Source organism: Oryx dammah, unplaced genomic scaffold, assembly GCF_014754425.2.
Source record: "Oryx dammah isolate SB20612 unplaced genomic scaffold, SCBI_Odam_1.1 HiC_scaffold_2, whole genome shotgun sequence".
Lineage (NCBI taxonomy): Eukaryota > Metazoa > Chordata > Mammalia > Artiodactyla > Bovidae > Oryx > Oryx dammah.
Window position 1 is genome coordinate 60,470,421 of NW_024070186.1, and position 63,412 is coordinate 60,533,832.

Sequence of the window (63,412 nt, forward strand, 5' to 3'; positions counted from 1 at the left end):
TTGCACATCTGAATCTGTGGTCTGATGTTAGTGATCATTATACAGAGAACTATGTAAGAAACCCGCGGCCCCCAAAATCACTTCTATTTGCATCATGGTTAATATTTTGGTATATTTTCTTTCAGTTTTTTTCTCTATGTAGTTTTTACATCATTAGTAAACAAGATATATGCTCTTTGGTGTCATGCATTTTCTACTTGTATCTCAGGGGAAATCATAGACAATGGATCTCAATCTTGCCGGGATTTTTGAATGCCTGAGGTGAATACACAAATGCCAGTCCCTGAGGCCATTTTCACAGACAAAGGAAATCAGAAGTTTAATATGCTACCAGGTGCTAGAATCTCTAACTCCAGGTACAATGGAGTAAAGATGTCTGAGGACTGAGTCTTGGAGAACTCCTTACTTAGATCAGTGCTTCTCAAATGTGAATGTGGGGAGGAGATGTTATCAAAATGCAGATTCTGATTCAGCAGAGCTTGAGTGGGGCCTGAGAGTCTGCATTTCTCACAAACTCACATGTGGTTCATACACACCAGTATTCTTGCCTGGAGAATCTCATGGACACATAGGCAGAGGAGTTTGGTGGGCTACAGTCCATGGGGTCACAAAGAGTCAGAAATGACTGAAGCAATTTAGCGCACACATGTGGTTCAGGCTTAGAGGTCAGAAAAATGAAGAAGGGAAATCATTTATATCAATAGCTTAAGCATTTTTGCAAGCTATTAAAAACTATTTTTAACTATTATGTTCAATATTTACATTATTTCATAGGATGAATAGGCCAGCTATATTTTTCCCTTAACCATTTCCTTAATGTTTGTCAATTTAATTGTTTTAAATTTTGTTATTATTATCAATTCAGTTGATTGCATATGTCTTTATCCCCAACTTTTAAATGTGCAACTAGGGTATTCCTCAGCAGCCCAGTGGTTAAGACTTCACCTTACTTACAATGCAGGGGATGTGGGTTTGATCCCTGGTTGGGGAGTTAAGATCCCACAGGCCTCATGGCCAAAAAAACCAAGACATAAAACAGAAGTAATATTGTAACAAATCCAATAAAGACTTTAAAAATGGTCCTCATTAAAAAAAAAATCTTAAAAGAAAAAAAGAGCAACTAATAGAGGAAAAAATGAAGGTAAAAGTGGGCCCATCCAAGGCACACATTTCCCTTCTGGCATGGCCAGTGTGTCCTCAGGCAAGTGGAGCTATGGATTTTTGCCTCCCTTTACTCTTGCTATAAAATGGGCTTTTTCTTCTCACAGTATTCCAATAAAAGGAGTTCATAAAGTGATCTGCAACTCAGTACTTCCTTCTATGGAGCCACTGTGTCATGAAATATTCATCACAGCTCAGGGACAATGACCCTGTGTGCCAACTGCAGCCGCCAGAATCACCCTACCCTGAATCCTACCAGGCACAGGATCACTGGTGCCATACTAATGAGCAAACACTGGGATTTGGCCCAACCTTGGCTGTTTGGATTTCAGTGCCAGGGTAGGAGGTCTGAAAAACATGAAAAGAAACAGCTGAATTCCAAGACACTCCTTCAGATAAAGTTTCCTTTAAAACATTTGTACCATTCTTCATCAATATTTATAAAGTGATGACTAGATACAGCTACATTCCTCTTGGGCCATGTCTAGAACACACCCATAATACCTGATCAAAATACAATTGTTTGTTAGGAGCAAGTGGACATTTTTAGAGGCAAGCTTCTTTGAAAATGAGGAATCAAGTCAGCCCCACATAGCAAAAAATAAAATCAGTATCAGTTATATGAACACAAAAAGATGAATGCAATTTTTTTAATGGCAACATGGTGTTGTAGAGAGACCATACAATTTAGGGTCTGGGTTTGGGTCCCAGGTTGGCCTCTTGCTAGCCATATTGGGATCAAGTTAATTAACCATCTGGAGCTCCAGTTCCTCCCTCAGGGGGCACTACACAAGTGATTATAAACGCAGAGAAAAATACTTCTCTAGAAGGAGTTGATCTCTCTGGCCTTTCAGGCAGGCAGGACCTTAGTAAGTACTTGCCAATATGTCAAAGATTGAGGCCCCTAAGCGTTTCATCCCATAGTCTTAGGCTAATCTTTGAGAGACACCAGAAAGCTTTTAAGTAAGTCCCTCAGTCGATGCCACGTGGTGCCTGGAATTTCCAAACGATTCATCTTTTGGGTTAGGATTCTTATTCTTTGCTTATGTTAGAATTACCTGGGAAGAATTTTTTAAATGCCAACGTCCAGGCCCCGCCCTCAGCCAACTAAGGCCATGCTCTGGTATTGTTTACAGAGCTTCCAGACGATTCTATTGTACAGCCTGAGCTCAGAACCGCTGAGCAACAGTCTTAGATATCTATTGAAAATCCAGGGCAGGTAAAACTAGGCCATTTCCTTTCCAATGATAGTTTCAAGAAATTTGTCACATTAGCTCATCAGTCCCTATATAGTGCACACACACACATAGCTAGTCAGTCCCTCCACAGTGCATGTGGGAAGGGACATAAACAGGTGATTCCGGATGTCCAGATGATGTACAGCCCAGAAGAGCTTAGAAGCCTTGCACCTCTGCAAAGAGACAATGTGAGAATAAACTTGTTCAACCTCAACATCATCAATTACCTTTTACTGAGTCACTACTAGGTGCCAAGTACCATATGCTAAGCATTTCACATTTTATTTTTATAGTGCTTGTGTGGAGGCTGCAGACAGGGGTAGGAGTAGTGGGTATAGAGTTGTAAGACAGTGCAACTTTTCTGGAAAACAACTCAGCAATAAGTGCCAACAGCCCTCAAAATGTTCATATTCTTTGGCCAAAGAATTCCACTTCAAGGTGACTATCCCACAGAAAGGGTTACAAATGCAGGTGGTGTTTTGGTTCACAAAGATGTTCATTGCAGCAGAGTTTATGTTAGTAAGAAACGGAATAACTTGCTGCTGCTGCCCCAGCAAATGAATAGTGATTGCATACATGTTGCTACATTATATAGTGGAGTATAATGCAACCATCAAAGATGGATAATTTTATGACAAGGAAAATTTTATATTACAAAATATTCCTTATACCAAAGTAAGATTTATAATAGTATCTATGGGGTGATTCAAATTTCCAAGAATGGCAAATAGTTGTACAATTTGTTATATTACAAATTTGGTTGCAATTGGCAACCAATTCTTTCAAAGAGCAAGCATCAAATGGTTAAAAACTCTTATCAAAGTTAGACTCTTTTAACAGCAAACACTTTGGTTGAGCACATCATGTTGCTGGGGAGTCATCCCTGTTTTGTTTCACATGCTAAGGCTTGAGTGCGCGACCCCCTCTCCAAACAAAGCCCAGCTAATGTAAACAGAGGAAACGGAAAACAAATGACAACTGATTTAGAATACAACCCAAATATTTGTTTCACAGGTTTTCCTCACTACTAGAATCGAGTTCTCTGCAGTGTGAAAAGAAGAGGAACTGAGAAGGAAGGAAAAATCTGCAGAGAAGAAAACAAAGGAAATGGAGAATGTGGGGGAAAGCAAACAATTGCATCGAGGTTTGCCTATGGAATTTCAGATCTCCCAGTCCCCACGCAAAATCTGTTGATTTCTCACACAGCCAGGTGTGCTTTGAGGACATGGCCACTTTCTGACATTTTGCATTTCTTCCGGGGGTGGCCAGAGCAAAACTGATCCCTCTGCATTTTTCAGGGCCATGTTTTTCTGTTACAACTTCTTTGTCCACCAGAGTCCCAAAACCTAGGTGTCCTCAGCCTTCCTGCCTGCCCAGTTTAGGACAAGATTCCAGTCCCAGGTGTGACAGTGCCAGGTTTTTCCAATTGGAGAATGTTTTATTTATTAAAGAAAAAAAAGGAGCGGGGAGTGGTGAGGAAGTTCCTGAGTAGTTGTGCTCTCTAGTTGAGAACACTTAGCATGACCAAGGCTACTATAAACTCATAACTGACTTTTAAAGAAGTTGATTTTTTTTTTTCAGATTTTTATCTGTTTGTTTGGTTGTGCTGTGTGCGGGCTTCTCTTGTTGCAGAGCATGGGCTCTAGGCTCATGGGCTTTAGTAAATGTGATGCACAGGCTCAGTAGTTGTGGCACACAGGCCTAGCTGCTCTGCAACACGTGGAACCCTCCCAGACCAGGGATCGAACCCATGTTGCCTGCATTGGGAGGCAGATTCTTATCCACTGTACAACCCGGGAAATACTGAAGTTGCATTTTGAAGGGCATAACAGCGTCCATATACTTCTGACAAATGGAATGTGTGAGGCATTTTGTGTATGTCACCTACAGATCATGCTTGGCACTTAAGAGATTTCAAAGATATGCCTAGACTCAGGAATCTCTACCTGCCTACCACCTTGGCCTCTATCTGTCCTGTCTCTCAAGGCCTGTAGATGAGATTAATCCTTATGTTTCTATCCTGCTCCTCTTAGCAAGCTCCCAGGTAACAACCCTCATCACCAAACGGAGCAAGATATTGACATCTATTGAATCTGTGCTAAGTTCCAGGCACTGTACTGTGAAATAGTCACTCTTCCCACCTTCATTTCTGAGAGCTTCCTTGGTGGCTCAGTGGCAATCCACCTGCCAATGCAGGAGACACAGATTCAGTCCCAGTGGCAACCCGCTCCAGTATTCTTGCCTGGAAAATTCTGTGGACAGAGGAGCCTGTCGGGTTGCAGACCACGGGGTCGAGAAGAGTCAGACACGGCTAAGCACGCACCCCCGTAGCACCTGCATTTTACAGATAGGAACACTGAGAGTGGAGAGATGGAACTAGTCAATGCTGGAACGGGGGTTGTGTGATTCCAGAGTCCTTTCACCTGCAATCTACATGGATTTTCTAATGTTTCACCCTCCTGGGTAAAATGACCTTTATATTAAAGGCACCTAGTGGAACTATTTTGCATATAATAGCCCAGATGGGGGCACCTGTCTTCTGGGCTGGGTCACTTTCAGCATATCCTGGGCTGCTGCTTTGGGCAATTATTATGATATTATGATACATCATATAACAATGATGTATATGATAATTGTATAATAAAGAATATAATGATGACATATCATAAAAATAGGCTACTTCTCTCAGTTCTAAAGATAAACTTTAATGAGAGCAGCAAAACTGAAGCCTCAAAAATATAGAAATTTGATCTTCTGTCAGGTTGCACTGGAATGTAAAATTACTCTCTGAGTATTGCAGAGCCAGGCAGATGATATTTTTAGTCTAAAAGCTAACCAGTTAAATTAAATCAGGCTTTGAAGTTCTTTCTGAATACCACCATTCTTTAAAATTTTCTTGTAATCCAGATGTTTAACTCTTTGTCCAAGACTCTTTGATTGGGGCGAATCCATTGGGGAACATATCAAAATGGAGCTTCCTGTGAGATTTTCCTCTTTCTTCATCGCATTCTGGTTCCCATTGAGTCTAAGCCATCCCAGCGACTTGTCTCTCAGCACACTGGCCCTCCTGCTTCAAGGCAGATCATATGAACATTTAAATTAGTTATAACAGTTTGTAAAAATTGCATTAAGGATCCAGCTCTCTTCTCCAATGTAAAGAGGCACCACTATTCTCCAGTGTTTGGAATCATCTTTGCTTTTAATGGCCAAACAAATTATCACTTTAAGAAATCCATGTTCAGCTCAGTTCAGTTCAGTTCAGTCGCTCAGTCGTGTCCGACTCTTTGCGACCCCATGAATCACAGCACGCCAGGCCTCCCTGTCCATCACCACCTCCCGGAGTTCACTCAGACTCACATCCATTGAGTCCCTGATGCCATCCAGCCATCTCATCCTCGGTCGTCCCCTTCTCCTCCTGCCCCCAATCCCTCCCAGCATCAGAGTCTTTTCCAATGAGTCAACTCTTCGTATGAGGTGGCCAAAGTACTGGAGTTTCAGCTTTAGCATCATTCCTTCCAAAGAAATCCCAGGACTGATCTCCTTCAGAATGGACTGGTTGGATCTCCTTGCAGTCCAAGGGACTCTCAAGAGTCTTCTCCAACACCACAGTTCAAAAGCATCAATTCTTCAGCACTCAGCCTTCTTCACAGTCCAACTCTCACATCCATACATGACCACAGGAAAAACCATAGCCTTGACTAGACGGACCTTAGTTGGCCAAGTAATGTCTCTGCTTTTGAATATACTATCTAGGTTGGTCATAACTTTTCTTCCAAGGAGTAAGCATCTTTTGCTCTACACATATTCTTGGAGAACACATTATTCTAGTGCTTGCCTGTCACCTCTCACTCCAAAACTCTACTCCTGGTCTCGTTTCAATGTCCTCTGCCTGCTTCATCACTAGTCTTCTCAGCTGCTTTTTTTAAGGATTTTTTTTTTAATTGTAGAACTTTGTCTTTATTGAATTTGTTATAATATTGTTTCTGCTTTATGTATTGTTTTGTTTGTTTGTGTGTTTGGGTTTTGCTGTGAAGCATGTAGGATTTTAGCTCTCCAAGAAGAGAGCAAATCCATACCCCTTGCACTGGAAAGTGAAGTCTTAACCATTGGACCACCTGGGAAGTCCCTCAGCTGCTCTTTTTCATGATCACTTTGACCCCAGTGTAGACATACTTCCTCATTCTCCAAGGCAATGCTGTCTTATGTAATAGATTTCTCTGAGTGTTTGCAGGTAACAAAGAAGAATCACAGTGAAAGTTAAGAAACAATTCAGAATTAGATATGCAACGTCAGTGTTTTTTTTAATTTCCTTGGAGTTCTGATATGTTTTCCCAGCTTGCTGTCTTGCCACCAGTTCTAACAAGAATTGGATGATAAGGTGTGTCAGAATGATAAGGATGATAAGCCACCATTACTACTGCAAGACCAATTCTGTGTCCCCAGTCAATCCCAGGAGAGTGAAAAAGCTGACTTAAAACCCAGCATTCAAAAAACTAAGATCATGGTATCTGGTCTAATCAGTTCATCACAAATAGATGGGGAAAAAGTGGAAACAGTGACAGATTTTGTTTTCTTGGGCTCCAAAATCACTGCAGACAGTGATTACAGCCAAGAAATTAAAAGATGCTTGCTTCTTGAAAGAAAAGCTATGACAAACCTAGATAGCATATTAAAAAACAGAGACATCACTTTGCTAGAACAGGTCCTTATAGTCAAAGCTATGGTTTTTCCAATAGTCATGTACAGATATGAGAAGTGGGCCTTAAAGAAGGATGATCACTGAAGAATTGATGGTTTTGAATTGTGGTTCTAGAGAAGACATTTGAGAGTCCCTTGGACAGCAAGGAATTCAAATCAGTCCATCCTAAAGGAAATCAACTCTGAATTTTCATTGGAAGGACCAACACTGGAGTTGAAGCTCCAATACTTTGGCCACCTGATGCAAAGAGCCTACTCATTGGAAAAGACCCTGATGCTGGGAAAGACTGAAAGCAAAAGGAGAAGAGGGCGGCAGAGGATGAGATGTTTAGATAGCATCACCAACTCAATGGCTGAGCAAACCCCGGGAGATAGTGAAGGACAAGAAAGCCTGGCATGCTGCAGTTCATGCAGTCACAAAAAGTCAGACACAAATTAGTAACTGAACAACAATCCCAGAACCCACAGGGCTGAGACACACATGATATTACACTCAAAGAAACAGTTTAGGAGCAAAAAGACACTTCAATCTCTAATTGCATCTGTTTACAAATATGAAAGGGATTTCATTTATAACCCATTGCACATTTCTCCTGTCTTTCTTCTTTCACTCTTGTGGTTATTCCAGAGCCTCTCAGACTCCAAAATTCCTTACTCCCAATTCTCCTCTATGATTCTTCCCAATCGCTAAAATGGACTCTTATTTTATTTTTAAAATTAGTTAATTTATTTTAATTGGAGGCTAATTATTTTACAATATTGTAGTGGTTTTTGCCATACATTGATATGAATCAGCCATGGGTGTACATGTGTTCCCCAACCTGAACACCCCTCCCACCTCCCTCCCTATCCTATCCCTCAGGGTCATCCCAGTGCACCAGCCCTGAGCACCCTGTCTCATGCATCCACCTTGGACTGGCGATCTATTTCACATATGGTAATACACATGCTTCAGGGCTATTCTCTCAAATCATCCCACCCTTGCCTTCTCCCAGAGTCCAAAAGTCTGTTCTTTACATCTGTGTCTCTTTTGCTGTCTCGTATATAGGGTCATCATTACCATATTTCTAAATTCCATATATATGTGTTAATATACTGTATTGGTGTTTTTCTTTCTGACTTACTTCACTCTGTATAATAGGCTCCAGTTTCATCCACTTCATTGGAACTGATTCAAATGCATTCTTTTTAATAGCTGAGTAATATCCCATTGTGTATAGGTACCACAGCTTTCTTTCTTTTTTTTGTTTTGTTTTTTGTACATGCATTCCCAAACCTGAACCCCCCTCCCACCCCCCTCCCCACAACATCTCTCTGGGTCATCCCCGCGTACCAGCCCCAAGCGTGCCATATCCTGCATCGGACATAGACTGGCAATTCGATTCTTACATGATATTATACATGTTTCAATACCATTCTCCCAAGTCTTCTCACCGTCTCCCTCTCCCACTGAGTGCAAAAGTCTGTTATACACATCTGTGTCTTTTTTGCTGTCCTGCATACAGGGTCATCATTGCCATCTTTCTAAATTCCATATATATGTGATAGTATACTGTATTGGTGTTTTTCTTTCTGGCTTACTTCACTCTGTATAATTGGCTCCAGTTTCATCCATCTCATCAGAACTGATTCAAATGTATTCTTTTTAACGGCTGAGTAATACTCCATTGTGTATATGTACCACTGCTTTCTTATCCATTCATCTGCTGATGGACATCTAGGTTGTTTCCATGTCCTGGCTATTATAAACAATGCTGCGATGAACATTGGGGTACATGTGTCTCTTTCAATTCTGGTTTCCTCAGTGTGTATGCCCAGCAGTGGGATTGCTGGGTCATAAGGCAGTTCTATTTGCAATTTTTTAAGGAATCTCCACACTGTTCTCCATAGTGGCTGTACAAGTTTGCATTCCCACCAACAGTGTAGGAGGGTTCCCTTCTCTCCACACCCTCTCCAGCATTTATTGCTTGCAGATTTTTGGATCGCAGACATTCTGACTGGTGTGAAGTGGTACCTCGTGGTTTCGATTTGCATTTCTCTAATAATGAGTGATGTTGAGCATCTTTTCATGTGTTTGTTAGCCATCCGTATGTCTTCTTTGGAGAAATGTCTATTTAGTTCTTTGGCCCATTTTTTGATTGGGTCGTTTATTTTTCTGGAATTGAGCTGCAGGAGTTGCTTGTATATTTTTGAGATTAGTTGTTTGTCAGTTGCTTCATTTGCTATTATTTTCTCCCATTCGGAAGGCTGTCTTTTCACTTTGCTTATATTTTCCTTTGTTGTGCAGAAGCTTTTAATTTTAATTAGGTCCCATTGGTTTATTTTTGCTTTTATTTCCAGAATTCTGGGAGGTGGATCATAGAGGATCCTGCTGTGGTTTATGTCGGAGAGTGTTTTGCCTATGTTCTCCTCTAGGAGTTTTATAGTTTCTGGTCTTACATTTAGATCTTTAATCCATTTTGAGTTTATCTTTGTGTGCGGTGTTAGAAAGTGATCTAGTTTCATTCTTTTACAAGTGGTTGACCAGTTTTCCCAGCACCACTTGTTAAAGAGGTTGTCTTTACTCCATTGTATATTCTTGCCTCCTTTGTCAAAGATAAGGTGTCCATATGTGTGTGGATTTATCTCTGGGCTTTCTATTTTGTTCCATTGATCTATATTTCTGTCTTTGTGCCAATACCATACTGTCTTGATGACTGTGGCTTTGTAGTAGAGCCTGAAGTCAGGCAGGTTGATTCCTCCAGTTCCATCCTTCTTTCTCAAGATTGCTTTGGCTATTCGTGGTTTTTTTGTATTTCCATACAAATCTTGAAATTATTTGTTCTAGTTCTGTGAAAAATGTCGCTGGAAGCTTGATAGGGATTGCATTGAATTTGTAAATTGCTTTGGGTAGTATACTCATTTTCACTATATTGATTCTTCCGATCCATGAGCATGGTATATTTCTCCATCTATTAGTGTCCTCTTTGATTTCTTTCATCAGTGTTTTATAGTTTTCTATATATAGGTCTTTAGTTTCTTTAGGTAGATATATTCCTAAGTATTTTATTCTTTTTGTTGCAATGGTGAATGGAATTGTTTCCTTAATTTCTTTTTCTACTTTCTCATTATTAGTGTATAGGAATGCAAGGGATTTCTGTGTGTTGATTTTATATCCTGCAACTTTACTATATTCATTAATTAGCTCTAGTAATTTTCTGGTAGAGTCTTTAGGGTTTTCTATGTAGAGGATCATGTCATCAGCAAACAGTGAGAGTTTTACTTCTTCTTTTCCAATTTGGATTCCTTTTATTTCTTTTTCTGCTCTGATTGCTGTGGCTAAAACTTCCAGAACTATGTTGAATAGTAGTGGTGAAAGTGGGCACCCTTGTCTTGTTCCTGACTTTAGGGGAAATGCTTTCAATTTTTCACCATTGAGGATAATGTTTGCGGTGGGTTTGTCATATATAGCTTTTATTATGTTGAGGTATGTTCCTTCTATTCCTGCTTTCTGGAGAGTTTTTATCATAAATGGATGTTGAATTTTGTCAAAGGCCTTCTCTGCATCTATTGAGATAATCATATGGCTTTTATTTTTCAATTTGTTAATGTGGTGAATTACATTGATTGATTTGCGGATGTTGAAGAATCCTTGCATCCCTGGGATAAAGCTCACTTGGTCATGGTGTACAATCTTTTTAATGTGTTGTTGGATTCTGATTGCTAGAATTTTGTTGGGGATTTTTGCATCTATGTTCATCAGTGATATTGGCCTGTAGTTTTCTTTTTTTGTAGTATCTTTGTCAGGTTTTGGTACTAGGGTGATGGTGGCCTCATAGAATGAGTTTGGAAGTTTCCCTTCTTCTGCAATTTTCTGGAAGAGTTTGAGTAGGATAAGTGTTAACTCTTCTCGAAATTTTTGGTAGAATTCAGCTGTGAAGCCGTCTGGACCTGGGCTTTTGTTTGCTGGAAGATTTCTGATTACAGTTTCAATTTCCGTGCTTGTGATGGGTCTGTTAAGATTATCTATTTCTTCCTGGTTCAGTTTTGGAAAATTGTACTTTTCTAAGAATTTGTCCATTTCTTCCACGTTGTCCATTTTATTGGCATATAATTGCTGATAGTAGTCTCTTATGATCCTTTGTATTTCTGTGTTATCTGTTGTGATCTCTCCAGTTTCATTTCTAATTTTATTGATTTGATTTTTCTCTCTTTGCTTCTTGATGAGTCTGGCTAATGGTCTGTCAATTTTATTTATCCTTTCAAAGAACCAGCTTTTGGCTTTGTTGATTTTTGCTATGGTCTCTTTTGTTTCTTTTGCATTTATTTCTGCCCTAATTTTTAAGATTTCTTTCCTTCTGCTAACTCTGGGGTTCTCCAATTCTTCCTTTTCTAGTTGCTTTAGGTGTAGAGTTAGGTTATTTATTTGACTTTTTTCTTGTTTCTTGAGGTATGCCTGTATTGCTATGAACTTTCCTCTTAGCACTGCTTTTATAGTGTCCCACAGGTTTTGGGTTGTTGTGTTTTCATTTTCATTAGTTTCTATGCATATTTTGATTTCTTTTTTGATTTCTTCTGTGATTTGTTGGTTATTCAGAAGCGTGTTGTTCAGCCTCCATATGTTGGAATTTCTAATAGTTTTCCTCCTGTAATTGAGATCTAATCTTAGTGCATTATGGTCAGAAAAGATGCTTGGAATGATTTCGATTGTTTTGAATTTATCAAGGTTATATTTATGGCCCAGGATGTGATCTATCCTGGAGAAGGTTCCATGAGCACTTGAGAAAAAGGTGAAATTCATTGTTTTGGGGTGAAATGTCCTATAGATATCAATTAGGTCTAACTAGTCTAATGTATCATTTAAAGTTTGCGTTTCTTTGTTAATTTTCTGTTTAGTTGATCTGTCCATAGGTGTGAGTGGGGTATTAAAGTCTCCCACTATTATTGTGTTGTTGTTAATTTCCCCTTTCATACTTGTTAGCATTTGTCCTACATATTGCGGTGCTCCTATATTGGGTGCATATATATTTATAATTGTTATATCTTCTTCTTGGATTGATCCTTTGATCATTATGTAGTGGCCTTCTTTGTCTCTTTTCACAGCCTTTGTTTTAAAGTCTATTTTATCGGATATGAGTATTGCCACTCCTGCTTTCTTTTGGTCTCTATTTGCATGGAATATCTTTTTCCAACCCTTCACTTTCAGTCTGTATGTGTCCCTTGTTTTGAGGTGGGTCTCTTGTAAGCAGCATATAGAGGGTTCTTGTTTTTGTATGCATTCGGCCAGTCTTTGCCTTTTGGTTGGGGCATTCAATCCATTTACGTTTAAGGTAATTATTGATAAGTATGATCCCGTTGCCATTTACTTTATTATTTTGGGTTCGGGTTTATACTCCCTTTTTGTGTTTCCTTTCCAGAGAATACCCTTTAGAATTTGTTGGAGAGTTGGTTTGGTGGTGCTGAATTCTCTCAGCTTTTGCTTGTCTGTAAAGCTTTTGATTTCTCCTTCGTATTTGAATGAGATCCTTGCTGGGTATAGTAATCTGGGCTGTAGGTTATTTTCTTTCATCACTTTAAGTATGTCTTGCCATTCTCTCCTGGCCTGAAGAGTTTCTATTGAGAGATCAGCTGTTATCCTTATGGGAATCCCCTTGTGTGTTATTTGTTGTTTTTCCCTTGCTGCTTTTAATAGTTGTTCTTTGTGTTTGATCTTTGTTAATTTGATTAATATGTGTCTTGGGGTGTTTCGCCTTGGGTTTATCCTGTTTGGAACTCTCTGGGTTTCTTGGACTTGGGTGATTATTTCCTTCCCCATTTTAGGGAAGTTTTCAACTATTATCTCCTCAAGGATTTTCTCATGGTCTTTCTTTTTGTCTTCTTCTTCTGGGTCTCCTATAATTCGAATGTTGGAGCGTTTCATATTGTCCTGGAGGTCTCTGAGATTGTCCTCATTTCTTTTAATTCGTTTTTCTTTTTTTCTCTCTGATTCGTTTATTTCTACCATTCTATCTTCTATTTCACTAATCCTATCTTCTGCCTCTGTTATTCCACTATTTGTTGCCTCCAGAGTGTTTCTGATCTCATTTATTGCGTTATTCATTGTATATTGACTCTTTTTTATTTCTTCTAGGTCCTTGTTAAACCTTTCTTGCATCTTCTCAATCCTTGTCTCTAGGCTATTTATCTGTGATTCCATTTTGATTTCAAGATTTTGGATCATTTTCACTATCAATATTCGGAATTCTTTCTCAGGTAGATTCCCTATCTCTTCCTCTTTTGTTTGGTTTGGTGGGCATTTCTCCTGTTCCTTTACCTGCTGAGTATTCCTCTGTCTCTTCATCTTGGTTATATTGCTGCGTTTGGGATGGCCTTTTTATATTCTGGGAATTTGTGTAGTTCTCTTTATTGTGGAGCTTCCTCACTGTGGGTGGGGTTGTATCAGTGGCTTGTCAAGGTTTCCTGGTTAGGGAGGCTTGTGTTGGAGGTCCGGTGGGTGGAGCTGGGTTTCTTCTCTCTGGAGTGCAGTGGAGTGACCAGTAATGGGTTATGAGATGTCTAAAGTTTTGGAGTAACTTTGAGCTGCCTGTATATTGAAGCTCAGGGGTGTGTTCCTGTGTTGCTGGAGAATTTGTGTGATATGTCTTGTTCTGGAACTTGTTGGCCCTTGGGTGGAGCTTTGTTTCAGTGTAGGTATGGAGGCGTTTGATGAGCTCCTATTGCTTAATGTTCCCTGAATTCAGGAGTTCTCTGATGTTCCCAAGCTTTGGACTTAAGCCTCCTGCTTCTGGTTTTCGGTTTTATTTTTACAATGGTCTCTAGACTTCTCCTTCTATACAGCACCGATGATAAAACATCTAGGTTAAAGATGAAAGGTTTCTCCACATTGAGGGACACCCAGAGAGGTTCACTTGGTTCTTGCAGGCTTGGTCCTTTCTTGTTCCACTGAAGTGTTGACAAAACACACACCAGGCGCAGGGCTGGGAGACGAGCGGCAGGTCTGGTCTCTGTCGAGGAGGGACGGTCGACTTGGTTCTGGCAGGCTCTGTCTTTCTTGTCCTGCTGAGGTGCTGAGAAAACAGGAGAGATGGGCTGAGAAACGAGGGGTGGCTCTGTTCTCTTTGAAGGAGAGTGGACTGGAAGGTCACAGCAGCCGGTACCACAGCTTTCTTATCCATTCATGTGCCGATGGGCATCTAGGTTGCTTCCATGTCCTGGCTATTATAAACAGTGTTGTGGTGAACATTGGGGTACATGTGTCTCTTTCAATTCTGGTTTCCTTGGTGTGTATGCCCAGCAGTGGGATTACTGGGTCATATGGCAGTTCTATTTCCAGTTTTTTAAGGAATCTCCACACTGTTCTCCATAGTGGCTGTACTAGTTTGCATTCCCACCAACAGTGTAAGAAGTTTCCCTTTACTCCCCACCCTCTCCAGCATAAAATGGACTTTTAATATATCTCCCTTTCTTTTAACATTTTATTGAATATGTCAGTTTAGCCTCTCAGGCTTCCTTTGGCGCATGTGTCTGTAGGCTCTAGTATTCAGTACTATAGAATTAAAACCCTGGGAGTTGACCATCAAGCAAGAGCCTGCCCCCATTGTCCTGTCCATATTATGGATTAATATTTTTCTCTGCTGTACTCCAATAGACAGACCCCCTAGAGAAGCTAAGAACATGGTAGTGACCTGTTAAGAAAGCAAAGTCAGAACTGTCTAGCAGAGGAGGGAGCCAGTAGAGCAGTGGTTCTCAAAGTGTGGTATTCACAATGCCTGGGAACTTGTTAGAAATGCCATCCCTCAGATTCCACTCCAAGCCTACAGAGCCACACAATCTGGGTGGAACCCAGTACTCCCTGTTTCAACGAGCCTTCCAGATGATTGTGAGGCGACTACAGTTTGAGTAGCAAACTTTTTTTTTCCTAGTCGGGACTTTCCCAGGCCAAAGGAATCCATTAAAGTCAATTCCAGTTCCAGTTCTGCCTCTTTTCAGTTCCATGACCTCACAAAGTCACTAAACTTCCCCAAGCCTGTGAGGAGACCACACTGAACTTGCTGCTGCAGAGTCTCAGGGCTTCTCATGTCAAAGGCTGGCCCTACCACGACTGTCTCCATGGCTCCCACGCATGGGGTCTCAATGTGCCTTCTTTCTTCTCTCTTTGGGGACCTGCCATCATCTTTTCCGTACTTTGGGGAGTTTTGCATCCCAAGTTTGAGGACCATTTTAATAATAATAGTGATAGTGCCATTTAAATCCTTTGTGGATTTCAATGTGATAGTGATAGTGACATTGAAATGACAGCCGCAAAATCCACATGGTCAGCTTGTTCTTGGCTACTAATGGATTCAAATGAGCTTGCCCAGGGCAGGTACACTTTCTGAAAATTAGTATCTGTGGAACTGAAATAAAGCATTTTGACCAAAGGCAGTTCTGCTTGGTAAATGGCTCAGCCATATCTAGAACAGGACCCTAGGAAGGGGTTAAAACAAGAAGTGGAAACCATGTTTCAACTTTAAATAGGGCTCTCTCAACTCATCACTTCCTAACCCCTCCTCTTCTCCAGTAAGCTCCTAATAACAATGGGTCAGAATTCCTTGTGGCTCAGCGCAGAGTCGGACACGACTGAAGCGACTTAGCAGCAGCAGCAGCAGCAGCAGCAGACAGTAAGAATTTGCCTGCAATGTAGGAGACTAGGTTTCAATCCCTGGGTTGGGAAGTTCATTCCCTATTGACTGAAAGTCCAAGACAAGAAAAGCAGGACAATTAAGGGAGGAGGCGGGGCCCTGCCCAGACCTCATATCTCTCATTCCCAAAATCAGGAGACCTCCCCAACTACACATGCGCAAGAAAACCCACTTCTTGTTGCCTCGAGAATTCCATGGACAGAGGAGACTGACAGTGATCTCTGGTGGCCTCAGCCTGCAACACCTTGAAGAAAGGCTTGGATTTCCAGCCAGAGATTGAACTGGGTCGCTGCTGTGAAATCCTAGCCACTAGACCAGTAGTCAGTGACAAGGGCCCTGGTCCCTCGGCTTTGCAGAAAAGAATTTCCACAAAGACAGAAAGTAGTGAAGCAAATTAAGTATTTAATAAGAGGAAAGAGTACAATACATGTGAAGAGACACACAGGCTGACTCAGAGGGAGAATCCCTGAGCTGTGCCCTCGTGGAAGTTAAAATCACTTATATGGTACATTTCTTCAGGTTTTCCTTTGGCCAATCATTTTAATTTGCCTGGTTCTCAGTCTATATTTGGTATATCTCAGGATTGTCCACGTGTGCACACACATCTCTTAGCCAAGGTGTGTCCTACCGAAAAAGCAAATGGGTAGAGAATCCCTTGACATTTGGCCTGCAAGGAGCTTTTCTGTGGGCGTGTGGTCAGGGAGGTCTCCTGACTTCGGGAATGAGAGATATGTGGTCTGGGCATGACCCAGCCTCCTCCCTTAATTGTCCTGCTATCCTCTTCTTGGACTGTCAGTCAATAGGGAATGAATCTCCAATTGCTGTCTGTCACTGGGAGCACCGCCTTAACACTTTACCCATTAGTGCCCAAGCAGAAAAATTTTGTTGAAACACGGTGTTAGGGGAAGCATACTGATTGAAACTGCCTGCCCTGGCCAAGCATCATAGTAACCATTTGCATGAGTTGTTTTAGGACAGGAGGTTCCGGTAAGGAACACGGAACTAATAAGCTTCCACCAACCGGAAGAGTTCGGGAAAGGTCAAAAGGAAATACTACATGTCCAACCACCTCCCAGAATCCTTCTCTCTGGCATCTATCTTGGCTGAACAAGGCGCGCACGACCAGGAAGGACTCTAAGTCAGAATGATTGGCTAAAGACAATGAATCCCATCACCATAAAACCTGAGACTGCAAGCCATGTGACAGGGCAGTTCTCCTGGGTTCCCTTACCCTCCTGCTCTCCACCCAGGTGCTCTTTCTCAATAAAACCTCTTGCTTTGTCAGCACATGTGTCTCCTTGGACAATTCATTTCCGAGTGTTAGACAAGAGCCCAGTTTCGGGCCCTGGAAGGGGTCCCCCTTCCTGCAACAAAGGGATTGTTTCTGGTTGCTAATTCTCTAGGTTCTGGGCTTTTCAGAAGATGGCAGTTAACCCTGGTCAAAATGAAGCTCATCCTTTGGACGCAGCAGTGAGCCAAAAACCACAGGGTGTGAGGAGGTGGGCTGAGGGGGGGCAGGGAGGGTGCAGCTTCTCACACTTCCCAGAAGAAAGTTTTTGGCTACCTGAACACAGGCTTCTCAAATGTTAATGTGCATATGAATCACCAGAGGATCTTATTAAAATGTACATTTTTATTTAGCAGTGGGGGTGGGCCTGAGATTCTGCATTTCTAACAAGCTCCCTGGGGATAGTGATCCGACTGTGACTGTGTGTAGCCCACATTTTTGAGTAGCAAGACCCTAATGGCTCCATTGGTGAGGTCCTTGGCTAAGAGAAGAAGTGTGACAACATGAGAAATTCACAGCATTTGTGACAGTCACAGTAAGCATTTCAGCTGTGCTATCATCAACCTTCGCAGTGTAGGTTAAAATGTTATGTTACTCAGGAGTCTGTCTGCTTTCACCTTTTCCAGAAAAAAAAATAAATAAATAAAAATTAAGTAGTATGTGTGTGCTATTGTTTTGCAAGTGTCAGTGTGTGTCATATTTCCATTTTCTTAGCTAAATGTTTGCTTAAATGCGAAACTAATTTCAAGGTACACGATACAGAAGTGGGAGGAACTAGCATTACTCCCAGCCAGGGCAGTGGTTGGGTGGGTAGAGCACAGAGTTTAGAATCAAACGATTAAGATTCTCAGCCTTGGTCAAGCTATTTTCCAAAACCCTACTTTGGCCAGTGGTTTTCAGGCTTGAGAGGTTGAGTGCTTGAAAATCACAGTGTTTCCTACAAAGAGAAAATATTTATATTTTTTACATAACGACATGATACAATTTTACTGGCAGAAAACATGGCGCTAATAAAATAACAACTCACCCTAAGTCCTGAAAATGATCCTCAGTTTCATGATTTGTAAAATGAGGGTAATAACCCTACCTCCCTGGGGGAGACCTCTGATCCTTGAGTTGGAACCAAAGACTTGCCATGACGTCCACGGCTACTTGCTGCCATTGGTTTAGCATCAACCACGAACCAGGCACTGTGTTAAGGGCCTTGCAAACTTCTCATTAAACTGGACAACAGCTCAGCTAGGTGAGTATCTTTATTAACTACCGGTTACAGATGAGGGAACTAAAGCCGAAAAAGGATAAAGCAGTGGTTCCCTGACAGAGTTCACTGGCAGATTTCACGCCTCACTTATATTTCAATGGGTCAGTTGCCAGTGCATCCACCCAGCTCCTTTTCCCACCAGGAATTTGCTTTATTCATCAAGAAATTAACATATGGCTTTTGACCGAGGAAGTCTCCATGGCAGTATTAATCTTTTCTAAGTCAAAGTCCACCGAAGGCCATAGTCCCTCTTCCCAGAAAGAGAAGGAAACACGCCATCTTGCATTTAACTTCAGGGGGTTCATGAATCCCAAGCACAGCACTTCTATCTTATAGCGTTTAGAGAGACCAAGAGGGCCTTTTTAGGCATCAAGCTGCTACTCCACACACACTACCCTCACATGTTTTCCTTAGTAATTTTCCTGACCATTTTATTTCTCAAATATTTATATTGATAAAAGATTAAACAAATCCTAAATATAAAAATATTCCCTGGCACCAGGATGCCTATAGTGCTTCCAACTTTTTTAAAGCATCAGTCTTCAAAGAGCCTGTCTTTCTATTATTAGTAAAATATATCAGTCCAAATTAGGGGCTGTCCAGAGAATACTTGTCCCTCTTTCTTTTGGTATCCAAATAAAATAAGATACTTCTAGCAAAACAGCATTATTGCTTCCCCCCTGGCTTCTTGACATAAGAAGAGAATTGAGCTGTTGGCTCAAAATACAGAGATGAGAAAGAGTCTGGTGATTTCTATAACCTCCAAATTGAAAAAAAATAAGTGGGTGTGAGGAGGAAGGAAGAAAGGGAGGGAAGAAAGACAGAGATCAGATATTCATGTTTAGAATAATTTGAAATTAATTACTGTTACGCATCTTGTACACCCATGGTTCTCAAAGTGTGTTGCCTGGACCAGGGACACTAACATCATTGGGACCAAGCTAAAAAGGTAAATTCTCAGAGCCCACCCAGGCCTATTGAATCAGAAACATTAGGGAGGGGACTTAACAGTTTGTTTTGAACAAGCCCTCAAGGAGATTCTGGTGGACACTAAACTTCAAGAAGCAGAGTTGTGGACAGATCCTCTTTCACAGAAGGAACCTCCCAGCTGGTCCTAAATCAAGCCCCATAATGAAAGGAGAGTGTGAAGAAGAGCACAGTAGTGAGGGAACTAGAGTTCATGGAGTGACAAGTGCAAGTCAGACACTGTACCCAGGTCACTCCTTCCCTAAGCCCTGAGAACTTTTACTCTTGTCCCCATTTAAAGATTTCTGAAGATGTTCCGCAAGATAATGTAACCTACTCAAGCTTACAGACCCACCAAGTAGTGGGCTTACAGCAGGAAACGTGAAAAGTATAAAAAGTTATAAAGAAGAATATAGGAATTACCCACAAAACACTCAAACCACTACTAGCATCTAAGGCATCATTTGTATTTTTTTCCCTGTGTACAACCCCTCTGGATTTAGAGTTCAGGCTCCAGAGAGGGTTCCTTTCTCTAAGACAGACCCAGGAAATAACGCCTTAGCCCCCAGCTTTGTCCTGATTCCACTAAAAGACAGATCCTTCGGTTCTGCCTCTGATCATATACAGAAGGAAAAGCTTAGCTACTTAAACAAAGTCATGCTGAAACCTGGCCTAAAACAAAGTAGGAGCAAAGACTCAACTCTAAGTTTGAGCAGAAATGGACTTTGACCCAGATGTGGAACAAGCTAGGCATGCTCTGCTCCCTGTGCAGAGGACGGAGGCTTGTTCTAAGATGTGGGCGTCGTGTGCAGGGCCGAGGAGAACTGCTGACTCTGGTATACTCACCTCGAGTGCCTGCTCCTGCCAGGACACCATGGTCCCTGCACCACCAGCCAAGCCTTGTGTACCAGAAGTGGGGAATGGAAGTCATCAAAATTCTGGAAGGCGTTTTGTGATGTTTGGATGGTTCTGTTTAACCCCTGTGGAGACGGGTGTGTGTCTGTTTCATGCCAGACTCAGAGAAAATAGTAAAGATAAAAGACAAGAGACTGAGGCTTATAGATGTTGTTTTCATAAAGTGTTTTTGTTGCTGTTAAGACCACTTGTCCAAGTGTATCATTCTGAGTTTTATTTGAGTACTGCAAAAAAAAAAAAAAAAAGGACCAAAATGTTTTTGGACTGTATAGCTGTGGGAGCTTAAACATAATGAGCTTCCTTATTTGAAAAAAAAAAAAAAACAGAAGAAAGAAGGGAAAAGAGATAGAAAAGCTTACCCTTTTTTTCCCCAACCCTGTCACTGATTTTATGAAACCTGGAAACAATTACTGTCCTCCTACCCTCTAAGCCCTTAGTTTTCACCAAACATAAAAAGAAGATGAAGATAACCTGCAAAGATTTTATATGACAGAGATTTGTCATATCCAGCCTGCAGATAATTGAAATTTACAATTAACAATTTTGTCAGAAGAAAGCATTTTAGTCTTAGAGGTTCTTTATTATGTACGCTAATAGGACAATTTAGGATAAAGGCAGAAAGTGGATTCTAAGAAGAAAAGCACCATTGTGTCAGTTAAGGGGTAAAACAAGGCATTCCATAGGAGACGTTTTAATATATTTTACTTACCTACTTTTGAATAGACAATACAGTCATATATAAAATTCAGATGGTACAAAAGGCTAGATAGTGAAAAGAATCTTTTCACATCCCTCTTCTCCACTCCCCAGTTTTCCTCTCCAGGGGAAATCAGAGCGCTTAGTGTTCTTTGCATTCTGGCAGAGGTATGTTATGCATAAAAAGTAATAACATATATTCTCAGACCCTATTTTCTAACCCAGAGGAACACACTGTTTGATCACACTGTTCCACACCTTGTTTTCATGCTTAACAATATCTCTTGAATGTTTTCATTTCAGTATATAAAAGACTTGCCCATACGTGATCCCTACCTTAAAATTATGCCCCTTAACAAATTCCTAACTGCCCTCGTGTGTATCTGTTTTGTCGCTTTTTTTTGTTTGTTTTTCCTGTCTCTGTTTTCACTGTGACACTTCCTTTCTGTTCTTCTTATGTAGTCTCTGGCTTAAAGGAAGACGATCCATCTTTGTGCTTTAGTGACCCTAAGCTTTCAAGAACTCTGGTGATAGCTTGTCCGAAGAAAATTCCTGAGGTTGGGAGCCTGTACCTTTCTGGAGAGATATATATGTAACGGGACATAAAAGGATCAAGGAATAGGAACAATGAGAAAGCAAATCAAAACGAAAGACAAAGGCAAGGTGGAAGAAGCAAACACTCGGGGTGATACATCCCAAGCACATCAATCATCGATATGGATGACTGAACCAGCGAAACCTGTTTTTCCACGTGAGGAGTCTGATAAATGTGCAGCAGGGGTTCACAGGTTAAAGTACAACAGGAGGAATTACGTGTGTACTGCAGTGTGCACAGGGAGCTACAGAAATCAATACAGACTCTACAGATGGGAGTGAGTGTAAGTTGATACATTTCTAGTGTCCAATTTATTTATTTATTTGCTTTAATATTTATATTATTTATTTGGTTACACCAGGTCTCAGTTTGGCACGAGGCATCTTTGATTTCCATTGAGGCATATAAGATCTTGAGGTGTGGCCTGTGGTATCCAGTTCCCTGACCTGGGATCGAACCAGGACCCCCTGCATTGGGAGTGCAGAATCTTAGCCACTGGACCACCAGCAGAGTCCCTCTAGTGTCCCATTTAGAAAAAAACTAAAAATTAAAAGGATTAAAATGCACACACCCCATGGAATTGTTCAGGAACTCCTACTATTTTAGGAAAACAAAGATGAACAAAGATATCACAACATTTAAAACAGCAAAAACTGGGAACCACTTAAATATCAAACATAAGAATTATTGTAATAAATTGTGGTGCATCCACAAGCTAAAATGTCATCACCTATAAAACATGTTTATAAGTATTAGAAAATGTTCTCCATAAATTTCAAAATTAAAGAAAAATTATAACAGCAAAAAGCCTCACTCTGTACATTTATTTTAATGTAATGATAATAGCAAATGTTTACTGAGACTCACCACATGCCAGATGCTCTTTGCAGCATTTTGAATATATTAACGAACTTAAACCTCACAATACCATAAATGAGGAGTCATGATTTTTTTTCAGATTTGCCCATGAGAAGGCTGAGGTACAGAGCAGTTAAGCAATCTGGATGAGAACGCAAGGTTGGCAAGCAGAAGGCCAGTAACTGGTCCAGGTCTTCTGGTTATACCCACATGCAACGATGCCTTCCGATGTATCAAGAAACCTAGGAGGCAAAACAGAAATAGGCTGCTTTTGAATGGTGACCGTAGAGGAGAGAATGCCTCTCTGCAGAGAAAGAACTGGTCCTCTGAGAAAGCAGCTAACAGAAGCTTTCAGTTGGTACAAGCGTCCAGTTCTGACAAGGCTAACACAGGAAACTGACATCAAGGGGAGACAAATCAACCTAAGGAGACCGAAAGGGAGGAAGGTACATCAACTCAGCATCATAAAGATAATTCCATGACAAAATATGCCATGAAATTGCTCAGATTTAGAAAAACAAGCGTTCATAAACCTGAACTGACAAAGTGGTCAACTATTTATTTTATCACATCATAATATCTTTAGTCTATAATGATTGCTTAAGAGGAATGCCCTTTACAAGTGAACTCTCATTGTGATTTAACGTTGAATTAAAATATTCACAATGAAAGAGTAAAATGAGACTTTCTAAGATAAACAAAGTCTAAAAAACCCTAATATTCAGCTTACATTATTGAATAATTGTGTGGGAGACATTGCTCATATTTCATAATCTTTCCTGGGAAATAGGAAAGGTTTTTATTATTAATGTATTATTCTACATTGTTTTTAACAAATTGTTTCACCTACATCATTTACCATACTTGTCACCAAATGACTAGGTTTCCAGAAGTTCAAATCCACTGACAAATGATGATGACTTACCACCAGAGGAGCTGTTTTTAAAAATGAACTGCAGCGTTTCAAGACTTAAAGTTCCCATAATATATTTAGTAATGCCAGTGGTGTTAAGATAAGCCTATCTTCCTAAGATGGCTCCTGAGAAATCCTGACATTTTGTTTTAAAAGAGAACCAATCACATTACTTTATTATCACATATGTAACTTCGAGTTTTAAAAAAATCTGTTGTATAAACTGAGCTATGTGTATACACACATATCTAGAGTTTATTTCAAGGCTTATGGGCACAGTTTTCCCTAAAGTACAATAAACACTCTTTTCTTCTTCATTTCATAATAGCCTGGGGCTTCGAGCACACTAAGATAAACAACACTAATTTTCCAGTTGTATGTTAAGGCCTTAAATCCACCACATAAATATTCCAAAACCAACTCAGAGCAGTAAGCTGGTGGTGGATGGGAAGAACAACCAGAGGGATTACTCCAAGCCTTTGAGGGGGTGGGGGAAATGCATTTCTTGACCTTCTGTTCTGAATGGCTCCTTTTCATCTGGTTTCAATTCTCTTGTTTGTGCACCTTGCCATATTTATTATTGAATTCCTGATTTCTTCTTCTTGTTTCATGTTCCATGTTCCAATGATTTATGAGAAATTGCTGATCTAGATGTTATCTTTGGCATCCTGTGAGTGCACAGAGCTCCTTAAGAATGCTGAGAGGAAAAACGTGTTTTGAGTAGGGCAGTGCCCTGGCTGAATAGATGTCCATCAGTTTGTGAAAAATGCCAGTCACAGATTCCTCAATAAGATACATTTTTCTTTTTAAACACAGCAGTAGCAAGGGTATTTTCAAAATCACTGATATTTTTTCCTCTTTGGTGGATGAGTGTGGTTAGAAATAAGATGTGGTCCTGGAAACTTTCCTGGTGGTCCAGTGGTTAGGACTCCTCCTTTCAAATGGAGAAGCTGTTGGTCCAACCCCTGGTCAGGGAACTAGGATCCCACATGTGCGTGGTGGGCAGCCAAAATAATTTTAAAAACAATAATAATAAGATGATCCTAAAATAGCAATTTGAGGAGAAATCTAGTCAGATTATTTTTTAAGATTTTAGCCCAAAATGAAGTGGCAAGTTTTCTGTATCAGGCTTCTGACTTATTTGCTTTGACTAAGAAATAAAATATGCTAAAGACATTTCAGTTCATTTCTAAACATCTCCATTAAGGATGGGAGAAGGCAATGGCAACCCACTCCAGTACTCTTGCCTGGAAAATCCCATGGATGGAGGAGCCTGGGGTCGCTAAGAGTCAGACACAACTGAGTGACTTCACTTTCACTTTTCATTCTCATGGATTGGAGAAGGAAATGGCAACCCGCTCCAGTGTTCTTGCCTGGAGAATCCCAGGGACGGGGGAGCCTAGTGGGCTGCTGTCTATGGGGTCGCACAGAGTCGGACACGACTGAAGTGACTTAGCAGCAGCAGCCGTTAAGGATGATCTAATTTATAAATATGTAGGAAGTGAGAGCTTTTTTTTTTTTTTAACGGTGACCAGCTTTCTCTAGCTTAATTAAGTGAAAATTAATTAGCAAGTCTAATATGCTTAGGGAAAATTGTCTAATTAGATAAATTTTGTAGTCTAATCGAAATACTGGGGAATCTGTCTATATTTCTTCCTCTCCACTAGTGGGAGTTAAACACACCCTCCAGAAAACGTTGCTCTACCAGGCTCAGTAAGTAAAGTGGCTCAGTGGTACCAGTACCAGTGGTTCAGTGGTAAAGAATCCACCTGCCAAGCAGAAGATGGCAAGACACTTGGGTTTGATCCCCTGGAGGAGGAAACAGCAACTCCCTCCAGTATTCTTGCCTGGGAAATCCCATGGGCAGAGGAGCCTGATGGGCTACAGTCCATGCGGTCGCAGAGTCAGACAGGACTGAGCATAGCACATCAGGTATTTTGGGGGCTTCCCAGGTGGCTCAGTGGTAAAGAATCTACCTGCAATGCAGGAAATACAGGTTTGGCCCTAAAGAATCAGACATGACTTAGCAACTGAACAACAACTGAACTTCATCTTTCTAGACAAAGCCTCTGTTTTACCAAAGCTCTGTATCAAACACCCTAAAGCAGACTTGTACACAGATTCCTCACTAGGCTTAGTGTTTTGTGACTTTTTCCACAGAATTTAATAATTTCTAAGTGACTGCAGTGTGAGATGGGTCAATATATCAAGTCCTAACTATTTAAAATGACATTCTTTTTTTTTAAATTAATTAATTTATTTATTTTTTATTTTACTTTACAATTCTGTATCGGTTTTGCCATACATTGACATGAATCCACCACGGGTGTACATGCGTTCCCAAACATGAACCCCCCTCCCACCCCCCTCCCCACAACATCTCTCTGGGTCATCCCCGTGTACCAGCCCCAAGCGTGCCGTTGACATTCTTCATTCACTTCCGTCTTATTTCTCACAGTAAAATCGGGAAAGCAACACAACAAATGAAGACAGGTAAAGCAATTAAGGAACATTATAATAAAGTGTACTTGCAAGATACATAATAGAAAAAGAGAAAAGAAGTCCCCCTTTCTACAATAATAATGGAGAAAGTGGATACTTTTCCCTTGTTTCTGCCCTCACAGATATCAGTTGTGATAGGAAACCTAGAGCAATAAATACATTCCTAGTTTGGTAGTTATGCAAATTCAGCAAGGAAGTAAATAGTTAATGGTTATTTCAATAAATCAAATGTTCATTTCTGCAGTTCCAAATACTTAAATCCTAGAGTGCTTAAGAAACAGTTTTGAAAACTGAATATTTCTCCAATAAATTTAAACAAAATATTCATTTTGCTTATACCATTTTTAAAGTCTTTTTTGAATTTATTACAATATTGCTTCTGTTTTATGTTTTGATTTTTTTGGCTGTGAGGCATTTGGGATCTTCCCTCCCTGACCAGGAATCAAATCTGCACCCCCTGTATTGGAAGGTGATGTCTTAACCATTGGACCACCAGGGAAGTCCCCTCCAGTAAATTTTAAGAACTTGTGTATGTACCTCAATGTTGGTCAAAGGCAAATCTTTGATTTCCAGGGTTGTTCTTTATAGAACTCATCAAATTAGTTTCCAAAATTCAAAATTTAACTTTGGTAGGAACCAAAGTTTATTTCAGAGTCCCTTGGACTGCAAGGAGATCCAACCAGTCCATCCTAAAGGAAATCAGCCCTGAATATTCATTGGAAGGACTGATGCTGAAGCTGAAACTCCAATACTCTGGCCACCTGATGTGAAGAACTGACTCATTTGAAAAGACCCTGATGCTGGGAAAGATTGAAGGAAGGAGGAGAAAGGGACAACAGAGGATGAGATGATTGGATGGCATCACCGACTCAATAGACATGAGTTTGAGTAATTGCCAGGAGTTGGTGATGGACAAGGAGGCCTGGTGTCCTGCAATCCATGGGGTCGCAAAGACTCGGGACATAACTGAGTGACTGAACTGAACTGAACTGAAGGTTTATTTCTGGGTGGTGGGATTAAGTATGGTTTTCATTATCTTCTTTATACTTTCCTAGTTTGTATTGTTTTAATAGTATTTATCATTTTCATAATTTGGGGGAAGGGTAGTAGAAAAAAATTCTAGATTGCTTAATACATACTGGTGTACAATTGTGAAGAAAGGAGTTTTGTTGAGATAAGCTTTCATAAGGATGGCTACTGACCTCGTCTACAGCTAGGATTCAAAAACATAGCCATAGATATAATCTTGTATCTGTCTAGGTTAAGTACCTAAGTGTCTTTTCTAAGAATTTTATTAAGCGTTTAACTAAGAAGAATCGAGTAAAATGACCTATACTAAAAGGGCTTCCCTAGTGGCTCAGCTGGTAAAGAATCTGCCTGCAATGCAGAAGACCCTAGTATGATTCCTGAGTGGGGAAGATCTCCTGGAGAAGGAAATGGCAACCCACTCCAGTATTCTTGCCTGCAGAATTCCATGGACAGAGGATCCTGGCAGGCTACAGTCCATGGGGTTGCAGAATCAGACACAACTGAGTGGCTTTCACTGTCAAAGTTAAAAACAGAGCCCAAAAAACCTCTAAACAAAGCCCCCAATGTCAGAGTTTCCCAGAGCCCACACTAGTTTTAATTTCAAATTTTTAGTTTTTATGCTTTTAAAAGAAGATCTGGTAACATTTAGATTGACATATAATGATGTAATTATATAACATACAATACGTACATAGCTAGATAACAAAAATGCTGTAAAATTATTTCTACTCATTCTTCAATGTATCCTTAGAGAAATTCTGAGTGATGCTCAAATATTAACATGTGATTTCTGGGTAGTGGGTTTTGAGATGTGTCTTTGAACTTTTCATGTTGACTAAATGCTTTTTACCAAGAAAAAAAAAAGCCCCCAAATGAAACAAAAACAATATCATATAAACAGTATGCAAACAAAACTGTATTATCCCCAAACTGTTCTCTCTAGGATGCAGAAGAAACTGTGGATCAGAAATGATTAGAGAAATCACTAGGGAAGCCATGGTCTCATCTAGTCTTGTATTCTCAAAGCCTCTTTCAGTATCATTTCAGGGATACAGCTCTGTGCCCCTTGCTGGATTGAATCATGTGCCAGACTCAGTCCTCACTCCAACATTTTCTTTCTTTATATTGTGCTTGAATTCTTCGTCTTTCTGTCTCCAATTGTTCGAGTCTCATACTTCAAGAAACAATGTCTTCTTTAATTATATTGCTACTTCAGTCTCTAATTGCTGTATCACAGATCTTTGCAGATATGACTCTGTTCAGATGCCATAAATGTCCACTGTTGTTCCTGGCACAAAACATCTTCTTTTCTTTCAGACAATGAGTGCACGGGTGGAGGGGGTGGGGGTTGACTCCTGGACCTGCCAGGCAGTGCAGTAATTTTCTTTACAATGAAGAGATAGGCCGTCACTCAACCTCACAGGCTCTCTGTCTTACCTCAAACCAGTGGGCACTTATGCCCTGCCTCATTTTACACAAGAAAGTCATTCCTAGCACTTCGAGATTTTTCTTACTACAGATGGGAAATAGAAAAGAGGTCTTACATTACACATTCTTGACAAACTGCAGCAAACATCCAAGCCAATGGTGTCTTTCCTCCCTCATTCTTCAGCTTTGCTGCCAGTAAAGCAACCCCCAGCCCCACCAGCTCCTTTTCCTTTCTCCAGTCTCTCATCTCCACCCTGTGCTGTGCTTAGTGGCCCAGTCATGTCCAACTCTTTGCGACCCTGTGGACTGCAGCCTGCCAGGCTCCTCTGTCTATAGGGATTCTCCAGGCAAGAATACTGGAATGGCTTTCCATCCCCTCCTCCAGGCAACCTTCCCCACACAGGTATCGAACCCAGGTATCGAACCCATGTCTCCCACATTGCAAGCAGATTCTTTAACTGTCTGAAACACCAGGGAAGCCCAAGAATACTGGAGTGGGTAGTCTATCCCTTCTTCAGGGGATCTTCCTGACCTAGGAATCAAACTAGGGTCTCCTGCATTGCAGGCAGATTATTTACCAGCTGAGTTACCAGGGAAGCCCCATCTCCATCCTGCACATTTATATATTCAGTTGTCAAGAAGTTAAGGGTCTTCTTTACAAAGTGAAGGGGGATTATGAGTAATGATTTTATTTTCTCCTATTACATCCACACTAAGTGTTCATAGCAAGTCTTCATGATAGGTTTCAGCATCCTTGGTTTGCACTGAGGGAAGTCCAGGGTACAAATCCAGCTCTCTCTCTCCAGAGCATCGTTCTAAACTACTATACAGAACTTTCCTGTTCGATCCTTGTTCAGAGAAGATTCCACATGCCACAGAACAACTAAGCCCATGCCCCATAATTTGTGAGCCTGTGAGCCCTAGAGCTTGTGCTCCAAAGCAAGAGAAGCCATAGCAATGAGAAACTCATGCACCACAACTAGGGAGTAGCCCACACTCTGTGCAACTAGAAAAAGCCCACGTGCAGCAACAAAGGCCCAGTGCAACAAAAATAAATAAATTACTTTAAAAACGTACCGTACAATGTCTATTTCCTTGTACAATCATAAGATGTCTCGATAACCCTCACATAAATCAATGTGAAATACTCAGATATCAAAATCCAGGCAGTTACAGATACAGTATGGCTTTTATGATTTACGTTTTTGTTTGTCTCTTTGTCCTAATAATGAAGGAAAACATCTCAAGGTCAAGTCCAACTTTGAGGTTGTCTCTCAAAAGAAATGATGCTTGGACACCTACATAGCCTACCCATCAGCATAAGATAAAAAGAAGAAATCATTTTTGGGTACCAAGCTTTTATGCAGAGTAACACTAAGCCACACATTCTTAATCTCCAAATTTGTGTCTCCTAAATTGCATGCAGATTTTTTTACCCATTGAGCCATCTGGGAAGCCCTTATAAACATGCATGCAGTAATAAATAAATTGTATGTTGGGGCAGTAGAAGTGGAAATACAGTTGGTGAGGATCCTACACTTTAAAATCTGAACTTGAGGAATGCAGAAAAAGAGACTCAGAAAATCTGCACCTTTATTATCAGTCCTTATCGAGTAAAGAAACTGACTTCCCTGAGGTGTGAGCAACCATGGGAGACAGAAGGATAACAATGAATGAGCCTTTTGGTGGGGGAGGTGCGATGGCGGTGGGGGTTCGGGGGTGAAAAGCCACTCTCCCATATGCAGCTGGGTTGAAAGACATGTATCAGTCAGAACGGGCTGGATTTTGATGCAGAAACAAATTTTTAAAATCTCAGTGGCTTAAAACAGTGCTTATTTCTCGCTTACACTTCCATATCCATCACAGATTCGAAAGGATGTTCACTGAGCCATCAGGGACCCAGGCTGATGGAGATGCCATCTCAACGTGTGCTTCCACAACCACAAAAGCACAACAAGGGGCAATGGCAAAACATACACTGACTCTTACAGCTGCCACCCAGAAGTGGTATCTGTGACTTTTCTCTCATATTTCATTGGCTCTGGCAAGTCATATGGTACAGTTAACCTCAAAGGGAGTTGGGAAGGTGCAGTCTCATCATGTGTGCAGAAAGAGAAGTGGAATGTTTGGGAACTGGCCTGATGAGTACCACTAGGAAACTTGATGCTGTTTTAATAAGGGAGAAATAGCAGGCTGTTCTTCCTTAATTCTTTTTGCCTCCAAAGAAGGGCACAGGCTCTGTCTACATGCTGCCATGTTGGATTAGCCTCACCATTCTTTAGTGAAGAGGGATCAGTTAACATCAGAAACTCTCTGTACTTCTAACTCCATATTAACTAAAACCCATATATCAACATCAGGTTTAGTAAACTGCATATCATTCATTCCAAGGGTGGATTTAGTCATTTCCAGGGGATGCTTTTAGTTATCTTTGAATAAAAATCTTGAGTAAAGAGTCATACCAAAAAGTGATAAGAAAGGGATCATCCTATTTAGGTATCTGACAATTGCATTTAAGATCCTTAATACTCGCAACCATATAGTGCTTGTTAAAATATAATTTGACATAATCCTTTTGGAAAGAAAGGTGGCAATATGTATCATTCTTTACCTAGCAATTCAACAATTGCAAATCTATCTTAAAGAATCTCACATGTTTAAAACAAAACATTATGTTCACTGCTATACTGTATTAAGTTAAAATAACCAAAAATGCCCAATAATAGAGAAATGATTTAAGTAAATTATGGTAAATCTACGTGAGGTACTCAATAAAAATTATGTTTGTGGGAAGGATGATTACATTCTATTAACCAAAAGGTAATTATACAAAATCATTCCTATAGTGTGTCACAAATATGTTGAATGTACTTATATCATACAATGTATTTTTTTGTATTTATTTTGACAGTCACTGTAAGCAGACCACTTCATATAATGGTTCTAAAAAGACCATTTGGATATGATTCGTGTTATAAATGCACAACTGAAGGACTAGTATTATTTATTAATTAGTGCCCCAGACCATCACCAACGTGCTGACAATGTGAGGGTATATAATAAAATATTAAGCTGATTTTAGAAAGTTGAAAGATAAATGCAAAGTTGGTTTTTACCAAACTTAGAGCTCTCTCCGTCTCTCTCTGTCTCTGTCTCTCTCTCTATATATATATGTCTACATAATATATATATGCCTATATAATATACATAATAGACAAAAACTTGTTTTCAAAGTTATCAGAAGAAATTGATCCAGTATAAAAAGAGCTAGCCAGAAAGAAAGAATCTAGTAGATACATTATAAACATTGAGACTGTTTTGGTGCCTAATTCTGGGACACGAGTATATAATAAAAAATGCCTATAGAAAGGTAATCCTCCTATATATTATGACTTTAATACATTAATGCATATAAGATTTTTATATGTTTTATAATAATTTAAAAGTTTGTAAATGGTTACAATAGAAAAATCTTTAAGGGAATTGAGATTATTTAAGCTGGAAATAGAAACTGAGAAGAAAATCAATAGATATTCAATGAGGTAAATGTATATTTGTGAAAATGTTAATGAGCGATTCTTTTAAGGACATTAACAGTTACTCTATCAAATATCTGCTAAAAGCAGACAGATTTAAGAAAAATTAACATTTAAGAAAAATTAAGCATTTCCTAAATAACAAAGTAACAACGTTCTGGAATATAATGCCAAGGAAATCATGCAGCAGGCCTCCGTAAGGTTTGTTTCATTTGAAGGAAAGGGAAGATGGCCGCCTCTCTTTCAGAGTCTGAGGTAATTTTGTTTTGGCTGGGGATGACTAAATGATTTCTCTGTTGTTTTTTTTTCAGTTTGAACCATAGGTACCCTATTCTCTACATTACTTTTATAACTTTTTTGAAGCAGCATAAAGCCAAGACATTCTTTTCAAAAGCCATTAAGTTTATTTTCAGTCGTATTACGTATAATGAACTAATTTCAGATTTTTAAAAAAATTTTTACAGTACCTTCAAAAATAATTTTTTGTATTCTTATTTTTCTTGCTTACTAAAAAAAAGTTATAAAAAAAAAAGTTATCACAGTTTCATGATTTCTTTTCTAAAAGCCTTGGAGACAACTGTATTTTAAAATTCAGTACGTATCTGATTTTGAAACAATAATATGATACAAATAACATATATTATGTAGCACTCCCAGTGAAGTAGAGGTAGTATGCATAATCAAACATATTAATATTTTTGCAGTTACACATACAAATATTTGAACTAAGTGAGGTAAAGTCTACTATAAGATAACATCCTATCTATCTAGGTTACCTTCTCCAATCAAGTAAGTTAAAAAAATATTTGGTTTTTGGAGTGCATGAAAAGCTAAGATGGGCTTCCCAGGTGCACCAGTGGTAAAGAACCCACCTGCCAATGCAGGAGACTTAAGAGATGTGGATTTGATCCCTGGGTTGGGAAGATCCTGAGGGCATGGCAACCCACTCCAGTTTTCTTGCCTGGAGAATCCCATGGACAGAGGAGGCTGGTGGGCTACAGTCCGCAGGGTCGCAAAAGAGTCAGACACAACTGAAGCGACTTAGCACACACTCACAAGATAAGATACAGAATGTCTGATTGAATTTGAATTTCAGATAAACAACAAATGTTATAACTTTTTAGCGTATGTCCCAAATATTGCATGAAACACAGTTGGGCTAGAGAAGTTATTCAGTTTTTATCTAGAATTCAAATTTAACTGAGCTTCCTGGTTTTTTATTTGCAAACTCTGGCGTTTTGGATTTCAGAATTGCAAACAAGTGAGTGTGGACATGTATAGAGAAATGTCCTAATTGAAATACTGTTACAGTCATTCTTCCAGGGATAGGGTTTGGTTTGGGCCCTTTTGAAGAAAGTCACAAGAAACAAAGTTGTATTAAATATGTTTTCTATGAACAAAGTATGTAAAGTGTAAGATCTGTGCAAAGGTATCCATCTTAAAACTCTAGATATTTCAAAAATTATAAATAAAATGATTACTCTAAAAATAATTTTAATTTGCAGTTCTTTTCTGTTCCACATTAAAGTTCATCATCTATCAAGCATTCCTTTTATAAAATTCATAAATTCTCTTGTAACAAAGATATTTCATTCATTCGTGCTCGTGCTCAGTTGAGTCCGACTCTTTGTGACTGCATGGACTGTAGGCCTTCAGGCTCCTCTGTCCATGGGATTTTCCAGGCAAGAATACTGGAGTGGGTTGCCATTTCCTACTCTAGGGGATCTTCCCAGCCCAGGAATCAAACCTGCATCTGCTGCACTGGCAGGCAGATTCTTTACCACTGAGCCACTAGCTCCATCTAATGGAGAAAACATCTAATTACAGCCCTTCATAGAGCTAGGAATATTTCCATGAGTGTTGGTAAAACTCTAAAGTACATGGAGGCCGCAAACACACAGGCACACCACACACAGTTTTCTGTGCTGCTTTGTTTTTTGAACCAGATAAGGCGCAGAACTACTTAGTCATAGTTTTTGCAGATCCACTCCTTTGCTTAGATTTGAACTAAAATATGAAATTGGGATCTCTTGGATCCACACCCACTCCTTCCTTTCAAACCAAACCCTCAAAGCCTCCTCCCCGAGTAACTCTTACAGTCTCCTAGCTAATTTTTTTGAGGGGGCTAATTTTCCAGCCTTCATTCTTTCCTAACTAATACATGTTATTTTCAGACTAAATTTTCTAAAAACGGCCTTCGTCATCTCCTCCCCTTGCCCTAAAACACACATCTTCATTTCATTTTGTTTCTTACTCTATTCCACCCTGACTATCGGAACTTTTCTGTTAGGTAGTTAGAATAAGGAAAGGGAGTCCAAAATGGCGGTGGCTAAAAGACGAGGAAGAGAAAAGCCCGGGAAAATAGAAAAGAGGACAGTCCGAGGACTGGAGTGAGGACTTCAGGTAGAACAGCATTCCTGACTAAGCCCAATTTGCATAGGGCAGGCCCAGGGGGAAGAAAAAAAAAAAAACATATAAAAAGAGGAGCCAAAGGGCTCTCTCTCTCCCGTGCGCTAGGGCGCTCTTCTCTTCGAGTCTTTGGATCGATATGCTCTCACGCCTCAAAGATGGATTTTCCTGCTATCTTCTAAATGAAATGGAGCTGTAACACTGATTTGTCTAAGAGCTATAACACGATCTGTCCAAACCCGAGAGCTGTGACACGCCGAGGGGGCTTTATTGTCCATCACTCCAAGTCTTGACTTCCCTGGTGGCTCAGACGGTAAAGCGTCTGCCTACAATGCGGGAGACCCGGGTTCAATCCCTGGGTCGGGAAGGTCTCCTGGAGAAGGAAATGGCAACCCACTCTAGTATCTTGCCTGGAAAATCCCAGGGACGGAGGAGTCTGGTGGGCAACAGTCCATGGGCTCACAAAGAGTCGGATACCACTGATCGACTTCACTTTCACTTTCACTCCAAATCTTTGTTGTGACCAGACAAAAACCAAGGAGCATACACTCGCCTGACATTTTCCCTCCCTGCTCCCCATTCCCATCCATTCATGCTCTGCTGGTAGCTCCATTTCCCTCTGCTCATTCATACTTTAGTGCCTGGAAGTCGGTGAACAAACAAAGGCTGTGGAATCAGACTATTCAGCTACTTAATCACTCTGAGCCGCAATTACTTCATCAATAAAAATATAAACAGTATAGCCCTGGACGTATCTTTTTACTTAAGTCAGTTTGGGGGTGGGGTTTTATGTCCTTTGCAATTTCATGGGTTTTACCTCTTGGAAAAATAGAAAAGCAACCAGGAGTTGGCCTGGCCTCACAGGCGGACAAAGGTATCCTGTTAAACGTAAAAAAATTCACAAAACATTAACATTAGACAAAGTCGCTTTGTGACCATGAGAGAGCAAGGCAATTTAGTAATCATGTCTGAGAAAAGACAAAACAACACTCTTAAAACAATGAAAAGGATCAAATATTTCCATTTTCTGGCTAACATAAGGAACTGTTGTTGCTTTATTATTACAATTTTAGCCCCAGTGAACTTTTTCTACCTCCTAAGTAAGATTCATAAAGAAACTTAATCACATAATTACTCCTAATTCCTGACAACATCCAAACTTGAGGAAACTGCTTTAAATTCTCCCCAAATTCCCTAACACAAACTGCAATCCTAAACAAGGACTTATATGGATAAGGTTTATATGCATTTGTCTTGAAGCAAACAACAGCAAGGGTAAGGTCAGAGAGAAAAGACATCAAAATCCATTCCTTCAAAATTTTGAGTTTATCTCATTAGTCTTCTTCTTAAATAAGGATAAATCAAAGTTTTCTTACTGATTTTATTTTCCCAAAATTTATATTTAGCGTCACATCATTTAGAAGGGAAAACTTCGCTCTGGAAGTACTCCAATAGACATTTCTCAGTACTAATTTTATAAACAAACAAGCCACGTCCTCCTTGTTTAAGGTACTTGAATAAGAACTGTTATAATCAAAGGTTCATTTATTTTGAAATATCTCCCTCTTGAGGGCATTACTACTTATGCAACAGTATACTGTTAAACTCCAGCCCTCTGATACATACTGGTGGGTAGAAACAGAAATAAATTAATATAAACATCTTGGATGACAATTTGGCAACATCTATTAACATTTCAAAACTCATGAGTACTAAGACCTATAGGTAAGGACAGTCGCCAAAACTGTAAGCCACCTAAATGTCCAGCACTAGGTGTCTAGTGTAATGCATAGTGAAATCCATGTAACCATTAAAGTTAGATTAACCATTAAATCTATATATACTGACATGGAATTATCTCGAAGACATGCTTGTACAAACATACTTGTACACATATAAAAATACCTCCATATGAAAGCTGGTAATAGCTGTTGCCTCTGAGAGAAGAAATGGGTCAGGAGGAGGAAGATATACTTTTTCATGTATACCCTTTCTGTATAAACTGATTTTTAAAGCCATCTGTGTGTATTTTCTGTAAATCAAAAATCCAATAAATTGTTTTGTAAAATTTTGTAAAAAGAACTTACATGCAAAAAGTGTACAAATTTTAAGTGTGAAAGACAGCAAATGTTTGTAAAGTCAACAAAACCAAGTAAAAAAATTCATGTCAAGTAAAAGAGCACTAATCCCATGGAGGGAGGAGCCTGGTAGGCTGCAGTCCATGGGGTCGCTAAGAGTCGGACACGACTGAGCAACTTCACTTTCACTTTTCACTTTTCACTTTCATGCATTGGAGAAGGAAATGGCAACCCACTCCAGTGTTCTTGCCTGGAGAATCCCAGGGACGGGGGAGCCTGGTGGGCTGCCATCTATGGCGTCGCACAGAGTCAGACACGACTGAAGTGACTTAGCAGCAGCAGCAGCAGCAGTGTGTATTTGGAGAAGGCAATGGCACCCCAATCCAGTACTCTTGCCTGGAAAATCCCATGGATGGAGGAGCCTGGTAGGCTGCAGTCCAAGGGGTCGCTAGGAATCAGACACGACTGAGCGGCTTCACTTTCACTTTTCACTTTTATGCACTGGAGAAGGAAATGGCAACCCACTCCAGTGTTCTTGCCTGGAGAATCCCAGGGACGGGGGAGCCTGGTGGGCTGCCGTCTCTGGGGTTGCACAGAGTCAGACACGACTGAAGCGACCTAGGAGCAGTAGCAGCAGCAGTATGTGTTTAAAAGAAAATACCAGTCATTTAAAAATTTTGCCTGTAAATATTTCAGTATGTATCCCTTGATAAAAGATTTCAGCCTAGAGTGGAATGGGAGGATTTGAAATTGAGAATCTCAGGCATGCCCCCTCAGAAAAATAAAACTTAAGAAGAATAGAAAGACTAATTTCCCCAAACCTGTCTCCTGACTAATGAACATCCACCACGAATACCTCCCCATTTTCAGTGAACTTGCTGCCTGGACTTTGGCTGAACCCCCTTTCTTTGCACCTTTTGCCCAAGAATACCACCAGCCTCAAACCCTCAATGGATTCACGTGTAGCCTGGTGTGTCCTAGGCTGCAATTCCCCTGCTATTTCCAAATAAACTCAGTATCTAATCATTTGAGCCTGCTTCAGCTTACCTCTTCATTTAGACTGTCTCTCTCAACACGTATCATAATACCATTGATAAAATAATAAGAAACTTAAAAACAATCATAATGCCATTACCACACCCAGCAAAATTAACAATAATTAGAATTAGAAATGTTTAATGCTTAAAAATTTTAATATCCAATTCATGTTCTTTTTTTTTTTTTTTTGCTTATCTCAAAAATGTCTGTTTACATTTGAATTGTTTGAATCATGATCCAAAAAGGTCCACATATATATTTGGTTAATTTTTCTCTTAAATCTTTTTATCCTGTAAAAGTCCTATACCCTTTGGTTAATGCTACTTCTTTGTTGTTGAAGAAACAGGTCATTTATCTTATAGAATTTTTCACATTCTGCGTATAGCTAGTTAAATCCTTTTTGTGTTGTTTTACATGTCTTTATTCACTGAATTTTTTGTAAGCCAGCAAACAGACCTAGGAATCAATGTGTTTCTTGAGTGCGTAAATAAAAGGGCTCTATGATGCTGTACATTTGGGAAATGCTGTATACTTTGTAAATCAACATATGGAGATTTACAGATGAAGACCTGAAAAATCCTAAAGTGAGGAAATGTTCAATTTTGCTTAACTGTGCATTTCCTTCGGGTTTTGTTGTTGTTATTGTTGTTGTACTACCTATTATATTCACATGGAACTAGAGTCCTGTTTTACACATTCTGATAAACATTGGAAGAAAAGATCTAAACGGTCTTCTCAGAATTCCATGATTTTGTATGGAGCAAGACCCACTGCAGATCTTTATACAATTTGCTGACAGGTGGATCCCGTAGACATATATTATGTTTTCTATTTATAGAGTATTATACTTGAAAACACTTCCCTAGTGGCTCAGTGGTAAAGAATCTGCCTGCAATTCAGATCACCTGCAATGCCGGAGATGCCAGTTCGATCCTTGGGTCAGGAAGACCCCCCTGGAGAAGGGAACGGCAACCCACTCCAGTATTTTTGCCTGGGAAATCCCAAGGATGGAGGAGTCTATAGGGTTACAGGAGACTTAGCAACTAAGCCACCACCAAATATTTGAAAACACTATTCCTGTTCTCGGAAGTTAAGGCTGAGTTGATGAATAAGCAGGTGTCCAGAAAGCAAATGCACATGGCCATTTAAAGGAAAGGCATTAAAAAAAAAAAAGGAAAATCAGCTGTGTAGACTACAGTCACTGAGAGGAATGGCCTGGTGGGGATCACTGGGAGGAAGCTCCAGTGGTGAGGCTGGCTTTGCAGCTGAGCAACAAGAATTGGCAGCAAGTCAGAGCTGAAAAATATCCCAGAAGTCATCTGGTATTGTCTTTTCATTCAGAGAGGACAGAAAGTCCAGGAATAGGAAAGGATTCTCACAGCCAATGAGGGACACAGCTTAGGACTAAAACCCAGATGTTCCTGCTGCTAAATCTAATAATACACTGAAAAAGTCCCTTTCAAAATTATTTTTGTTGTAGGTAAACTGTTTTGTATTCTCTGTGGAAGCTTTCGGGATTTTCTCTTTATACTTTGGAGTTCTGAAGTTTCTTCACGATGTGTCTAAGTATGAGCTTTTCCTTTCATTCTGCCTGGGTTTCAGTCAGCCTTTTTATTATGAAGAGCCAAGCTTCCTTAGGGTGAGGGAAACCTTCATCGGTTCCTTGCATGTCTGTATCCGGGCCAGTTGTTTTGATTTGTTCTAACCAGTCGCCTTTTCTTTGATGTTTTATTCATTTTGAGTCATCCTTGGTTGATCCTTCCATATTTATGAATGAAAGATCCTGTTAATGATCTTGCTTGGAATTCATTTGAAATTATGTGGATTGGTTTATATAGAAAGGCACACAGAGGTAAATTTGACCTTGAAGTCTAGTGAGGGAGGAAAATGAGCAAATTAAAAATTCTGTCACTGTCAGAATGTCTATAGTGTAGTTTAAGCAAAAAGAAAAGGTGGTGGTATTAGTTTGTATCCCAGGAAATTTCAAGTGTGCCCCTCCTCCAACTTCATAGTTGCCTCTGGCTCTTTCTGGGTTGAGCTGGAAATGGAGTGGTTGGCAGAGAAACAGACTGAAAAGTCTGATGTAAGAGCAATGGTTTGGTGGCGTGGCTCTCTGGACAAGAAGAAAATTTGAGCCTTATTCTTCATCTCAAATGATACTCTAAGCAAAGAGTGATCCACCATTCCAGTTCTATAGTGGGCAAGCCATTAGCCACTGCAGTCACTCTTAGGGGAATTCAGGATAGAGAAAAACAGGAAATATTCTGTGCTTTTTTATACTGAAACTAGATAGTGAAGATTCATATCTAAGGAATAATTGCAATAAGCCCATATTCTTGCATCTTCCCATACACAGAAAAGCACTAAAATCATTAACTAGAGAGGTCTGTTCTTTTTGAATAGCAGTAAGTAATCTTCTGACATTAGACTACATTTTTTTCCCCAGCAAAACCCCTCATACATTTCATGGTTCCTCCCTTACCTCTTCAGAGCAGTTCCTCAAAGCTATCTAAGAGGCTGTCTCCTGGACTATAGTCCTCAGTAAGGTCCATGAATGAAACTAAATTCACAAATTTTATCTTGTATGTTTCTATTTCAGTAGACAACATGTATCTGCATTTCTGAAAGATTTATCACTGAGAATCTTTATATATAATCTTTATGACTTGGGCAGTGCCTCTTCTTAGAACTTTCACTCCTCTTGTAGCCTCTGAGTACTTGGTAGTTCATTCTGCACAATTTATTTTTGTTTGGGGTCCTATTTCTCTCCCAGGAAATCCTCTTAAGCGGACAAATATTTAACGCAGGCCTGGTCCTTCTTCATGGATCACATTTGGTCCAGAGAAACATTTGTTCATCCTTGCATCTGTGGACATGCATTTCCCATTGCTCTGCTGCTGGCAAACTGCTCTGGCCACCACTGTGGGCCTTGGTTTCTCAAGGTTGAGTCAAACACTCAGGTGTCTAGGTGTGTTTATAGTCCTGGTGTGTAGACAGTGAACTAAGATTACAAAACTGGAACCTGAGCACCTCTTTGCAAGGTCTACAAAGACTATAAAAACCTCACTTTGGAAGTGGGAAAATTTGCCACCTTCAATTTTGTTCTGTTTTGTGGATCTCAGCTGAAAAGCAAGAGAAAGTTCTCATTGTAAAAGTTTATTTCATGTCTATATGAAAAGTATAGGAGTGATGAAATACAGAATCTTTCAAGCTGTTTCTAGAAAGCAGTGGGCCAGCTCCCAAGATTGACTTTATTACAACAGAGATAGGTGCCAGACAACTGCTAAAGCAGTTTGTGGGTCTCAAGCAGTAAACAAAACAAAATATTGGTTCTCCTAAGAAGCTGAATGGAGCCAGTTGAATGTGTATCACTGTGAGAAAGAACTGCCTGTCAGAGAGAGAGAAGTTTCTTACTAAGGCCTTTACAGGGAATGACCACTGAAGTCAGATAGACCTGGAGTTTATTAGCTGTGTAACCACAGGTAGACAGTTCAGCACTCTAAGCCCTTGGTTTTCTAACTTGTAAAAGGGAGATAATAGTGAACGTGAAGGATGGCTGTGGAGATGAAATGTTGGGTGTGAAAAAGACTAAAACAGAAGTCTCTCCGTGAGTGGTAACTACCATCACCATCCTTCCTCTGCCTACAATCCCTTTTTCTTTCTTCCTTGCCCCATTAATTCCCGCTCTCCCTTAAAGATAGCTCAGAGTCAGCCATCTTTTCCAGTAGCTTTCCTGGACTCCTTTCCCCCTTCATTATGGTATCTGATGCTTCCAAAGTATCCTGTGATATCTCTACTGTGTCACTAACCATACTTACCTGAAATTGTAAAGTTACTTCCCCCAACTGGAACTGTGGGCTCCTTAAGTATAGAGAACACTGTACTTCTGAGAGTAGTGTTATTAGTATTGTCACGCAAGTGTATGTTCCTCGATTCTTTGTCTCGTCACAACAAAGATTTGGAGTGACGGACATTAAAGCCCCCTCGGCGTGTCACAGCTCTCAGGTCTTGGATAGACCGTGTTATAGCTCTCAAGTCTCCAATGGACCGTGTTATAGCTCTTAGACAAATCAGTGTTACAGCTCAGTGTTACAGCTCTATTTTATTTAGAAGATAGTAGGAAAATCCATCTTTGAGGCTTGAGGGCACGTCGATCTAAAGAGATGAGGAGAAGAGCGCCCCAGCACGCGGGAGAGAGAGAGCTGGCTCTGGCTCCTCTATTTATATGTTTATCTCTCCCTGGGCCTGTCCTATGTAAATTGGGCCAGCCAGGAGTGTTGTTTGTTTTACCTGAGGTCCTCACTCTGGTCCTCGGACTTTCTTTTGTTTCATTTTTGCGGGCTTTTCCCTTCCTTGTCTGTAGCCACTGCCATTTTGGACTCCTTTTCCCTGTTCTACCTGCCTAACAGTATTATTAGTATTTCCCACATTAGCAGTGTTATTAGTATTGTTAGTATTTCCCACATGGGAAAAAGAAAGGTAAAATTATGTTTATTTCTCAAATTGTATAGTACAGCTCACAAGATAGGACCTGGAAGAACAGAAATCCACAACCTGGCATTTGTGACATATGTGGGATCTGTGTAATTCACACCATCCCACCTCAGAGATACGGAAAGAGCAGTCTATGTTACTTCTTCCCTCCCTTGGGAGAAAACATATCCAATTGATCAAAACTGAGATGGTAGATCCTTGATTCCTAGTCTGGGTCTTTGGATCATAGAACTCTAAGGCAGGAAAAAGCTTTAGAGAGTGCTTCATCATGGCAGGAGAGGGGACTATCTCAAGCAGCTTGTGTGTCTTAAAAACTGTACTCAACATTGTAAGTTTATATTTGGAAAAGTTAAAGAAGGACCTTACTTTGTTGAGTTTTGGGATGGAAAGCACTCAAAAACCTCAGTTGGTGGGGATAGGTGTGGGTCAATCATATCATGAAGAGGGCAACCAGAACAGGGCAGGGAAGCATGACGTATCTGTATTTGTCAAAAGGAGGCAGGCATTACAGAAGCCTGACAAACACCAACCTATTTCCAACCACTTATTTGCATACCAATGAGGAAACAGGTGTGTCCAAGGAGACACACTGTGTGTGCAAGCAGAGGCAGGAGTTGCGTTTTTCCACTGCATCTCAGCCTGACCATGGCTTTGTGTGGTGAAGAAGCAGCACAGCCCGAGAGCAGGAGGAACACTGAGAGAGGACAGAGAGGCAGAAGCTGGTGAGATCCTGAGAAAGCCAGCAGTCTAAGACCCAATGTGCTCATATGGCAAATGGGGGAGACAACATTCTACCACACGGGGCTGCTAAGGACCAAAAGAGAAGGCAAGTTCTTTTATAAAATGCAACACGTTATTTAAAGGTGACCTTTTTAGCATTTGCAGGAGAAAAGGCAGGAGACCTGGGTTGGGAAGATCCCCTGGAGAAGAAAATGGCAACCCACTCCAGTATTCTTGCCTGGAGAATCCCATGGACAGAGCAGCCTGCTAGGCTACAGTCCACGGGGTCACAGAGTTGGACACGACTGAGCCACTTTAACTTTTTCTAGCATTTAAATCATCCAACTTGAAAAAGAGACACACACTTAAGCTAAGTGTAGACTCTCCAACCACAAACAAGGATTTCCAGAAAAGTAGAAAAATTAATGCTAATCAAAACTTTTTTTAGCACTTTTTAATGAGGGGAAATTGTATAAGTGGATAACCACATGGGAAAAAGAAAGGTAAAATTATATTTACTTCTCAAATTTGCAAACCAGGATAAGTTCTAACTAGAATAGAGACCTACATTTTAAAAATGAAACCATACAAGCATCAGTGAATTCTCCTATAACCTAGAAACAAGGAAAACATTTTTAACCCTGACTCAAAAATTCTGAAACAATGAGGAAAAGATTAAGATTTAATTGCATCAAAATAATACTACAACAAGACAAAACAAAAAAATCATAAGGGCATATTCAAATTAAAAAGAAAAATTACGACTTAAATTCACAGACAAGAGCTTAATAGCCTTAATTTAGAGGGAGCTTCTAAAAATAAAGAATAAAAAGACCAAGAGTGCATCTTAGAGATATAAACAAGTGGCTCACAGAAAAAGAAATGTAAATACTCCTTAACTTATTAAGTGACACTCAGTCTCACTCATGGGAGAAATACAAATTAAACGATCCTGAAAACAATGTCTTACCTATCAGACAAAAATACCCAAGTGGGACAATAAAAGCTGTTGGTGATACTGTGGGCAAATGGACATTTTCGTAATTGCTGGTGGTGAAGGAGGAAACAGAACAGGCTCTATCTTGAAAGCAGGACTCCGTCTTGGGCCGGACTGTGGACTTTGAGCTATATGCCCAGTATCTATGGAAACGAGATATCAACTTGAAAACCAGGCCCCCGGAAGGAAGAGCCCCAGGGCTTGTACCTAGACTCTCCATCACCTAAAAGAATACCCTAATTATCTGTGTAACCGAATAGAATCATACATTCTACTTATTAGGGTATGACCATAGGCCTATTGATAATTGTCCACTGTTAACTACCTAGGCCTAAGGCATATGAATCACAGGTTAACTTATTGTATCCTTCTTTTTCCTTTGTTCAGACTAGTTTCAGGGAATTTGGGGAGGTGGGTTTGTCCACGTACACTTAGGGTATGTAAGGTTTTCACATAAAACTAGTCAGGATCCTTGGCTAAGAGGAGACGTCGGTGTAATAAACCGCACTCCACTATCCGCACTGTCCTTCTGAGTTTGTTTCCCGGAACGCGTGACTGCAACAGTGGGAAGGCTGCTGCTGCTGCTGCTAAGTCGCTTCAGTCGCGTCCGACTCTGTGCGACCCCAGAGACGGCAGCCCACCAGGCTCCCCCGTCCCTGGGATTCTCCAGGCAAGAACACTGGAGTGGGTGGCCGTTTCCTTCTCCAATGCATGAAAGTGAAAAGTGAAAGTGAAGTCGCTCAGTTGTGTTGACTCCTAGCAACCCCATGGACTGCAGCCTACCAGGCTCCTCTGTCCATGGGATTTTCCAGGCAAGAGTACTGGAGTGGGTTGCCATTGCCTTCTCCGGGGAAGGCTACTAGGAAGGTAAAAAAGTAGAACCCTCATGGAGGAAAATCTGGCAATATATAGTGAAATAATTATACGTTCATTTATCTTTTGGCCTAGGAATCTCACTTCTGGGAATAGGGTCCAAAGATTTAATGGCAAAAATAAGAAAAGGCACATGCATGAGGCTTTTAATCACAGTGCTATTTATAGTAGTAAAGGCTTGGAAACAACTCCAATGTCCATCAGGAGGAACGGGTTGACTAAAGTGTGGACACACATGCGAATGATGACTCCATGATACTATTAAGGAAAGATAAGTAACATGGAGAAAAGTGAGTACATTCATATCTCTTTTAAATGGATGGATAAACCATAATGGGCTTCCCTGATGGCATAGCAGTAAAGAGTCTACCAGCAATGTAGGAGACAGAGGTTCAATCTTGGGTTGGGAAGATCCCCTGGAGAAGGAAATGGCAACCCACACCAGTATTCTTGCCTAAGAAATCCCATGGACAGTGGGGCCTGGCAGGGAGCCTACAGTCCATAGGTTACAAGGAGCTGGACACAACTGAGAGACAAAACAACAACAACTGATCATAATATCCTTTTTAAATGGCTACCTGCAGGGGAAAGGAAGAAACAGACTAAAGGGGACTAATACAGGAGTTAGACTTCTTTAAACATACTTTGTTTTGGACTTTGAAGCCTTGTAAATACTTTACAGAAATATAAAACATAAAAAGATTTTAAGCAAACTTTTAAAATCAAAAGTAAAATGAAACAAATGAACCCATGGATCAAGTCTGTGTCATAGCCATAGAGCAATGAATCATCTCCACTGACTTTAAAACACAGGACTTTGTTCATTCGTAGTGGATATATCATTCGGACACAAAGAACTGCGAAACAGCCCTAAACTGCAGAGTCATCCTATTATAGGCAGTAGTATTGCTATCGCTTTTTTGAGACTATTATGTGTGGACTGTAAGGTAAAGCGAATGAGTACTGGTGTTGGTGACACCGAAATTTTCAGCGTGGAAAAAGGAAACATGGCTATACAATAGATGAGGTTATAAACATCCTGTTATCCTGAATTTGTGTTGGATTTGTATTATTTAATCAGTGTTAACTCATTATTTTCTCTTGAAAAAGAAAAGTGTATTTTCTTGCTCTGTTCCCTGAAAAGGTCTAGAAACAATGACCAAAGCAGTAGCAAAGAGCACCTCTAACACAGTGGCCAGAGGACGATGTTAGATGATAGTACTGAGTCTGGGAGGTGAGGAATCATAAAAATCCAGATTGTGGGAAATTCTATAGGACAAATGATCAACAAATAAATTGGGAGGGGAAGAGGGAGAGAGGCAGAGACAGAGAGAAAACTCTAGATTAAAGGAGATTTTAAAGAAATCAATTAATTGCAACACATGGACCATATTATAACCCTGATTTGCTCAGGTGAAAAGTTATCTGTGGAAACTTAAGCACTGATTGGACACTGAATAATATAAGAAAATATTGTTACTTTATTATAGATATGATAATTTTTTAATGAAAGTGTTAGTTGCTCAGTCATGTCCGACTCCGCGACCCCATGGAGTGTAGCCCGCCAAGCTCCTCAGTCCGTGGGATTCTCCAGGCGAGAATACTGGAGTAGGTAGCCATTCCGTTTTCCAGGGAATCTTCCTGACCCAGCCCAGGGATTGAAGCTGGGTCTCCTGAATTGCAGGCAAATTCTTTACCATTTGAGCCACCTTGGCATAATAGAATTAACACACTCTCACCTATATTCCTGCCCACCACCCCCATTCCAACACATATACCACTTCGTTTCTAATTTCACCTCATCCTACTCTCCACCAGGGGCTTCCTTGGTGGCTCAGCTGGTAAAGAATCCTCCTGCAATGCGAGAGACCTGGGTTTGATCCCTGGGTTGGGAAGATCCCCTGAAGGAGGGCATGGCAACCCCCTCCAGTATTCTTGCCTGAAGAATCCCATGGACAGGGGAGCCAGATGGGCTAAAGTCCATGGGGTTGCAAAGAGCTGGACACGACTGAGTGACTAAGCACTACTCTCCACCACACACAGCTCAGCTCAGAGGCCTCCCTGTTGCTCCCTGCCTGTATTAATACCAGAGGCACTCCTGTTTCAGAGCCTTTGTTCTGTTACTCTCTGTGCCTGGATGTTTCCCCCCAGGTATCTGGTTGGACCCTAGCTCCTTTAGGTCTTTCCTCACTTAAGCTTTTCTCAGTTAACCTTTTCCTGACTTTATTGACAAATTCAACAAGCCATCCTCTCTACATTTCTTATCTCTGATTTTTCTTCATAAAATTTACCACTACGTACCAAACATTCTGGGGCTTCCCAGGTGGCACTAGAGGTAAAAAATCTGCCTGCAATGCTGGAGATGTGGGCTGGATCCCTGGGTCAGGAAGAGTCCCTGGAGAAGGAAAAGGCTATCAACTCCAGTATTCTTGCCTGGGGAGTCCCATGGACAGGGAAGCTTGGCAGGTTATAGTCCATGGGGTCACAGTAGAGTTGGACATGACTTAGGGACTAAACAACAATGAAAACAACAATCATATACGTTACTCTCTTCCTCTACTGGAGTGTAAGCTTCAAAAAACAAATGTCTATTTTGTACTTCGGTATGATTCAGTCCTTGGGTCAGAAGATTCCACGGGAAGGAAATGGCAACCCACTCCAGTATTCTTGCCTGGAGAATCCCATGGACAGAGGAGCCTGGTGGGCTACAGTTTATGGGGTCACAAAGAGTCAGACAGGACTGAGTGAGCACTACTATCAGCAGTTCTAGCATGCAGCTTTTCTCAAAAAAAAATGTTAAATGAATGTGCTTATCTCAACTAACTTGCCAACTCCTTAAAGGCATATGTATCTTACTTGGCAAAATGTACCTAAGCTCCAGCACACAGGATCAAAAGTTAAAGTAATTGTTTTCTGAAAGATTAGGAGAGAAATAAGGAGGCAGTTGGTGTTTGCAATACTTTATCCTCACCCTGCACTCTCCATAGGCAATTTCACCCATGTCCACTGTTTTTTTTACTACCCATGTGCAGAAGACAAGCAGGTTATCTTCACCTAGAACCTTCCTCTGAGCTCAAAACCTGTACTATATTCAAGTTCATACTTGACACTCTCTGGACCTCAAATTCAGCATGGCCTAAACCTACTTCTTCCACTGTAACCAAACTCAGCAAACACCACCATCTAAGCCCACTGTATGTCACCCTTGACATTTCTCCCATTCTACCAATGTCCATCACCCAGCCCCCAAAATTTTATCCTCTGAAAAAATCCCTAAATCATCTACTTGCCCATCTCTAACACCTCACTCTTCTCTACCATCAAGGATCTAGCCATAAGCCTCCTGTATCCTTGCATCCAATATGTGCTTAGTTGCTCAGTCATATCTGACTCTTTTCAACCCCATGGACTGTAGCCCACCAGGCTCCTCTGTCCCTGGGGATTCTCTAGGCAAGAATACTGGAGTGGATTGCCATGCCCTCCTCCAAAGGATCTTCCCAACCCAGGGATCGAACCCAGGTCTCCAGCAATGCAGGTGGATTCTTTACCGTCTGGGCCACCAGGGAAGCCCAAGAATACCAGAGTGAGTAGCCTCTCCCTTCTCCAGAGGATCTTCCCAACCTAGGAATCCAACTGGGGTCTCCTGCATTGCAGGTGGATTCTTTTACCAGCTGAGCTACCAGGGAAGCATCCAACTGAAAACCATTCTTCATAAAGCAGCCACTGATCTTTATCAAAATGCTTACCTCATTGGATTCTCATTACCCTCTACTTAAAATTCAGCACTTTCCCATAGCTCTGGATTAAAAGGAGGCATCAACTTCTGTCCTACATGGGGTGGCTTCTACTTAATTTTTCAGATTCTTCTCATGACCAATCATTCTATTCCAGATGCATGGTATACCAACCAGACCCCCAATGTCCTGAGAATTTTAGCTAAGCTGTTTCCTCTGCCTGAAACACCCTTTTCTCTTTACCCAGAGTTGACTTTGCCTGTTCTAGGTCAGCTCAAACACTTCCTCACTTCCTTCCATTGACCACATCAAACTCTTTTAAAACCCTTTTGTTATACTTTAATGCAATTTTCCTCACCATGTGGTCAGTTTCCCTCACAATACCAGAAAGCAGGCTGTTTTTACTTCAATGCATCCACCATGGCCAACAAAGCATAGTAGGATGTTGGTGGAAAACATGAGCAATTCAAATGGGGCAGAGTTAAGGGAGGAGTGGCTGTGTTAACTTTGGTGAGTACTTAAAGCTCTTAATAGAATGAAAACATTTGACACTCCCAAAACCAATTACACACACATCTATATTCAGTTGGAATAGTCAAAATCTGGCAAAACTATTCTGGCATTAGGATTCATGGCCCATCTAAGTACCTGAGGTACTACCACCACCACCCTGAGATATGGCTCTAGTACCTCCCTTCCATTCTCATCTACAATTTGGAGATTGTTAACCATTCTGCTTAAAGAAAGTGAAGAGGAACTAAAGAGCCTCTTGATGAAAGTGAAAGGAGAGTGGAAAAGTTGGCTTAAAGCTCAACATTCAGAAAAGGAAGATCATGGCATCTGGTCCCATCACTTCATGGGAAATAGATGGGGAAACAGTGGAAAGTGTCAGACTTTATTTTGGGGGGCTCCAAAATCACTGCAGATGGTGACTGCAGCCATGAAATTGAAAGACGCTTACTCCTTAGATGGAAAGTTATGACCTAGATAGCATATTCAAAAGCAGAGACATTACTTTGCCAACAAAGGTCCATCTAGTCAAGGCTATGGTTTTTCCAGTGGTCATGTATGGATGTGACAGTTGGACTTTGAAGATGAGTGCCAAAGAACTGATGCTTTTGAACTGTGTTGTTGGAGAAGACTCTTGAGTCCCTTGGACTGCAAGGAGATCCAACCAGCCCATTCTAAAGGAGATCAGTCCTGGGTGTTCTTTGGAAGGATTGATGCTAAAGCTGAAACTCCGATGCTGGGAGGGATTGGGGGCAGGAGGAGAAGGGGACAAGAGGATGAGATGGCTGGATGGCATCACCAACTCAGGGAGTTGGTGGACAGAGAGGCCTAGCCTGCTGCAATTCACGGGGTCACAAAGTCGGACACGATTGAGCGACTGAACTGACTGTTTAGATTTCATTTACACATTGTACAAAGATAGACTGTTGATCAAGTCTAAATATTTTATTATATAGTTACACCCAACTGTGTCTTTTCTATATACTTTTAACTTGAGGATGTCTGTAAAACCAGTACATTAGATAAATCCTGAAATTCCACTAGCTATAAGCTATTTAAATATTGCTTATACAAAATACTTGGGTGGGGGGAGGTGGACAAAAGCTTATTTACAAAACAGGAGTCAGATGCAGAAATCTTATGATTACCAGGGGATATGGGGGAGAAAGATACATTGGGAGACTGATACTGGCATGTATACACTACTATACATAAAACAGATGAGAGTAGGAAATGGCAACCCACTCCAGTATTCTTGCCTGGAGAATCCCATGGACAGAGGAGACTGGCGGGCTGCAGTCCACAGGTTTGCAGAGAGTTGGACACAACTGAAGCAACTTAGCATACATAAAACATATAACTAAAAAACTGCTGTTATAGCACAGGGAGCTGTACTCAATACTCTATAATGGTCTATATAACAAAAGAATGAGTGGATATATATATATAACTCATTCACTTTGCTATATACCTGAAACTAATACAACATTGTAAATCAACTACACTCCAATAAAATTATAAAAAAGTATTGAAGAAAAACCAGCACCATATGAACAGCATACACTTAAATAAAAGATGAATGTTTAACATACAGAGTAATGTTTTTTATTCACTGATAGCCTAAAGGTCCATTTCAAGATGTTTCTTTTGTATGCTTAATTAGTTTTATTAGCAAGCAAAGCCCTATGAAGGATGGCATCATCTAGTCCTCAGATTCAGATTCATCTTCATCTTGACTAATCTGGAAGTAACGAAGCTCATAAGTCTCCTTGTCAGATGCAACCACACGAAGCCAATCACGAAGATTGTTCTTTTTAAGGTATTTCTTGGTAAGGTACTTCAAATACCTTTAAAATAAAAATAAATTTCATTAAATATAATGCTTAATAAAGGCCTATATAAGATGCACTGTCATATTCATCTTCCCTGTTCCTAGTTCCCTCTAATTATTTCATTTGTACTAAACATTGAGCAAGGCTGCTAGGGATATAAGGTAGCATTCTCAACCCCAATTAGTATCAATTTATGCCCTACAACAAAACCCTTATTCTCCCCCACCCTCGCAATAAACTTTATATGCTGGAGACTAATATGAAGGATAGCAGTAATAGTAGCTTCCTCTTCAGTCTTACTGCGACATTAGATTTTTAAATTAAACATTATGATCTCATTCTTCAAATGTTACAAGCCAATATCAACATTCTCTTTACCACCAATCTCTCTAATTTCAATCCCATCTTGGATCAATAAGAGGCAACCTGTCAACAGGGCTGAATCTTATTCACAAGTTCAAGATTATCCAGTCTTAAAACATGCATATGGCGCAGTCCTTATAAAAAAAGCTTTCAGCGTGGCCTGATTTCATTATTCCAATCACTCTCCCTTTATGCTTTACAATTCTGAACTCCTACGCATTCCTCTCAAGTCTCCCTGCCCTCTGTCAATGTTGCTCCCCATTAGGAATCTCATTTCACTGGCAACACTAAGCTTACTCTCAGGTTCTCCGCAAACTCCTGCTATCCCAATCTCTACCTGCAATGCAGCAATTACAATACTGCATTTGTAACAATTATCTGCATGTTCATAAGAACCTTGGGGACAGATACTTCATCTCCAAATCCCTAGTGATTAATTCATAACCATAGCTAATATGTACTACCACCACAGGCTTCTAAGTCTTTGGCTCACTCCTGTATTTCATTTAGATGAAGCTTTCCCTGACCACTTTAAACAATTTTCTTTATGCACTTACACACAGCTCTTACCAACTACTTACATTACTGCATTTCATTCTCTTTCTTCTATGCTTAAATTTAAGTTCCTTGGTAGTGGCTACCTAGTGTTTGGTTCATGCTAGGCTATGCAGTAACAAACAGTGCTGTCACTATGAAGTATTAGTATTTACTATCTGTCAAGAAAATTTTAATGAATGAAAACTGGCCACAGGACAAACACTAGAGAAATTTACCTCTGACTGGCTGCTCTATTAGAAGCTAGGACACTACTCCCATAATACACAACAGACATGTTTCTTCAAACACATTCTAATATTACAGCACCCAACACTGTTTAAACAAAACATGATGGAAAACACATACCAACCTTTTAGAGAACTGTTTCTCAGAAACGACTATGATTTTATTCTTGAAGCGTTCAATGTGAACAACATTCCCAAGATTTCCAGTTTTTCCATTCACTTTAACCTTTTCCCGCAGAAATTGTTCCTATTTTAAAACAGAAAAAATGCCACACTAGGGAAGAAAACCCTAGATATTCACTAGGGAAGGTACCCTAGGAACAGAGATTAGGTTAAAATCCAAGATTATATAATTCATTATTAGAAATTCTACTAAAATGATAAAACCAAGCTAGGTAGAGTGATACTTACAAAATTTCCAGAATCAAAAATTCCATCTTCTACTGGATGAGTAAGATCCAAATTAAACTTCCAGGTTGACTTCTTAGGCTTCTTGTCTTTCTTCTACAGAAAAGTTAATGTAAGTATGGCTCTCTACAACAATTTATTCACATATAAAATCAAAACCCTGTTATCAGTGCAGAGATGTACAATGAGGCTATGTATATTTGAAATGGTGCAAAATTCTACACTCTAAGTTTTTCTAACCTGGCTATGAGTAGGGGAGTACACTCATTAACTTGGTTAAAAACCAAGTTTCACGAAATCCACTGGAAATTTCCCTTGTTCATCATATAAATGTTTCACAACTGCAAAATTCAAGAAAGCTCAAAGTACATGGTGACCTATAGTTTCCTTCACCAGGAGATTCCCAAGAATCCTATTTTTCAAATGGAAAAAATTAAGAGAATCAACCTCCTTTCAACAAGTTAGCCAGAGCTTGATCAGAACTTCTAATCAGGTCCATTTTTTCCCCCTCAAATTATCAACACTAAGTTTTGTGGGCTTTTATTATTTTCCAGACAGCACATGTTCAATTTCAAATTACCAGGTATGTCTTTACTACTGCCACCCCCACTGCAGGTGGGGAATCAGGTAGCCTACCACTTGGAATCTTTAATCTGTTCTGCTTTTTAAAAAAACATATTTGTGTCAAAATTTTTTATCCAAACTTTGAAACAATCTATGGTTTTTCCAGGAGTCATGTATAGATGTGAAAGTTGGACCATAAAGAAAGCTGAGCGCTGAAGAATTGATGCTTTTTAACTATGGTGCTGGAGAAAATTCTTTAGAGTCTCTTGGACTGCATGATCTAACCGATCAATCCTAAAGGAAATCAGTCCTGAATATTCATGCTGAAGCTCCATTACTCTGGCCATCTGATGAGAACTGCCTCACCGGAAAAGACCCTGATGCTGGGAAAAGACTGAAGGCAGGAGAACAGAACAACAGAGGAGATGGTTGGATGGCAACACCGACTCGAAGGAAATAAGTCTGAGCAAGCTCCCGGAGTTAGTAATGACAGGGAAGCCTGGCGTGCTGCAGTCCATGGGGTTGCAAAGAGTAGGACACGACTGAGCGACTTAGCTGTAACTGGTATAAAAGAATACTAGGAGCTGGACTTGACTGGGCAATTTATACCTCTGAGTACCAATTAGGTTTAGAAATGCAATTTTACCCTAACATTTCAAATGCTCTTTGGATGGCTTTAAAGCTCTTTAACCGGCTTTAGGTACTGGTTCCCTTATTTAGTAAGTAAAAACTTTGAAAAACGCCACTTTTACATTCGTCTAAGAGTTCTGGCTTTCACCATGTAAAAAACTTTTATCCTGATATAATTAAGAAACCTCTTCCCTAACTTTTAAGTTCTCTAAAACTTCTGCAACCGCGGCTATCCCGGAAGTTGAGTGCCTCAGCCCTCTCCCTCCGCCTGGCAAAGCCATTAGACCTGCTGCATTACCCACCATCGCTTCCTTGTGGAAACAAACAGGGTATCATCGGCGTTACCAGGCGCGAGATAAAAAAAAAAAAGTAATGGCCCAAAGGCTGTCCCACTAGACCCGTTCACCGTCCTGCCTCCTCTTCGTTCCCTGGCGGCCACGACCAACCATCGTATGCCAATTAGGGCCTACCTCGAAATGCACAAGACCGCATGGCAGTCGACAGGAGTTAAGGAAAAACTCACAACCTTAACCTCCTGCTTGTGTTCCTAACCGAAGACCCCATTTTACCCTTCCTCTGCTTAAAATTAGACGATCTCAACTCGCCAGCTACAAAACTCATCTACAACAGGCGAAAATCAGCTCACTCCCGGCACCAACACGAACACTCACCGGCGCCATCTTGAAGGCTTGCCGCGCGATAAGAGAGAGCGAGGCTGCCGGCCGCACGTATTTATACCAAAGCGTGCTGCGTCACGCGCCGAGAACGTAAGATCGCCGTCTCTCTGAAGAGAATTTGGGAGGAGCGCGGAGGCCAGTAACCCAGGAAACCGGGGGTTGGCTCGGAGGGCTGGAGGCAGTCAGTTTACTAGGGAGCGCCGGCCCGCGGGAAAGGAGAAACCATTCACGGTACTGCGCTAGTGACTGCAAATGCTGGTCGACCGCACTGGTCTCTGAGGTTACTTTCTGGGAGACCGCTCCAGCTGCACACAACCCGAGGGATGCAGGAAACGTTTTTCACTACTCGCCTGGGTCTTTCGTCCAAATCAGGGCAAGGCAGTGTCTCAGGTTCCTTTGGGATCCCTGTCTTATATTGCAATTATAATCCTCTAGCAAAAAAGTTATTTCTGTATATATGCTTTGACCCTTAAGTCTTGTTTTCTAAATCAGTGTTTTGTGGAGCCAAAACTAGGTTCTTGAGGGTAAAAAGAAAATCTTTTAAGAGAAAAATACGTAGTGCTCACGTTTTCACACATTGTGTGCAATTTATTATATTTTATTATATTTATAGGTTTTAGAATTAATCCTGGGCTTCCCTGGTAGCTCCGCTGGTAAAGAAACTGACTGTAATGAAGGAGACCCCGGTTCGACTCCTGGGTGGGGAAGATCCCCTGAAGAAAGGATAGGCTACCCACTACAGTACTTTTGGGTTTCCCTGGTGTTTGAGATGGTAAAGAATCAGCCTGCAATACAGGAGACTTGGGTTCGATCCCTGGGTTGGGAAGATCTCCTGGAGGAGGGCATGGCAACCCACTCCAGTATTCTTGCCTGGAGAATTCCCGTGGACAGAGGTGCCATCCACAATGCCTCCCAGTAAACATTCGAGGAATACTTTCAGTTCAGTTCAGTCGCTCAGTCGTGTCCGACTCTTTGCCACCCATGGACTGCAGCACGCCAGGCCTCCCTGTCCATTGTCAGCTCCCAGAGTTTACTCAGACTCATGTCCATTGAGACGGTGATGCCATCCAAAGAATATTTTGCTGAGATCTAACTACTAAAATGTGCAAGACACAAGAGGATGGATATGTGGTGGTGACATACTTGATAAGAAAAGAAAAAAAAAAATAGTTTCTGAGCTTTGAAGGATTCTAAGTTGATGTCATTTCAGAAATGTGGCATGCCTCTCAGCGTTCTGCAGTGTTTTTGTTTGTTGAAGTGAAACTGTCATGCAAGGGGGTGGGGTGGGCAAGTGTAGAGGCTGCGGTGGATTTTTGTTAATTTAGAGAGCGACCCTAGAAAGGGATAGCTGTGTATGTTCTTGGTGAAAATGATTAGTAATAGAGCTATGTTTAATGAAGCATAAAACGTGTAGATTCTAAATAGAAATGTTGAATTCCTAGAAGAAGTTCATTTCAACTTTTTTTGCTTGTTTGCTTCAGGAGCCACTGTAATTTTATTTATTTTATAAACATTAAGGAAGTGAAGTGAAGTGGCTCAGTCGTGTCCGATTCTTTGTGACCGCATGAACTGTAGCCTATCAGACTCCTCCATCCATGGGATTTTCCAGGCAAGAGTGCTGGAGTGGATTGCCATTTCCTTCTTCAGGGGATCTTCCTGACTCAGGAATTGAACCCAAGTCTCCCACATTGCAGACAGACGCTTTACCGTCTGAGCCACTAGGGAAGCCTGAGACCAACCGGCATTTTCTCCTCCAGGGCTGCCCAGGCTGAAAAGCAGAAATGATCCTTGTACTATTGATATTTTGAAAATAAGCCATTAATTGAGGCACTTATTACTTTATTGCTTGTTTTGGCAGTCTTGCATGCAATGACCAAAAAAAATCCTTAAAACTACTAAGTCATTTGTACAAAGTGGATATCAAAAACAATATATTTTTGAAAATAACTAGTAATCCCAAGATAATTAAATAGAAACTATAACAGAAAAAATATTTTAATTATGAAAAAACTTAAAAATATTAACCAGAAATGTAAGATAGTAAGATTAAATATTATAAATAACCAAATTTTAAACACAGATTCTCTGTCTCCATTATATACGTGGTATATGTACATACATTGCCTATCAACACCCTACAAATATTTTTTATTTTGACAATAGATTCTAAAACATATGAAATAATAGGTGTCTAAAAAGAGCCAAGATAATTTAGAACAATGAAGGGAAGTTGTCTTTTCTGCTATTCAAATATAGATACTATAATATGTGATAGATATATTTCTAATATAACCTTCAATCATTGGGTCTATATTATAATAGTGCCTGAATAGAGCAGTAAAATAAAATATTGAACAATATGGCAGGTTAGATTCACAGGGACACCCTCCCGTTTTTTGGAGGCAGAAATGAGCAGTCCTCATGCTCATACCAATTTAGGGCTAGAATTAGTTCTGCTCAAATGGTATGAGACAACTCTAGCCTAAAAAGTTTAAAAGTGTGCTTGGCTTGATAGTGCCAGGCGGAAGCAAATGCAAATAACTATCTTCAATATATTTAAAAGCTAAGACTATTTAAGATATGATAAAAGAACCAGGGACAATTGAAATTGGCCAGGAATTTTCTAAAAACAAGAACAAAACAGAACTTCTAAAAATTAAAAACAAAATCTTTAATTAGGAAGAGTGGATGAGTTAAACAGGAGTAGACAACTGCAAAGAAAATCATTGAATGGGAAATTACTTAAAATGCAACATAGACAAGCAAAGGGAAAATGTAAAAAGGTAGGTTAAGAGACAAAGATGTCAGAGTAAGAATGTTCTAGTTATGTCAAATGGGAGATCTAGAAGAGTACCAGGTTAGTAAGGTCCCCTGGAGAAGGAAATGGCAGCACACACCAATATTCTTGTTTGAGAAAATCCCATGGACAGAGGAGCCTGGCGGGCTACAGTCCAGGCGGTTGCAAAGTCGGACATGAGTTAGCAACTAAGCACACACACACGCATAGAAGGGTACAATAGAGAAAATGGGAGTAAGGCAAAATTTAGAGAAATAATGGCTAAATTCTTAGATTCAGGAAGCCTCAAGCAGGATAATTGAAAAGAAATGCATACCTAAACACATTGTAGTGAAACTTCAAAACACAAACACAGTTATTTCCAAAGCATCCAGAAAGAAAAACCAAAATGTTTATTAACAGGAGATATATTAACAGCTGATTTCACATCAGCAACAATGAAAGCCAGGAGCAGAGAATTATTATCTTCAAAGTACTAAGAGAAAAAAAAAACATGGAGAAGGGCATGGCAACCCACTCCAGTATTCCATGGACAGAGGAGCCTGGTGGGCTACAGGCCATGGGGTTGCAAAGAGTCGGACAGGACTGAGCAACTGACACATACACAAGAGAAAATAACTGTCTACCTAGAACTAAAAAGTTTAAAACTACCTTTCAAGAGTAAAGATGCATTTACAATATTTTTAACAAAACTGAAAATTTGCTATTAACAACAACAGATCCCTAGTAAAGAAACTCTGAGAAATATACTTTGGGATAAAGAAAAATAATCCTAGAAAGAAGGGCTATCTTCCAAAAGAAATAGTGAGCAAAGAAAAGGTCTAAGATGTGAGTAAATCTAAACAAACACCTAGTGCATATAAAAAAAAGTTCATTTTGTACGTCTGTTGTGCTAGTAATGTACTGTTTCTTGATCTTGGGGGTGGTTACATAAAGTGTGTGTGGTTTGTGAAAATTCAGGCTCAGTAGTTGTGGCCCAGGTGCTTAATTGCTCCACAGCATTTGGGATCTTCCCAGACCAGGGATCAGACCTGCATCTCCTGCATTGGCCGGTGGATTTGTTACCACTGAGCAGCAGGGAAGCCCTCAATGTATGTTTAGAAAAACCAAAGTTATTTTAAAATTATTTTTAACAATTGCAGTTTCAGAAGTAAGATTTTATTGCTATACAATGCCAAAAGAATTCTGAATAATTGATCAACCATTAAAATAAGAACAAGTATCTGTTTTCATTGCTTAATTTTATTACTTATTATTTTTATCATACTCATTCACCTATTTGTGTCCATTTAGATTATTTCTATTTTTTCACTACTGTAAGCAATGCTTTGAGAAACTTTTAAAAACAAAATTTTATCCTCTTATGCTGAAATAAATGGCTCATGAAAGGAAATATAAAGAAGTAAAAAAGATAATGCATAAAAATATCTAAAGTCACACCTGCTTAAAATAGCTATTTAATCCTTTGGAACATGCATGTTTATGAATGTGTATTTATATATCTATATAATATAGATTATACAAGTAATTTTTACATTTGTAAATATTAGTTGGTACAATACATACTTTTTTGAAATTTAAAGAACTTTATAAACTATTTCAAACTTAAAGTTGTAAAAATATTTCAAAACAATATATACATATATAAATACATGAAAATCTGGTAAAGAATATATAAATATATGTTTGTGTCTATATATCTTTTATCTAGACTTTTACCTACTATTAGCATTTTGCTCCATTTATTTTTTTTTATCTATAATATATCTATATAGCTATATCTTTTTATTGTATCTGGATTTTCAGTTATAGTTGAAAGGAAGCCAAGTTATAGAGAAATTCACCCATATTATCTTCTAGGACTTGTAGAGTTTATTGTTTCCATTTGGACCACTGCTTCAATTGAAGTTTATTCTTATGTATGTTGTATGGAATTCATTTAATTTTTTCCAAGTTTATTTTTTTCCAATTGTCCCAGCACAATTTAGCTAAATAAATATTTGCCCAGTGGTTTGCAATACTACTTTTATCAAATACAGAATTTCTGTATATATATTTGGGTCTATTTTGAGGCTTCATATTTCACTCTTTTGGTCTGTTTATTCGCCAGTACTTCACTCTTTTCATTATAGAGTCTTTGTGTGTGTTCTTTACCACTGGCACCACCTGGGAAGCCCCATAGAGACCTCATAGTGAAGTCCCTCAGTTGTGTCTGACTCTTTGCAACCCCATGGACTGCCTACCAAGTTCCACCATCCATGGGATTTTCCAGGCAAGAATACGAGAGTGGGTTGCCATTTCCTTCTCCAGGAGATCTTCCCAACCCAGGGATTGAACCTGGGTCTCCCACATGGTAGGCATTGTAGGCAGATGCTTTACCATCTGAACCACCAGGGAAGATCCTATAGAGACCTCATAGTAAGTTTTAATTTCTGTAGTGCTTGTGGACACGACTGAAGCGACTTAACAGAACAGAGTCCCCACTTATAGCTCTTTTCAGTATTTTTCTAGCTCTTTTCAGTATTTTTCTAGCTATTTCTTGTTTATATTTCCACATGAACTTTTTAGCAACTTGCTTAGCTCCATAAAAAAGCTTGTAGTTTGAGGGGGCTGCATTAAGTTTATAAATGAAGTAGAACTAGCATCCCAATCAGAGAAGGCAATGGCACCCCACTCCAGTAAGAGCCTGGTGGGCTACAGTCCATGGGGTCGCTAAGAGTCAGACAGGACTGAGCGACTTCACTTTCACTGTTCACTTTCATGCATTGGAGAAGGAAACGGCCACCCACTCCAGTGTTCTTGCCTGGAGAATCCCAGGGATGGGGGAGCCTGGTGGGCTGCTGTCTATGGGGTTGCACAGAGTCGGACACGACTGAAGCGACTTAGCAGCAGCAGCAGCAGCAGCAGCAGCATCTCAGAGGTTAAAGCCTCTTCCTGGAATGCAGGAGACCCAGGTTCGAAGATCCTCTGGAGAAGGAAAATGGCAACCCACTCCAGTACTCTTGTCTGGAGAATCCCATGGAGGGAGGAGCCTGGTAGGCTACAGTCCATGGGGTCACAAAGAGTCGCACACGACTGAGCGACTTCACTTTCACTTTCATCAGCCAAGAACAAGGAATATCTTTCCACCTGTTTAAGTCAGATTTGTGTCTTTCAGTAGTGTTTTATAGTTCATATAGGTTTTGAAATTTTTTTTGTATGTTTCTTCACTGTATTTTATCTTTTTACTGGTCTTCCTTCCATTATATATCTTCTAATTGGTTAGTATTTTTGTATATAAAAGCTGTTGTATGTTAATCTTATATCCTTCTACTTTGATGAATAATTCTATTGAGTTAGCTTTATCATTATCTGGGATTTTCCAGGTATTCTATCAGATCATCTAAAAATAGGAAAGCTTCTTCTCTTACTTTTACAATTCTAATGTGTCTTAACTGTTTTCTGTTGTGCAATAGTACTGGCTGATACTTCCAGAACAATATAATAGTTGTCAAGATAGTAGGCATTCTTGTCTATTTCTTGACCTTACTGAGAATCCCTTCAGTGTTTTTCCATTAGGTGAATGGCTAGCTTTTACAATTTTACACACACACACTCACTCGCATGTGATCATGCACACACATACACACATATAATGTTATATATACCATGTTATCATGTTTGTAAATGGAGATATATTTATGGTAAATAATCATCCACCTCTTTTTTTTCTTTCGAAGAGGTTTTTTTTTTTTTCTCACCAAGTTCAGGTAAAATAATTTGGTTTCAGAGGTCCCAGATAATCTCTGCTGAACTTTGGTCCCAACTTTGGTGGCACTGGTCTGATCTTGCAGGAAAACCTATAATTACTTTTTTAAAAATGGCCCACTTGGGTTGTTACAGAAACCTCCCTGTGCTTCATGTAAACAAGTTGTGGGGGAAAATCAAATTTATCGCAAATGGGAACATAGCACTAGTAACATAAATAAGGAATTTTTCTATAATTTCACGAACCTGACGCAGCTACCATTTTAGAGAGATGTTTTGAGGATGGGTTTTGTTTTATCCAAAGTTTTTTTTCAGCATCTATGGAAAAAATAATAATAACCTTTCTCTTTAGACTCAATATAGTGAATACAATTAAGAGAGATTTCCTAAGATATTAATCTATTTCCTTGGGAGTGAATTGATAGATTTCATAATATTGATTTATTTTGCATCTCTGATGTAAACTCCATGTGGGTGTGGGTATCATTTTCTTCATGTGTGGTTTGAGTCTATTCACTACTAGTATAGTATATTAAGATATTTGCATGAGTACTTGTGTTTATTTTTGTTATCAAGTTCAGGTATCAATGTTTACTTGTTTTGTAAAAAGAATTTGGAAGTTCTAATTTTCTATGCTCTAAAACAATCTATGTAACTTTGAGACCATCTGGACTCTAAAAGTTTGGTAAAATTCTCCTGTGAAACCACTTGCCTGGTTTTGTTTTTGGTTGTTGGGTTTGTGTGTGTGTGTGTGAACAATTTATTGATAACTTTCTCTGTTTTGAAGTTGTTCTGTTTAAGCTTTCTCTTTCTATGGAGGTTGATTCTAATAACTGTATTTTCCTAACAAATCGTATCATCTAGGTTTTCAAATTTATCCACATAGAATTTATTTTCATTTTCCCTCTGCATTGTTAGCCATTCTTTCTTGTTCTCATTTTTTACTTTTGTTTTCTTCCTTTATTTATCTTAAATAAATTAGCCAGTGATTTGTTAGTTTTTCAAGAAACCAGAATTTTTTTAAATTTCAATTTTTCTATTCACCTGGTGGTATAGTCACTAAGTCGTGTCCAACTCTTGCAACCCCATGGACTGTAGCCAGCCAGGCTTCTCTATCCATAGGATTTCCCAGGCAAGAAAACTGGAGAGGGTTGTCATTTCTTTCTCCAGGTGATCTTCCCAACCCAGGGGTCAAACCCGCGTCTCCTGCATTGCAAGCGGATTCTTTACCAACTGAACCACCAGGGAAGTTCTCTAGTCACCTAATTCTGTTTTTATCATTTCTTCCCTTATGCTCTCTTTTGGTTTTTTTCTGGTTATTTGGTTTAGGAATTTATTTACATTCCTTTCATTTTTGATATAGATGTTAAGGCTACAAATTTTCCTGTATACAGCTTTACATAGATTCTGATATAGTTTTCATTATTTTTCAGGAATTCTTTGTTGGTAATACTCCTTTCACTATAGAATTGTGTAATAGGTTTTCAAATTTCCAGGTAGAAGGGTCTTTTTATTTTCACTTAGGATTCGTATCAGCGTTATTTTTACCTTTTCCTCTTTGTAGAAACTGTTTCTTTGTGCCCTAAATGTCCTTTTCTTTTTGGAAAGTTCCATGTATTTGTATTTTTTTTTCCCTCTAAGATTTACCTCAATGATTGTACAAAATTAAAATGCACTAGAGTGGCAACAATTTTAAGTGAAACTCACACACATCAACGAGAACAAAAAAGGCAGACACACTATCAATATTAGGTAGATAAACCTCCATTCTCCCAATTAGAATCTTTGTCAGGGATCTGATAGCGATTGTGGTTGCCAAGTCTTTTTCCCTTCTAAACACTAGGACATAAGTCATTGTGATGCTGTGTAGTACCCATGGGTGGGATCAAAAATTGTTTCGACTGGATTCAAATAACTCACAAATTGGACAATGGATTGATAAAACATTGTAGGTGGGTCCTTTTGAGCTGATACACACCCGGTGATTATAACTGATCCTGCTGAATGTATTGTGGGAATCTATATTTTAAGTTCCCAGTGGAACACACTTTAGACAGGCAGTACAAATTCTAAAAGTGGCAATTCCATAGGACATATCCTATTTGGATAGAATATTTGTTTAAATATGAGGTTGGGGTGGGGGGCGTGAAGAAACTCAAGCTGATATGTGACATACAGTTAGTCCCTTTTCACTCTTTTTTCCCTCCCATGCCTATTTCTGGGATACAAGTTATTAGTGTTTGCAAGTGGCAAAAAAGAGTGAGGCTGAGGTGTACAAGACTTTAATGTGGTGCTTCTCCCACTGCCCAGTTACGCTTACTGGATCTCGAGGGTTATGGGTAACAGTAATACTCATCACACATATGAGGTGACAACTATGCTGGTAGTCTTGGTATGGTCCACACGTCAGGAAGTGAGAGAGAGGTTCTAGAATGGTACAGTGGGTAAAAGGAAGAAACTGCTGCACCACCTCAGGATGAATCTGTCCAGATGACGTTGATTAGATATGATGAGGATTGGGAAAAGACTTTGCTTCTGGGACTCATCACACCATTCACATCACTATAGAAAGCAAACAGCAAGCCTGGTGGGAAGGAACACCTCAGACCCTGATCAGGGGCTGGGACCACTAACTCTCTTGCATTATGTATCCCTGGAAGAATGCACAAGAAGAGGAGGAAGAGATGTATTTATTCTTGTATCTACAGAATTTTGAACCATGTATTTTATATATTCTAAAAACTATTAAAAACTTAAAGTTTTTTTTAAAAGTATATCTAAATCTGGAACTGAAATTTAGAAATTAACATTTCCAGATGTAAAGCTAGGGTGCGGTACAAGAACCTAAAAGACAGAAAAACAAACAAAATACAAGTTAGATTTTAACAGTAATTAGTTTTCTAGTATGAAAATGTCTCTAGGAATGTATATATACAAGAATAGTATAAGCTATTAACTTTATTAACTTTATTTTTATTTAATATAACTGATGAAGTTAACAGACAAATATATTGT

General features: G+C 39.9%; 1 protein-coding gene and 1 long non-coding RNA gene across 2 annotated transcripts; both read right to left on the reverse strand.

The window, feature by feature from the left end:
- Positions 1–22,288: 22,288 nt before the first annotated feature.
- LOC120869785 lies at positions 22,289–35,068 on the reverse strand. The gene is made up of 2 exons (XR_005722633.1): positions 34,971–35,068; positions 22,289–22,578 (listed from the first exon to the last, which is right to left on the reverse strand). It is a non-coding gene; the product is annotated as an uncharacterized LOC120869785 (long non-coding RNA).
- A 15,111-nt stretch (positions 35,069–50,179) lies between these two features.
- RPL22L1 (ribosomal protein L22 like 1) lies at positions 50,180–53,945 on the reverse strand. The gene is made up of 4 exons (XM_040249014.1): positions 53,848–53,945; positions 51,986–52,078; positions 51,700–51,821; positions 50,180–50,444 (listed from the first exon to the last, which is right to left on the reverse strand). The coding sequence occupies exons 1-4, from the start codon at positions 53,854–53,856 to the stop codon at positions 50,300–50,302; spliced, it is 369 nt and encodes a 122-aa protein (XP_040104948.1). The 5' UTR covers positions 53,857–53,945; the 3' UTR covers positions 50,180–50,299.
- Positions 53,946–63,412: the final 9,467 nt, after the last annotated feature.

Coding starts and splice junctions, on each gene's coding strand:
- RPL22L1 (XM_040249014.1), bottom strand. Junction 51,822..51,985: donor TTTTTGATTCTGGAAATTTT/GTAAGTATCACT, acceptor GTTTTAAAATAG/GAACAATTTCTGCGGGAAAA. Junction 50,445..51,699: donor GAGAAACAGTTCTCTAAAAG/GTTGGTATGTGT, acceptor TTTATTTTAAAG/GTATTTGAAGTACCTTACCA.